A 61,924-nucleotide genomic window follows, 5' to 3' on the forward strand; every position below is an offset into this window, starting at 1 on the left:
TATGATATTAGTGAATGCACATGGGAGCCATTAAAAAATCTTCCAAATGCAATAAAGAGAGTTGAAGCCTTTTATCAACAACATCCATTAAAACCAAGTTGAAGAATAAGAAATCTTTGCTATAAAAGAAATAAGATCAAAGGAAGATAACATTCTATCTTCTATCTTTCTTTGTAGCTTATGTATATTTGTGATACTAAATAAATGGAGAATCAACAACCAATAGATTCAATTCAAGAGCTTTCATTTAGGAACTTATCAAACAAGACATTGCAATTGTCACAACCTTGAAGACAACTAAATCAAGATGAAGATCCTCAAGAATGACATATCTTTCTTCAAATAGATAACAAGATACAATGTATTTGGTATCTTGATTTTAGAAGCAACTCCCAATGTTTGGTGATTTTATTAGAAGTGGGAACAATTCTTAATGGTGTTCCAAATATTTTATTTGAAAGAAGCTAGGAAGGCCTCAATAATGACTAAATAATAGCATGGTCTTCTTAATCTCGTATGGGATACTATCAATGGTTGAGAGGGCCTATCAACCATCTTTGAAGAAAGAAAAGATTAAAGTATGTAGCAAATATAATTTGCTGCATCTTGGACTTTCTCAATAAATGAAGACCACTCTTCGTGGAAGTCGTCCTTAGAAAGAAGGATAATATCATGGACATATACATTTATTCTAATAGTTATTTATATGATTACGTAGAAGTAGGTAAATATAAATTAATTTCATAAAGTCTTCTAGACAAGCTTCTTAGAAGCTTCATAAACATGGTTTTGAATTTAAGTATGTTTGTAGATTAGAAACTTGGCCAACAAATTAACCACATATTGGTAGCTTGTAGAACAAGTTAACTCCATATAATAGCTTGTAGAATAAGCTAACTAAGTGGCGCATACATAAATAACTTACTTTGCAAGTTAAGATATATGGCTAGCAAAGTCAACACATGTTGGAAGTTATATAGAATATTGTCATATAGTTCTTAGTTAGAGAGTATATATGGAGGCAAGAGTGAAGCCTTTTTTACTCTTGTCAATGCCTTTCTAGTCCTTAGTCTTATTTCAAGACTTTCTAGTCTTCTTATTTTTGGCAATAGTCATTCTAGTTTAATATTACATTATCTTTTGAGTGACTTTCTAATTCTCTTTAGTGATACAAGAGTGTATTGAGGATTTTCTTTCTTCAAGTTTATGTCCTTGACATTAAGTCTTATTTAACTATTTGGAGATTGTAGAATTATTGGTCAAGTAAAAAATTGTTAATTGAGTGTCCTAGATTCAAATTTAGTTAGAAAAAATAAGCTATCTCAATGAATTAGTATAAATATAGGAAAGACCAATAATAAACATCTAAAGGATATATAAGTATTGTAAGACTTGGTTTTATGATCTTCTTAGATTGAAGAAGATTCTAAAGTATTTTTTTTTTAATTTTCCAATATTTTTCTATCTTTAAATTTTTAGTCAAAAGATAGATTTTAAGTTTCTTTGACTTCCTTGGATAATGCTCTAGAACAATCCAACTTAGTTGAAATATTAAAAAGCAATAGCTTACTCATTCTAGTCTTTGAAAAATTTGACAACTTCTGTAGCTATGTCACTTTTCAAGTAGTAGCTTTTAAACAATCAATTCTAGGCTCTTCTCATTTGCAAGTTGTCATAGATGGTCACCATGTGTGAGTCATACAATCGACTTACTTGTATTGTTATTAGAAAATTATACTTAAGGTGCTTAAAATTACTATTATAGTAAATTAATATAGGAATCTTGAGACAAATAGTAAAAATAAGATTTTAATATAATATTAGGTCCTTAATAGGATTTCTTTAAGAAAAAATTTTAAAATAAGTAATTGCTATTGAATTGAGCTGATATAGATTCAAAATATTTTCTATAGTAGATTTATTTCATTAAAAATTATATGGATTAGGAACAAAAGATAAATTTGAATTGATTAATTCAAAAAATTAGAAGAAAATAGAAAAAAAAATAGAGAAAGGATAAGAAAAGTAGTGAAAAGGAAGGTAGGCAACTAATAGGAGAAAATAAAAAAATAAAAAACAAAAAACAAAAATAATAAAAAATAACAAAGAAATAAAAAGAAAAAAAAAATGGATTGAAGGACAAAAAGCTATCTTTGAATTCTAGCAACTCCTTACCAATAGGAATCCAAGTTGCCTCGAATCTAAGTGTGAATCATTGAATTGACTCACTTAGGTATTTAATATAAAAAGTACATTTATTATGCTTAAAATCCCAAATTTTGGAAGTTGATAGTAGAATTTTTAAGAGATATAGAAAATAGATTGCCAATAGCATATATGTAGCTCAACATAGAATTTATTAAGACAAATAATTTATTCTATAGCTACCATGAAATGATGTCCTATTGGGAGTAGCCCTTGTTGTCAAAAGAAATTTTTTTTTTTTTTATTAGTAGTCCTTAAAATGTATATATGTTATAAAAAATTAAAAATAATAGAATAAATAAATAAAATCAAAGGCATAGAGGTAGAATAGAGAAGAAAAAAGTAAAAAAAAAAAAAAAAAAAAAAAGAAAGAGAGAGAGAGAAGAAGAAGAAAAGAAGCTGCCCTGATCTCCGGCAGTTTCTCTGCCGCTAGAGGTGCGGGCCGCCTGGGACTCTCTTCCTTGTTTTCGTTTTTTTCCTCTCTAAAAGTCTTCACGAGCTTCGAGTACTCTAGAAATTTTTTCCCATCTCCATCACGTGGTGGGGATACGGCAGCGCAGCACTTCCCTCTTCCCGTTTTGGTTTTTTTTGTGTTCGATTGGAGTGCTGCGGTGCAGCACTGCCTTATACTATTGTTCATGGTTTTATCTCCGTGCATGTCTTCATCAAGTGGCGCTCTGGAGTGGATATTTTTTTTGTGTTCGGGCTTACGGTGTGTGGCTGTGGCATATTCTTCGTCCCGTTGTGGTGCTACAGGCAGCATTCTTCTTTTCATGTGGTCAGTGTGTGATTCTTCCTGCACATTTTGTCTACAAAACTAGCTCATGGCGTATTGCGAGTGAATCTTACAACTGCAGCAATATTATTATTGACAAGGAGAGCATCGAGCCTTGTGATTTGGAACCTTGAAAGTCCTCCATTGGTTTATTGTTGATACACCCTGACTGCTCCGCCCCATAGTTCACTGCAAGCCACTTCTTTTCTTTCTTTTTTTTTTCTTTAGTTTTTTGTTCCATTCTTTTTGTGCAAGGCGCTGGTTCCGAAGGTGGCAGTTGATAACTAGTGTTGTGGTATTTTCCTCAAGCTTGACATCATTCTTTTCTTTTCTTTTCTTTTTTTGGTTTTGATCCTCTTCGCTGTAGTCTTCTAATTGCCGTCGAAGTTGGTCCCTGCGGAGTAGAGGTGCGGTGACTATGGAATCATTCTTCTTTTGTAACATTTTTGCTGCGGAAGGACTCCGTATTAGGCGGATCTGGGTTGTTCCCTTGTCGGCGGCGATTGTGGCTGGATTGAGTTGTTGTCCACGATCGATGACTCTTCTTATGTGACTGCGATGGCGATACGATTGGTCGAGGTTGTTGGTAGGAGTGAGGCTTGGATTGTCGGAGCTCTGGAAGATGTTGGGCGCTGCGGCTACAGCTGTTTCTTCCTCCATTTATGCATTTGTGTATCACAGCATCGCAGAGGGCTAAGGGAGCTTTGTTGTTCATGAAATTTGGCGCTCAGAACTCAGATGGTTTTTCCATGTAAAACTACGAGCTTGTTTGGTTCAACGACAAATACTACCACAGAGTCGTCGTCAAAATTGCATAGTTAGGCACCTCCTCACTGGAGATACGAATCAGCTCGAGAAGATAAAATTGTGATTGGACGAGCATTCAAGAAAAAAAAGATTGATTCTTTGTAGGCGGTTCATGCTTAATTCGGCAGCAATCCGCTACAGATTAGGACCTGGACTTGAAAAGCTAAACACCTGGAAGCCAAAGACATCAACAAAATTTACTTGATTGGGTCGAGAAGAGCCTCGTGGTGGAGTGAACCAAGAATTGCAGCCGAAGAGCAGGCTCGTGTGAGCTGGAAGAGGAGCGTCGGGACCGCAATTCCATTCAACACTTTGAATCCTCATCTGGAGTAAAGCAAGGAGTTTGTAATATTGTGTTGGGAGAAGGAAAGCACCTGTGGAAAACAAGCACGGACTCTCCCTCAACGTCCAGGGTGAATTAAATAATGCAAGGTGATTTAATATTCATCAAAGATTTTAGGTCAAGGAAGAATCAATTAGATTTTGATGGATTAGGATTTGGATGAATTTTATTGGATGGAATTTCAATCAAAGAAGAATTTTTAAACATAGATGAAATATTATTCAAGGATGAATTTTCACTTATGGGTGATTTTTTTGTTAATAGATGAATGTTGATTACAATTAAATAATATAATAATGATAATAATATAAAATAATAATAATAATAATAATTTAAAATTAAAATTAAAAGTTTAACTTAAAGAAAAAAAATTATGGTATTAAATTGTTGAGTAATTTATCATGGTGAATGTGAATTAGTTATAGTATTGGCCTTGTTTTTTTGGATTGTAAAGAAGAATAAAGAATGATTTGATTAGAATTTAATTAATGGCTATAAATACTTAAATTTACAAAATTCATTCCCTTATTGTGAACTAGAACAAACTTCCAATTAGTAGAGGTTTATTTTAACTTATACCAAGCTCTCTCTAATTTTGGTTTTTTTTTCTCTTTTTCATGTCTTTACAAGCTCCAAGCACTTTGGAGATGTTCTATAAGTCGGATGTTGTAGTAGGAATTGGATTCAAAGGTGAAAGAAGAATAAAAGGTCCGTTCTCTTGTAGCTTGGCATTTAGAGTAAGCTTGCAAAAGCTCTGGAAATCCATTGCAAGTTCAAGGTAATCATATTGCTGGTAGTGGGCAATTATAAAAGTGTTGGTATTACAAGGGCTCAAGCTTTGAATGAGTGTTCATTCACTTTTCTTACTATGATGTAACAAGTCATTGGTATTTTCAACGCTACAGTGCAGCAATGATACTACAATATTACTTCCCATTCTTTCAAATTCTTCCTTCTTAGTGTATTGCAAAGGTACATAAGAGTAGTTCAAGTCATGAAGGTCAACTAAGATTTGCAATAATAATCAAGTGTAGCAAAAGCATCTTCTTTTGTTTTTATTATGATGCAATTTTGGCACTTCTTATTTCTATTCAAATGGCGCATTGAATTGGAAGGTGCTATTAAAGAAGTGCTTGTGTAGTGATTCTATTTAAATTCCTTGTGTTTTCTTTTTAATTGATTATCATTGATAGTATTCTCATTCTTTTGTATTTTCTAATCTTCTGTGGTTTTTTTTCTTGTTGTTGATGTTCTCACATGTACTCTTCTTACTTATTTTATTCCATATCATTGATTATATTCTTTCTAGTTTTATTGGTAGTCGTGATCTTAGTGCAAGAAGAAATAGTATAGCCATCCACATATCATCTTTAATAGTAGTAGGTCATCAAGAACTTAGTTGAGCAATGATGCCATGTTTGGCCTACAAGCAATGTTTTTACATTCCTAGTATAAGAAGTTCACTTTGTGCACTTACGAGTTTAATGTCTTGAGAGAAAATTAACAACTTTCAACTCCAACAAGCATAGGCAATAGCAAATCCAATTGGAGAAGAAATTCTAACATACAATTGATATCAAATATAAGCTTCTATCAAACAGATGGAGAATGTGACATAGACAGAAGAACAGGTAGTTGTGAGTTTATTTGTACTATTGGTAGAATAATTTTGTTCATCAATAGAAAAGTGTTTTAAATAAGTAGACATCAGAGAGAAAAGTACTTTTGATATTTTACAATCTTTTTATTGTTTGGTGACTACTGCAATCAAACTTCCACATTAAAGTTGTGCACCTACAAATTTTGAGTTCTTTTAATGTACACAATTCTTTGGATGCTTGGAGGCTCAAAGCTATGTAGTAGAAGAAATCAAAAGCACATATTGTTTCTATAATTAGGAATTCTTATTAAAGCATATTATGCATGGTCTTAGTTCAGATTGATTTATAAGTTGTAAGATAGATATAGAACTTCTTATGTATTAGAGAAGATAGAGTGCCAAATGGTTGAATGTACAAGTAGAAGTATTCTAAGAAGATGGCATTTTTCAAGGCTAAACTATATTATTAGAAGAAAAGTGTTAGTTGGCAAATTGTATCAAAGATCCATATAGCCAAAAGTCTTAGCTGATAAACTATATCATGAATCCATATAACCTCCATAATCATCTTTTTTCCAAATGACTAACCAAGTGACAAACTTCTATTAGATGATGTTAGATTAGAATTCATGTAAATTAAGATTTGAATGAAACATATTAAATATTAGATGAAATTTAATCTAAGAATGAACTTCTATCAATTTAGGAAAAAAATTGTAGATGAATATTGTTTTAAAGTGGATGAATTTTTATTTATAGATGAGATATTATTTATAGATTAAAATTCATTCATGGATGGAAATTTTTTTGGATGAATTTTTAATTTTTAGATGATAATTAATACTAGATAAAAAATAAAAATAAATAAATAAATAAATAATATAAATATTCTATAGACTTAAAATAAATAATATAAAAAAATATATTTCAACTTTGAATTTCTTGTTGTGTTATTTAAGTAATTTTGTTGTTGATTGTTGAAGTTGAAGGTAGAATTTAATTGATAGGAAATTGAAATTTTTTTTAAAAATAAGAGACAAATTAAGCAATTAAATTATAAGCTAATTAATAGTCATAAATTAGAATAGATTATTATAAGAAGGATTTGTGTTGATCACATTTGGAATTTTTGTTGAAATTATTAGATACTTAATCAAATAAGTAATAAGAACTTGTCAGTGAATTTAGATAATTAAAATGGTTTTGAATTAGAATTGACTCTCAACTAGTAGAGATTTATTTTACTTCACAATAATCTACTCTATTTTGAGGGACAATTATATATTCTAGAAGGAAAAGTATGATTATATATTCTTGAAGATCATTATGACTTTCTAGTAGTAGGACATTTAGATACAATAAGACTTTGAACCTAATATCAAGAGATTTGTAGTAGCATCAAATGTGGAAGGCAATTAAAGACTTTATACAATGATGTAATATTTTTTCAAGATCAAAAACTCCTCGTCATTAATGTCATAGATTTTTCCAACTATTTACGATTTCAAAACAACTATGATCTTTTATTTCTATGAATTTTATTACGAATCTTCTAGTCTTAGATTTATATGATTTTATATTTATAATAATAGATTATTTTATTAAGATTGCATATTTTGTTTCATGTAAAAAATTTGTTACAAGTGAAGAAATTGCTAAGCTTTTTCTTGAAAATATATATGGCTATTGCGGATTTTTCAAAGATATTATATTTGATAATGAGACTCAATTTATATTAAGATTTTAAAAAATCTATTTCAAGACTCTAAAGGTGGTTATAATTCTCTCTTTGGATTTTTATTTATAAATTGATAGACAAACAAATTATGTGAATCAAATTTTAAAGAAGTATTTGAGAAATACCATCAATTATCATCAAGATGATTGGACAACTCTTTTGCCATTAGCAAAGTTTGCATATGATACTTTTATATATTTTTTTACTCAAAAAACATCGTTCTTTGTTAATTATGATTATCATCTATAATATGATATTTTTTACTTTTCAAAAGTTGATAATCTTATGGAAAAAGATTTAAAAAATCATTTATTAATATTACATGCAACAATGAAGGTACAATTAAAAGAAACTCAAGAACAATAAAAGATCAATATAGATGTCTATTACAAGAAATAACAACAATGCAATTTAAGTAACAAGGTATGGTTACTTTGTTGCAATATCAAGACTACTTGTCCTTGTGACAAGTTGGAATATTGTAGGCTTAGACCTTTTTTTATTTATAAATAAGCCAAACTTGTTGCTTATCAACTATACCTTCTGAAGTCTATAAAGATCTATCTTGTATTGCACGTATAAATATCTCTTCTTCAGCCATATAAGATAGTGAATATCTTGGAAAGAAGACAAATGTAACCTCTTTTTATGGAAGTGGATAATAATCAAAAGTTTGAGGTGGAAGGAGTCTTAGATTTCAGGCGATACTAAAATAGATTGAAATATCTTGTTCATTAGTGCAAATATGACATTAGTGAATGCACATGGAAGCTAGAAAAAAATCTTACAAATGTAATGATGAAGGTTGAGACTTTTCATTGACAACATCCATCAAAAAATAAAATAAAATAAAATAAGATCCATAATAGGTGATGACTACTTCTTGTTGAACTATTTTTTAGAATGGATAGTAATGTCCCAAGCATATATATTTACTCCAATAATTATCTATATGATTATGTAGAAGTATATAAAAATAAATTAATTTTATAATATCTTTTTAAAAAGTTTTTTAGAAGCTTCATAGATGCTATTTTGACTTAACACATGTTTATAGTTGATTGGTAGGCTAGAAACTTGGTCAACAAGTTAACCACGTGACACACCTATTACTAGCATGTAGAACAAGCTAATTATATGACACACATATAGAAAACTTACCTTGCAAGTTAAAACATATGTCTAGCAAAGTCAACACGTGTTGAAAGTCCTATAAAATATTGCAACCTAGTTCTTATTTAGAGAGCATATATAGAGATAAGAATGAAGTCTTCTTCACTCTTATCAATGTCTTTCTAGTCCTTAGTCTTGTTTCAAAACTTTCTAGTCTTTTTGTCTTTGGCAATAGCCATTCTAGTTCAATACATTGCCATCTTTGAGTGATTTTCTAGTATTTTTAAGTAATACAAGAGTATATTGACCTTTTAATTCTTTGAGGTTGATGTCTTTGACAGTATGTTATTAATTTTAAAAAATAAATATAAATAAATATAAATAAATATAATTTTTTTATAATAATATGTATAATAAATTTCAATTTTTTAATTCTTTAATTTATAATAATTTTAGATATTTAATCTTATATTATATTTTAAAAATAAATTAAATTTTATAATAGAATTTAAAATAAATTATAAAGCCAATGAAAGTAATTTATAATAATAAAGTATTAACTTAAATTAATTATAATGACTTTTTAGATATTAATGAAGTAATAAAAAATATATTATTGACTATATATTCTTAGTTTTATAGAAAGAAATTATTTCATTCAAACAAAAATTTATTTTCAACTAAAAAAAATAAATAACTTCAAATCAAATAGGAATCAAAATCAAAACCTTATTTTTAATCTTAAGAATAAAAAAAAATTATGGTTGATGACTTAAAACTATTTTTGGTATTGGTTTTAGTATTGAAAAATACTTTGGTCGAAAATATAATATTAATCCTTGTTTTTATCTTAATTTTGAAATAAATATTTCTTACAAACATAAAAATAATCTTGATTCTAAAATAAAATCTTGATATATATTTTAAAATAAGAAATAAATCTTATATATAAAGCTAAATTTAAAAATATATTTAAAAAACAAAAATAATAATAATTTTTTTATATTTTAGATAGTATTTTTGATCAAATATAATAATTATATATATATATATATATATATATATAAGATTCTATTTTTTTAAAAGTCTAACCTTATAAGAATATTTTATAAAATTATATATATATATATATATAGAAAATATGTGCCTTTAGGTACAAAAAAATTATAATAGCTTTTAGTAATGGTTTCTTCTAAGCTATAGATCTTAAAAAGCCCCATGTTTCTAAGCTCCACATTCTTGAATTCTCTAAATTCATGTGCTTTTGTATTCCTTGTGTTCCTCTTATTCCTTGCATTTCCTTCTTCATGGCCAATGAGAAGGCTTATTTGTTTCTTTACCTCATACTTAAGTTTTTATATATAGTAGATGTGTTAATTTATTAAGAATTATTTTACTTGATATAAAACTTCATGATAATTATATGTATATATACATATACTTTCTACGTTCAAAAGAAATTCTTATAAACAAATATTATTTTATGCTTAAGTATACTTGTGATTTTTTAGTAGAGGTATATAATTTGTTTAAAATAGCTAATTTTAGAAGTCATAACCTATTTTGTTTTGATAGTTATGATACAATAAAATAGCCTTCCAAATATTTTATATTTTGGGAGATTGTTGACTTTTCATGAGTGAAGTTAGACATAAGGTGTAGCATACTAATTTTGCAGATATTATTGTCGAAAAATAAACTATTTTTCTTATACATGTAGCATTAGAACAGTATGATTTTGTTATTTTTTAGAAATATATATATATATATATACATATAGACTCGTGGATGCACATCATTATAGATTCTTCCTATAATAATTAATACACCTTTTTCTTTTCTTTTGATTGTTTGTGGTAATGTATTGTGCAGCATTTAGAAATCACATACATCAATAGGTTAAATGGTGCTTTGTGAGATATACTTTATGCCAAATGGCAATATATTCTCTACGACATTTTAAAATTAGTTATATTTATTTTTTTCCAGCAATGATATTTAAAAAACATAAATTTAAGAAAATTAGTGTGTAATATTGTAAATTTTACGATTCATTCGTAATTATTTTATTTAATAAAATGAATTAAAAGCTTTGTTAAGCACACATGATTGAGTACACACAAAAGATAAATTTTAGATTTCTAAGGTTGTTCTTCTAAAATATGTATTAAAATCCAAGTTAACAACTTTTAGATATGGATGGATATTTATTACTGACTAAGTCAAAATGTTACAAACATTCAACATGTACATTTTATACATTAATAACTCAATCTAATTTTCACTATACTGTATTTTACAAAATTGATTCAAAAAATGTGTCAGATATCTGTAATGTAATTTTTTATATTTTCTTTTTTATAAAATCCTAAAAACGATCAGATTTATATTCATTATTTTTCTTTCTTTGCCATATTTATATCCTTCATTAATTTTACGTGAAAGAAATATTTTACTGTTTTAAAATTTTAAACCACTTAAGCATCATATGTTTTTTTAAACATTTATTTACTATGATAAGATGTCAAATTTATTGCTATAATTGATATGAATTTTTTTGAATAGGATTAGTATTCTTTTTTTACTCAATGTCCATAGTAATGTTAATATTTATAACTTGGGCTATAAAAATTAAATTTACATACACATGCTTATTATGCTTAAAACATAACTTTTTCTTAATCACAAATGTTTAAGTTTGTTGTATTAAAGAATTATTTACACAGCAAACTAATGCCCTTAATCAATCAATGTCATAACCACACATACATCACGAATTAAACATACAATTTCAATGACCAAAAATACAAATCATCAAAGTAACATGATGTGTTAGATTACATTTTTTTTCTGCAATATCTTTTTATGAAAATAATTATTTTAAAATTTGATATATTTCTTCCTTTCAATCTCTTCTTACCAACATATTACCATAACCAAAGACCACAATGCAAAACCAATCTAAATTACAAATAATGCAAAATCCACCATATAATATAATATATTTATGAGAATATTAAATAGATCCATGCTTTTACTAAATAGGTCCATCCTTGATGATGAATATCGCAATCATGATGAATGTGGCTGGTTTTTATTGGTTGTAAATCTAATAGTGAAGAAATGAATCTAAAGATATATTTTTGCATATATATATATATATATATATATTTGTTCATGATGGTTTGGATAGATGGATTGATTTAGTAAAAACTTGGGTGTATTTAACATTCAAATATATTTAACAATAATAAGAAAAAAAGATTACACTTTACCACCCATTCAATGCTTTGCTCACTTTCCTTCTCCCCTTGTATTAACATTTTAAGATAAAACAAACCACACTATTTTCAAATAGTGTAGAGAGATGAAGGGACCCGAAGCGGCACACGGCTTGGGGATCTGGATTAGAACCAGCGACGACGTTAGGACCTCGATCCGCGCGAGGAGGTCGTTGAAGAACGTCACCATTCTTTTGATACCACTATTGTATTGATAATACCCGGAGCACCTCAGGAAGGGCGGGGGGGATGGTAGCTTCCGTTTCGATCACTGCTTTGAACTGCTCGCCAGCCCCCACCCCCTCGTGGTCACCACCTTCCTGAAATCGCCATCTCGGATTTTTTGCGTGGACTGCTGGTTTGAGTTTTCAAAATTTGCGGAACGCGTTTTCAGTGGGAGAGGGTATTCTTTGATGGAGTAGTTGACAATTTGGGGATTTAGTTGAGCAGTAATGGTGGAGGTTTGAGTGTAGGGGACGGTATTTTTAGAGAGAAAAAAGGTTACTTGGTAAGGCGGAGAGAGTTTTACGTTGCCACTGTTGCCAAGGGATTTGACGCTGTTGTCGGTTGCGGAGTTTGGAGTCCGCGTGATCACGGGCTTTTGTTGTTGATGATGATGAGAATGAAGGGGAATTGTTTTATGGTGTGGATCTTCGTGTTTTTAGCGTGAAGGGACGGTTTGTGGTGTGGTGTGGTGGTTTTGGGACGGTTTGGAGTCACAGGGATTTGAATTTTGAGAGAGAGGCAGGTGGAGGACGTATTGTGATGGTGGTGTGTGATTGAATGACTGGAGTGGATTTTTCTCAAGGGATTTTGGGGGTGTTTTTGGTGAGTAAGAGTAGGAGGAGGGAGAGGTAGAGGGCGCCCGTTGGTAGAGAGAAGAATTTGGGTGCTGCTGCGTGAACCAGTGAATTCTTACTCGGCTACTCGGCGCACAATTGGTCTCTGATTGGAATCTTATTGACGTCTGATTTCTTTGGAGTAGTTCATGACCAGCAGGATCATGTGACGAGGTTTGACAATTTAGCTTTTCAGTTCAATTGGTCCCACAGTCTACCCAGTAGAGGTTTTAGGGCGAAGGAAAGAAGGATTTGTGGTTTAAGGGGCTCAGAAACACTTTGTAGTGTCTACGAGTGTTAAAGCCTTGCTTGAATTTTCTTAAAACTCCGAGGCGTGAGTTTGTTTGTGACTTCAGCTGATGTTACACATTTGAGAACAAGCGAAGAAAGGCAAGCCGTTCAAGATGATTGGATCTTTCGTTACACGGGGACTAATGTAAGTGTTCTACATTTGCCTTGGCTTTTTGTTCGTAGGAAGAAACAGCAGGATGGGTAGTTTATTCCTGGAAGTTCGTTTATGGTGTATCTAATACAATGTTCGAGGAAAGTGGGTGCTGTCTAGGCGGCAAAGGTAGATACAGAAAGTTCATGTGCATCGTATGAATGCTGTGCACGCATGTGCCTTCGTTGACATTATCCTTGACATTTGTGACATTGTCTATTTTTTGAATTTTAGCTAGTGTGGACACCGCTAAATATTCTAGGAAATTTAGTTGAAAACTTCCATAGTTTAAGAAAAATAAGAGATGGAACAGCTATTCCAGTTCCTTTCACGAACTGGGTGGTGGGTCATTTCAATTTTGGTGCACTTGTTATCAATGCAGCATGGCAGTTGGATACGTTTACCCAGCTTATGAATGTTACAAGATAGTGGAGAGACCGATGCCAGACCTAGAGCACTTGCGATTCTGGTGCCAATATTGGTAAGTGTTCCCTATTGAAGATTGTTGCCCTACTCTTGAGACCCAGTGTTTTCATTTGTTGATCTGTTTCAATGATTTTTGGAAAAAGTAGCAGTAGATGATGTGCATACGCCGGATTTGTAAATTAGGGTCGTCGAGCTGCCTGCTGCACACTAATATTCCACCACAAACTGTATTAGGCAAGATATTGATTCATTATATGATTTGACGAGGGATTCGTTGATCAGTTGTGGCAGGTTATCTAGTCGTTTGTATCACTATATTGAACTGTTGAATCGGTTCCAGTGTGACGTCACTATTTTTGGTGCTTCCCCGTTAACTGTATTACGTACTGAATTTTAGTGTAAATGATGCCTGCTTCTTTGCAATGCATTGCAGGATGATAATTGCTGTGGTGACTGTTATTGAAAGGTTGGCAGACATTGTTGTTTCATGGTACGTCTTCATTTCTGCTGCAATTTATAGATGCGTATTAATCTGTTGATGCAGTTGATGAATTGTGGGGTTATTGTAGATATTTCTATCTCGAACTTAGATGGGAATTACAGACCATTTGGGGTCGTATGTACTGCGATACAATGAATTGTTAGAGATTCATGGAAAGCAATTATTTATTTTGTTTATATGCAACTTTTTGTGAAACCAAATATTTTATCGTTGTTTTCCGGAGCTGGTGTAAGTTGGCGGAGCTTAGATGTCATTATGAGGGGCATGGTGAGTCGTAGCTCATGAAAGTAAATTTACTTTTTACTCAAGTGGATTTCTTGTTCTTTTCAGGGTGCCCATGTACAGTGAGGCAAAGCTGGCCTTTATCATTTACCTTTGGTACCCCAAGACCATGGTAGGGCCCGTTTAACTGACATATATCTTTCAGTTCACGTACTGGAGATTTGGGGGACCGAGACAAGTCGATGTGACGACTTCAGAAGCTCGGAATCATGTTTCGTTGGTAGAAATGGTCCAGCTGGATGTTGTAGATACTGATTAGATATGCTTTCATGAATGTAAGCGGTGAAGGTGGCGTTCTCATTCAGAAATGCAATGCTGATTTGCAGGGGACAACCTATGTTTACTCGACGCTTTTAAGACCGTTCGTGGTCCAATATGAATCAGAAATTGACCACAACTTGAATGAAGTAAGGACCAGAGCAGGTGATATTGCCCTTCTCTGGTGGCAGAAAGGGTCAATGTATGCACAGGCCCGATTTTATGAGCTGCTTCAATTTCTAGCATCTCAGTCGAATAAAGTCCAGCAAAACCCGTCCGGAGCTCCATCGCGAACTCCTGCCCAAGGATTATCCCGGGGGCTCCCTCAGGTGCACTTTTTACGCAGCATTTGTGTAATATCTATTTGGGTTTATTGATTTCAATTAATTGTTTTGTATTATATGAATACACACCCTTGAGTGAACATCTAAGACAGATTGCGAAGTCTTGGGTTCTTATTCTTAGTGTAAGTGAACAGAACCGTCTCTGCATCTATCTATTAAACTCATTTTTTTGTATTAGCTGCTAAGTTAGATAGTTTCGCTTAGAATAGTACCGCTATTAGAGAGCTTGTGTTCAATTCACAGCCTCTGTCGGTGTGGATAAGTAACCTGCACGTTTACGACGTTAATAGCAGGATACATGCTAGCTGTGTGTCGAGAATCCGGTGGGCGTTTCAGGCATGACATAATTTTTTTTAGTTTTCAGTGATAAGTAATTAATGTTAATCCCTTCTGTATGTTACTCTACAGTAAGAGTAATTCTAATCCACATAAATGTGCGTTCGTGTAGGGTGTTCCTCAATCGTATCCTCCACCAGGAGCTTCAGGTTCTGAGACTGCTCCCTATCCTCCTCAAGAGGCTCAAGCTGGCCAGGGTCAGTACCCGCCTCCACCGTCTAGTTCCGCTGGAGCACATATCCGACGTCAGTCAGGGTCTCGGGGTGTACCGGTAGGAGATTCAGATCATGGTGTTGTCGAAAAACATTCAGAGAAGCGCACTAGTTACCGACTTGAGGACCGATCAGGTACATCAGTCGGAGGGCAAAATCCGCCTCCACGAGTTCAAAACACAAAGACGCGCCCACAGACTGATAGTCCGTGGTGAGAGACTCTTTAACCTCAATGAATCTGATATTTTTGGTTTACGTCTCGTTTCGTTTTGTTTGAGCTTTTGTCCCCCCTTCTCTCTGCTTGGTTGTCAAACTGCTTGAAGATGATATGAAGTCTACTTGATGATATACTTGCGGTGCACAAGAACGTATCGGAGTTCTAGAGGGAATATTTTAGTGGGAAATAGCCTTATTAACTGTCGTACAGTACGTTTATCTTTGAAGGATATCGTGCTGTTCCAGAGGATATCTTTAGCAATCTCAGCAAACGATTTGTTCTCTTGATTCAACTTGTATTTGGCAGTATTTCTTCTATCTTATGATTTGTAACTACCTGTGTTGATAGGAGTATTTCGGCCTGGATACCGTCGTTGCTTGGAACTACCCCTTCGAAGAAGGTCGATTGATGTTCTTCTCGTCGCTTCTACGGGAGTGTCATCTGCTCCCTAGCCTTCACCCTTCCAATTGATGAAGCTGAGCATTGCTTATGCACAGTTTGTAGTAGAACTATCATGCCGACATTCACTTTTATATCCGTATAAGTAGTTCGATCCTGGCTGGTAGGTTTTAAATAGCCCAGCTAGAAGTTTGGGAGTCACAAAACTTGGTGGCGTTGATTGGTGGTGCAATGTGTGTATCACGATGGATTTCACCAGATGTGTCAATTTAGATCTCCCGTTAATTAGAACTTTTGAAATGAAGTAAGATTTATTTTTCTCGCCCGTTTCAATTTTTCGTGTCCACTTTTATTGATGGTGGTGACTCCAAATTTTTGGATTCAAAGCTGCGGTGTTCGGGTTGTTAAATGATTTCATTTACAATCCAGTTGATTAGTTAATAATATTATGGGAATCAAATAAAATTATTTTGGAAGATTGTTTTGTGGAAGAAGGTGCTTGGATGCAGGGATCGATTCGAAGCTGCCGCGAATCTACATGTAACATTTAGACTTAGGGAAAGTAGATGTAAACAATGTGTGATGTTTGAAGTTTGTAGATTGCATATCTGGGTTGAACGTGTTCTGGACAATTTAAGATAAGCTTTGTGACCATTTCTTAATCAAGTTGATAGCATGTGACTGTGCAGATGTTCCCATTTGTCTGGCACAATGTGGCAGCGTTCACATTATCGTCGCACAGGAAATGTATACAGATTTCTTTTACTTTTATTTTTTATTCATTGCAGTTCGTTCCACATTATTGTGAAATTCGAACATACCGTGTAGATGAGCTCATATCTATTTTACAATTACTCATTTGCACACACTTGAGGCAGGCCGGAAATTACTCTTTTATCTCTTGTGCAACGCTAAGTGCCTCACTCCTACACCATAAAGCAACTTTTCATGCTCTCAAAAGTATAATTAGGCGTCATTATGACGCTAAATGACACAATGCAAATACCAATACGCACAATATGCAACAATGACAATTATATCAGAATCAGTCCTAGAGTGGGTTCAATCGCAGTCATACTGGGCGTCGAGGAGTTCAATTGGGGAAGTGTACAGGAGCATTAGGGGGAATCAGGATGGGAACAAAGCAAGTCTACAATGTGAAGCCAATATGAAAAAGGTAGCTGGTCGAGAATTGAAGGGATACGCATTCGCGCCTTCGTCTCGCGAGATAGTAGCTGCGCCAAAACTCCAGAAGTGATCGGAAACCATGCTAGCAACCCTTAGGGCTTGAAGGTATTCCGGGAGCTCTCCGTTCCTCTCCACAAGTATGAAAATGATGAGGGCGTATTCAAAACACATATTACCCTGCATTATACGTCCCATATCATCACCATCACCATCAATTGCAATGTGCCCCAATTATGAAGCTACATAGGGAGTAGGGATAAAAACATCACACTGCAAGACTCTATTGTAGTAACTTTCAAGGTAACCGTATCCTTCAATCAGATGAAGCAGGAGGTGGCAGATGGCCGCTACTGCATTGAGTGTAGTCTTAATGCAGAGAATACCCACAAGAACAAAGCAAGTGAATAGGATGATCAAGAATCGACTCGTTCGATTTGAGAAACAAGGGATGATGGGTGTGACGAATCACCTAGTTGATATCATCGAGTCGCACAGCGAACATGAGGTCTCTCAGTAAACGAAAGGTATTGTTTGAGACGAAGGCAGCAATCTTGCAGTACTTTATCTCCTTGCTTCCATAACTGTAGCCGTCTTTATTCATGCTTGTCTCATTCAATGAGCGCGGATATGGACTTGAATTAGGGTGTGTTGTCTCTACCAGACATCTCTTAAAGTAATCCAGAGACAGCACCACAGATCTGATCAACACATTCGAGTCTACCAAGTTTACAACCACGGCCTACAGTTTTGCAACAATGGCGAAGCAGTGCTAGCCCACAAGTATGTGATGAGAAGTCATCACAAGTTCATTTGCTTATGAAATATCTACTGCCGTCAATTTCCATAAAACTGTCAATTTCTCCGGGATATTCCGTATTTGACTTAAAAAATTGCACCGACGACAAGGCCTCGATCAGAAACATTTAGAGTGACAGTCTTCCAAAAGAGTTCATATTATTTTGCTTATGAAATATCCACTCCTGTTAAATTGTTGATCATTGAATGTCAATATTTCCAAATAAATTCAGCACGTACCTCAACAAACTGGTCAAACTTGTGTCCTGCTAAAAGGCAGTCAAGACGCTGGAATAAAATTTTGTTGAACTTGATGAGCTCTCCCAAAAGATCAAAGTTGATCAAGTCACAACCATGAATGAAAAAACTTGAGTTGCAAGGATCACAGTGCCTGGGACGTTCTGCAATGGCATAATAGTATGGCCGTGTTTAAAATGCCACCAAATTACAAACGTGTAGAGAGGTAGCACATCGAAATCCTCCTTTCAGAATTTCACATAGTAGATATTCCAACAGACCAATTGATGCCACAACTTCCTGCTCACTCCAACAGTGATGTTAGACATAAATGATTGACCACTCCCCGATCATTTCTAACTACCCAACATCAATCATTTACAAGACTGTGGACGGAACCTGAACTTAATTCTAAATCTTATTTTCTTCTGATTGGTAACACCAAAATTGGCTTTTTGTGAGAGTAAGGTGACCTACTTGATCTTCATGTTCAGCACCTCGCAAAAAAGCTTCCACATGAGGAAAGCCAGAACCTCCATCAGACTTCTGCTAGTTATGCACATTGAAAATTGCTGCTATCCACATTACATTTGCATGCGCAACATCACAAACAGATTCCTACAGATCGTGGATGGGACTACCGATACATTGAGCCTCCAGGATCATTCACCAGCATCTTCAGTATCTTCACACTAAGGCCACTTGACTCCATATTCTTCGTATCCTTGCTCCAAAATGAGTTGCTCTCCTGATCTCGAGCACAAACGACTTTATTTTAAGTGTAGCAAAGCACCAATATCGAGCAAGAAAATGCAATAAAAATCAGGGTTTGATCTCAAATTTTTTGCTCATGTAGATAAAGTGCACCAAAACATGATTGCAACTGATGAATAATGATTGAGATATTTTAAGGGTACATGGAAGACACTTGGAGCTAATAATAGCTGCTTGTTCGTTCGATTGCAGCTGTCGCGATCACAAAAATTGTGAATTAACCTCAGGTATTGTATATTTAGGGCCTGCAAGTAGGGGAGTACAATCAAATTCTCACTCACAAACGTAAAAACACCATTCATTGAAACCAACTGGACAAGTGAGAGGTCTACAATGACAAAGGTGGAAAAGATAATTCAGATGAATCCAACTCTGCGAATTGATAGAGGGGCGTGTTCCGTGTTGAAGATACCACACAACTTTATTTCAGAAGAGTTTCTCATTCCAAATAAAACCAAAAATCCATCAAAGGATTTAAATGACCTCAAGTCCTTCACTCCACTTTTTCATTACACAAGTAATACCAATCTTGTTCCATCTGATCTAGGACCTAGACACGCTGAGTTTCAGAAATTTGAAACCTATTACATTGAGATATTGCACCTTGATTTCCTTACCGACTTCGTATTGCATGCACAACCAAGGCTATGGATTCCTCGAGAGTGAGCACGTGACCGTCGACACCCAGTCCAGTTTGTCGAACATGTCATTCAACACATTCACCAGGCCTAGCTCTGCCAGAGAGTTTTGCACCTGTAAAAGACCATCACATTTTAAATCTTGTGATGCAAACCAATCGACAATTCAATTACATATTAATAACAATTACCTTTTCTCTATAACGATTTCTAAGCAAAATATTCAAAGCAGCGGACTATCACTGTGGCTTGACATCGTTGTGCCATCGATGTCAAAGCGCATTTTTGTTTGGTCATGGGATATTTCGTTTTCCCTCTTTGCTTTCGTACATAACTCATTTCTTGCTCCTGAAAAGCAAAAGCGAAATAACCCATGACCAAAAAAGCTGTCATTTCAAAAACCGCTTACAGAAGCGGCCAGGTGTACCACGCCGGTAGAGAGACCAGTGAGATCCAGAAATGTTATGATGTTCCAATGTAAAATCCTCTCATCTGTTAAACTTGGACCTGCTCTCTCTTGTTGGAGATAAGAAGCAGAATCGGATTCCTGCCGACCTTCCAATTGTGGAATGACATCCCCTCTCTCATCAAAAAATTGACCTCGAGTAACATGGAAAGCATGATACATTCTTTCTACTGTGTCTCGCATGGACAAGGATAATGCCAGCTCTGAAAGTTCGGATGACATGTTATCCTGCAGCCACACACGCAGAGCTAGATTGTAGTTCTACAAAAAAAGATAGATACGTACGAGAAACTCTTACAGGCATTAGTAAAATTGTTTTTATAGCTGCAGACTTAAATTAATTCATCTAATTCAAGTACCGATACCCGAGTGCAAGAGTAGAGTGCATGAGTCCAAAATCAAGTGCTTGAGAAAACCTAACTAACTGAAACCATACTTTGTTAGGCCTTCAGCTGCTCAAGGTGCTCAGTTGTCTCACTTCTCGACTTGAGGACACTTTGTCCAATGTGAAGAGTTTCACCAGGTGTGAAAGAATGTCTGGGACGAGAAGAATAGCCTCGTGGTTTTTGTCAGTCGTCGTCCATGCTGGCTCTTCAGACCTTGACTCCTGTTGCACACAAATTTCTAAACTCCGCTCCTGGCCCAACCATATATTCCTTGCGTTGGAACCAACCATAAAAGCAACAGCTACACATCTGACCTCTCTAACCCACCATTGGGATTTTCATCGGTGAGTCCTTTTGAAAACAATTGAAGCGTTAAAGAAAGAAAGAAAGCCAATCTCTTGCATTTAGTTAGGTGAACAAACTAAACATCTAAGAACTGATAATACACTGTTATCGAACTCTCGGAGATGACATGTCCATCGTGCAGCACAGTGTCGTGTGTATGAAATCCAGTCAATTGAGGCTCAGCTATCACTCATAGCAAGTTTACAAGGAAGACGACTGGAAACTTTGAGAAACGTAACCTGGTGAATGGAGATGTACGCCTACCCACTTTTCGAATTTCATCGAAGGTAGATTATGGAACAGACATGCAAAACGAGCACTATCCATTACAAAAGTGCGTGTACCTCGGGTTCAATAATCACCATCTCAAGAACACGGCAAAATGAAGCCAGTTGTCTTAAGGAGAAATTGCAAACTAGACTTGTAAAATTCGGAACATCCTGTACTTGCCACAGGTCTTTCCGAATTGCCATAATCTCTTCTGCAAGATTAACAGCTGCACAGAAAAATGGAGGACGTCCGCTTCTAATTAAAGTTTATCAACTTGATCATCGATTATGAACGTCTGAACTATTGAATTGTGCACAAACCTGACTTCGGGGGGACGTAACTGGTACGCCTCCTAACTACTGTGATTAACTGGAAAAGTGTGTATTCATGATCGCAATAGAAGCGGAGGAGAATCAAGGGTCATATTCAACTGCTAGGTGGGTTTCATGGTAAAAGTCTTAACATCTACGTTATGGTGCGAAGATTAAAACATGACACTAAACTAAGGCCTAAATTCAGCAACGAGAAAATCTTTAGTAAAGGATCATCACCAGTAGGAAAAGGAAGCGGTGGCCCACCTCACAGCATCTTCCAGAAAACAACCTCTCAAGCTACCGTGGGCTTAGGTTCATAGATCGAGCTAGTCGTACTGGTCAAAATTATGTTTGATTAGTGAACATTGTACCAGACAAGCAAGGCCACTGCGATATAAGACGGTGAGCAGGAGGCACCACGCGATTTACGCACACCACAATATCGGGTGAAAGAGGGATTCGCTGGTGCACCACAAGCGCGAGAAGAGAAGGTGATATTTCGCGTCAATCGAATTAAACAAGAGTCGGTAGGGAGCACTCACCAGTGTTGAACGTGTTGCGGAAGCGCATCATGTCAAAAAGCTTAACCACAAACACCTCATCAGCAGCCAAATACTCGATAAAAGGATGCACCGTAAAGCACAGTTCACGCAACATGTTCAAACATTCGTTTCGGATGTACAGCACCTTCAATGTGAAACTCAGCTTATCAACGTCCCCCAGGATCGGAAAACTTAAAAGCAATGCTCTAAGGAGCACAATATCCCCCCCAAACAGCACAAAAGCCTCCCGGTTCGACTGGTGGTTGGGATTATTCCACTCAAATAGATTCTGGGCCAAATTCGCTAGCGCTTCCTGGGAGTAATTAACATCGTTAGCCACCAAGGCGCTCTCAAGCTCAATGCACAGAGAAGCAGTATCTTGCGACGTGCCCCCTCGTCTGCAATAAATCGCCGCAGGCAATTGTCGTAAAGCCCTGTACCCGTTCCCCGTAGTTTGTGCCCTAATGAGCACTTTCAGCATCGTTGAAGCACTGTCCTTTCGCGACATGGTTCCTGTGTCACCACCATTGGTTTCCAAGCAGCCATAAGCACTCTGTTTCCGAGACCTCATCAATGCTGCCTCCACTGTCCAGCCTCCAACAAGTCCGGAGTCCAAGGAACACTTGAATCAAGCTCCAATTCCCTTCTACATGATGCACTGTCATGATCAGACACAGATTCATGAATCATACACGGTGTTTACGAAATTCAACTCCCTCTATGCCCAGGTGGTCGATCCCAATGCCTTCAGAGTTCGCAAGGGCGCTCGTCGATTTCCCAAACACCTCGCACTCGAGTCCATAATCACGGATCCTTCATTCGCCACCTCCCAATTTAAGTATCGAACGAAGCTGGGACCTCCTAAACCAATACCATTCGGACCTGCACCACCCAACAATCCGTCGTCTGTATACAATCGCAAATGCTCCTAATTTGAATGCCACATTGACCCGCATAATTGTATAACCAACTGCAACTGACTTCATCTGTAGGTCTCTACAATACACCTCAATCCACCATGACCAAAAACAAATTCCAATACAATACGATTCAATACACACCACAATCGATATAACCCATCGCCATGCACACCCCCTCCCCACAATATCCAGAAATTCCCTCCTCTAACTTAAACACTAAACGATTTCAGCACTTTACGTGCTCTGCAACTGAAAACATAACTGAAAGTGTCTCCAGTAAACAAAACCCTTCTACTAACTGCGAAGTAAGAAACCATGAACTGAACTGAAAACTTCTCCGCTCCCCGAACTCCAGTTCAAATTTCCACGCAGCAAGATACACTCTCGCATTCTCCGCATTACACAAGCACTATTGTATGTGTGGGAATTTCGCCGCGCAAACGCTGGACTTCTAAGTCTGTGCTAATCACACACTATGTGGAATGTTAATCTGACCAAAGATGGCAAGAGCCGAGAAGTGTGGTCCCAATATTGTTATCTCCGTATTCTTTTCTTCTGCTTGGAATGCTTCTGTCCCTTGTCTCTGGATCATCTCCCCGTTCAGATCCCTTCGCTCATCAGCGCCGGCCTGATCGAGAGCTTCATGCTTGTCGCGGTCGCGTTGGCTCGCACCGCAACATTAGTGAGAAGACAAAATGGTGTGTAGTGCTTCCCGCTGTTGTCATGGATGTACAGACTGAGTCTCATCCATATCATCCAAACCATCTAAACCAATATGTTCGTTCATATTATGTACATGTATAGTAATTTATTATGTATGTACGGTACTGACCCAGGCGGTTTGAAACACCTTGGTACTAAAGGTACGTTGGCTATGTTTTCAATCTAATCTAAACAAACTTTCTGACATTTTTATTTAGAAGGATTATTTGTGCTCTCATTGGTTTGGTTTTCACTACTATTCACCATTTCAGCGTAAATTTTCATCTTTTATATCTCATTTAAAAGTTCCTTCTGAAGAAGAAAAAAACATCATTTGTTAACTCCTTGGATAACAACATATTTGTAAAATTTATAAAATGGTCATGTTCATAATATGAGTTCAGATGGTTTTGATTGTAGAGTTTTAAATCAATAAATTTATCTTTATTAAATGGCAGCAACATTTATTGAAACTTTGGTAAATAATATAAACATTTTATACTGTGTTGATGCTATTGAAAAACAAACCATAACATCATGTAATAGTTAACCAAAAAATACTAGTTAATCAAAAAATACATTTGTATTGTGTCTTTGTAGTTCGTATTTATTTTGATTCAAACTCACATTATCAAAAACAAGTAGAATTAGTTTAGGTGTTATATATACATACATATATGTATGTATGTATGTATGTATATATGTATGTATATGTATGTATGTATGTATGTATAATTTTATCATTTAATGAAAATTTAGGGAATACATATATTTTTATTTATTATGATTGATTCTAAAATATTAAAGATTAAATTACATATTAAAAACTGTTAAAATTAATAGCACCATCAAAATATTTTTCCAATAAATTTTATAGTAGAAAATATAAAATTGTCATTTTACACATGAAAGTAGATATCATAATGTGATAAAATGATGTTAGCACTAGATTTCACGAGTATCAAATTTCTTTATGTCTCAACTAAATACATCCACTTTAATAAAAAAATCAAAATAATATTATAAGACTTATTTCCTTCTCATTAAGAATGTTTTCTTAAAACTAAATGAACTAACACCTCCCTGGTTTAATTTTAATCTTCCAAATTTTTTTTAACTTCTTTCATTAATAATACAGTTTCATGAATGCATTGAATAAATCAGTTTGCTGAAGTTAGGTTTTATTTTTGCACAACACACTTTGAACTGCACAATCTCAATTCATGCCACAATCGACAGCACACTCACCGATTTATGCGTTGATCACTCGGAGGTAGACAAGTATCATTTCTACTGTCTTTCATTGTAAAGATAGTGAAGTTTGTTTTGAGAGGATTCAGAGAGGTATTACCAAGCTAATTGACCAAGGCAGAAGTTCTAGAAGCCCATGCAATAGCATTTTTGTGGCTCACTTCCCGAAGCCCAAGCAATGCACAGGAAAGCAATAGTACGGGACATCGCAAGATTAAAGGTGAGTCGTTGGCGTATCAAATTTCCGAAAGTATCCGCTCCGCAGAATTATGATAGAACTTCCACTCATGGAAGCATCTCAACACCAGTAGCGAGCACACGGAGCGAACACGATTCAAGCTGAGTGCGGGTTCTTCTTAACATACAAAGATCAAGGAGACAAGCTTGAACAACCAAGAGCATCTCAAACCTGCAAAACATCTTACCGAAGGATCGATATTAAAGTCGCCTGCACACAGTTGCTCATGAAATTTTTCCCCTGGAGCCGCCATATGAAATGTCGAGCATTAAGAAACCGGGAAAAAGCAGAACTGACATCTCTGAGACGGGGGCCCTTGTCAAATTGCAAACGACGGCATGTAGTCAGATCTCCCCAGTGATGTAGAGAGCTTGAAGTGGATGAGAATCAACAACAGATCGCAGCCTCGCTGGGAGCTTCATCAGGTGGCGCCGAAGCAATCGCATGAGCATCGCAGCCGCAGCCACGAGTGGAGAGATAGAGAACGAGCGGCGCATCTTCGAAGAGTGTCGAAGAGACAGTTAAGTTTCGGGAGTTGAGAAGGGAGGTGGAGGGAGACGTCTAGTGGAGGTTTGGAAGGAGGTGTGGGAACCGAGAGAGCAGCTGGCAGGTGCGGGCAAGATGCAGCGGTCCGGTTCGGTTAGTAGGTCCGGCTTGGAGCAGTTCGTGTAATGAGGCCTTTGTCTTGGAGCGCTGAATCAAGGCGTTCCCCCTCCCCCCTCTTCTGCTTTCTGTTTGACTTCGATCCTTGTCTTTACGGGGACGATCCATGCTCCTCTATTGCAAGCTTCTCTGGAGTGATTGCACGTCTCGGTGGAGGGAAAGATTTGGAGTGAAGCGAAACATCTCTAACTTGGCCGGGCTCTTTATGATTTGTTTGGGTCTTGGCTCGGCTGTGATGATGAAACTTAGTTGCTGTTCGGTCGAGGCCGAGCCTTGATTTTGTGGTGACGTTAGGAAGTAAATTACAAAATCAGACGAGCTCTCGGCTTTGCAGTTTTCTCCCTCGTACAAATCTGTTTTTAGAAGGAATGTGAAATACGAGCAGTTGTCTCGAAATTCTTTTATCTCTGTGCCTCTTTAGGATTGGTATGTTCCGTACTCCTGAAACACGAGTGGAGTGGTTCTTATTATGGCGTATTTTAAAAAATAAATAATTAGGCGCTCTATGGGAAACTTCATTGTTTCAGTTTACCCTGGCTCCCCATGCTTGCCCTGTGAAGAAGTGCCTTTATGACCGAGTTGTAACTTTCAGCGACTTAAAACAATGTCGATGGTGTAGGTGGCTATTTTTCTTTACATCAGCGTATTTTCGCTGTATGTTATTGAGGCAGCATTCGAGCACAGTTCCAGACCTTTGAATATACTGCAGAAATGTTTGAGATGGAAGCCTTCATTTCTTCTACCTGTATTTTGCCAGAATGCATTGCTGTGTGATCAACCGCTTGGAGTTCCTGCACTTGACTCTCTCCTTCCTGTTATATTCGGAATATGTGTAGGGCAGCATCGTCTTCTATCTTCAACTATTCAATGGTTTATAGTGCAGTTGCATTTGAAAATTACGAGTTCTTCGCACTATGTTCATTACATCTGCTGCACTTCTGATGTACCTAGATTTTCAGCTTTCTCGCATTGCTTTCAATTCTCGTTTTCTGGGGTTTTTTTCCTCAACTCTGGTCCATCTAAATTTTCATCGACTAAGAGTAGTTCATGTACAGTAGCTTGATTGCGTGCATATGCTTTTGCATCTGGCATCTTTGTCACATTTTCAGCAGCTGCTTGTGGAAACATCTCCGTAGTCATCAGAATTCGCATGAGAGGTCCAGCGCCTTTCGTTTTCTTAGTTGAATCACTTGTCTTAACAGTTCAATCAAAAACCAAAGCCCTGCGTATTGTGACGAGATACGAATTTGAAAAAGTTGTTATGGGTCTTTGCAGGCTTAGAAATGTCGACTAATTTACGGAGTTTTCTGCTCTTTGGCATTTTGGAGAGAGTGACTCGTGGCGAGCGCTCCGTGTTTTACTATCAGTTTAAAACAATCTCCGCCCCATACCCGTGGTATTTTTCTCTATCAGATTCTCTCTTGTTTGCAGTGTGCTGATATTGCACAATTTATGATGGTAACCAGTTTACACGTGCACACCAGTTTTTTGGAAAGATTTCAAATTTACTTGAGCTGTCTTCCACAGAAACTTCTGGTCAGAGTCCCAAGCGCAACTTGAAAACGCGCAATTATCTAGTATCGGATCCCTTTTCCTGAGATGGTTAGCAGAGCTTGAATCGTGTGAATGTTGAGAAATTTTCATACTCAATCATTCGATGCGACTTCTTAGATGCTGATATGCGAATTACCATGTCATATTTAGTTTGTCTTAAATGCAAGTTATCAGGTTATTAAATTTCTTTGTTTGCATCCGAGGATCTCGAAGGATAGGTTGACCGAGAAATAGTTGTTTCCTCACATGTTATGAGTACTTTCCGAAATGCTCTACTTATGGAGGAATGTCTGAAGTGCAAACAAGTCCTCTGTTTCTGGACGCTGGAGCCAGTTGCAACATTGATTGAATAGTTGACGTGAATAGCAAAACCAGGAAGGATCTGATTCTTTGCGAGATTGTGATCCTATTCTCAGTGGTTATTGGCTTGATAATCCTTGAACCTCAAATCAGGGGGTTGAAGCATTTGAATGTTTTTGTATTTTAATCAGTATCTATTAAACATGACATCTGCAGCTACCATAATGTCATGTCAATGGGCTTATCATCTCTCTCTCTCTCTCTCTCTCTCTCTCTATATATATATATATATATATATATATAATCCTGCACATGATTCATATCTATGGTAAGCCCATTTGCATGATATTAAGGTAGATTACATCGATGGAATGTCATGTTTGACGGATATCATTGAAAATTTGAGGACTGTTGGTTCATGGATATTCACATGATGTGGCTTGCAATGTAGGTTTAGTAGATCTGGAGAGAGTTGTACATGACTTTCTTTTATGTTTTCTCTACACGTAGCAGCTTCAATTTTCGACTACAGTTGTCTTTGTGATCTGCTTACTCTCATGCTGTCTGTGACTACTTTCAACATTGTGATAATTTACAGTAAAAAGAATACAACAATCATATGGATGAATAAGAAAAGTGAGTTGCCAACAATTTTACGGCCTTAACAGTTAATGGTCGAAATTATAGTGCATTCCAGTGTTGGACACCTACTGATTTCTTAGCTCACAGTAGTAATCCCCAACAACTTGGTGGATTTGTAGTTCTATGATCTTGACGTAGTCCTCGAGGTTTACCTTATTCGATGAAATGTAGTTCATTAAGTTCGGTCCTCAGTTACTTGTTCCTTCACCAACGTCTTTTGATTTTTTCTGAAACTGTCATAATATACACATCTTAGAATCACCTAGAACATCAGCAGGCTTTAACTCTCACTTTCTACTTTCAGAATGCATGCACCATGCTTTCAGTAAATAGTCTACTTCAGATGCATTACGAGCTGTCCTGGTGATATGGAGAAAGTAAGGGGCTCAAAGACTCTCAACGAAGACCTCAGTAGTGCTGCAACTGAAGCTGAAGGCTTTCAATCAAGCAGGTGCGTGGTAGTTGCAAGAAGTCAGTCTACTTGTATTCTGTGTGCATCTGAAGGACACCTTTTCCTTGTTGGACAGCATTGGTCTGAGCGTCATAAATTTCCGTGACCCTGAGTAGTTTCTCGTAGTAAAGGCTGCTTTGGAATCGTAGTTAATAGATAATCACCCTGCTTATGGTAATGATATGAGTTAATGGGGGGGTCTCATCCATGCTCTTGTGTACACACACACACACACACACACATATATATATATATATACATTTTTTTTTTTTTTTGTTTTTCTTCTTCTTTTGATAGGTATGGAGATAAAGCAAGTCTTATTTCATAGAAGAGACCATGGGCCTTTTCATGGAGGATATCTTACTCTCTTGACGTTGGAAGGAAAGATCAGTTGACTTTGACCTGCGACAATAAGTATATAGTTTCTTCTTTTCCCTTGCAGTTTGAGGTCAGTTGGCCGCATTGTCAGCCAAGACATTATCAGTGGATCATCTTTCATAGGCCTTGAAGCAGCACTGCCATCTGGTAGTTCACCGCATGCATTACCCGGGGTTGTGACGGAGAAAACTGCTGCACGTCAAATATCGTCTGAAGTCAAAATACATCCTGAAGATTCACCTGAAATGCTTTCAAGAGTAACAGCTCATGATCATGACAAATATCACTTGCGCGGTAACCTTGAAGCTCCTAAATCATCAAAATTTTCAGGAGATCAGATGGACAGAGAGATGCTGCTCACTGAGGACAGCAGACTTGATGGTTATAACGCAGTAACTTCATCGGGATACCCAGAAAATCAGCGGAAGGGAATTATCAGGATTGATTCCCAGAGACTGAGTGCTGAAGATGGTGAAATGAACACAATAGAAGATGGAAACTCTTCAGGACATCTGAGTTCTTCTAGTAAGGGTTCTCCCAATTCGAATTTATCAGAAATCGAGCAAAGAGATTGTGAAATAAAAAGATCCAAGCAAGCGAAAGGGAAGATTTGCAGTGAAGCTGAAAAAGAGCTCAGCTCACAGCCAAGTGCAAAAGTCGTAAACACGAAAGTTACCGATTCGCCACCCCTAGAAGGCTTGCAGGGTATGAGGTCTGACAGAAAGGTGCACGAACCTTTAAATACCTTCATCCGCCAAACAGTTGACCGGGAACCAAATTTGTCCTTATCCAGTACATCTGGTGACCAGCCTCCTCAAAGGTTAGCAGAACATCTGGCTACGAACAAGTACGTCAAAAGCTTGAAAGTCGACTTTGAAAATCTGGAAGAGAACGCGATTGTAAATTCTTACCAAGGTATGCGACCATGCCCTTCGGTGTAAGTTGAGCTATGAATTTTATATTGATAAAGGACCTTCATGATTTATTGTTCGCAAGGTTCCTGCTTTTCTGTCTTGCCTGCTTGGGCACTGCACTTTGTTCGTAAGATCAGTTTCAAATGGCAAGAAATCTTTTACGCAGTTGATATAGAAATAGACACCTCTGGAACAAACGGGGGTGGCGATCTCCCACATCGAAACTTACAAACAGTTAAAAACACTGTTCCACAAACTTTGGCTGCTTTTTCAGCTGGAGTAGCCAAAAATCCAGGTGAACTTTCTTTTACTGCAGTGTTGAAAAGTTACCTTTTGATACATAAGAGTTATTGTCACGAATTTTCTTATTCGGTGTGTATTTTAAAGATATGTCGGATTATTATATACACTAACGTGTTCTCAAGTTCATTGCCAAAATGAAGCGCTAAGTGCCTGTTATAAACACTACATAAAATTTAAGTTCAGAGTTAGAGGATCTAATAGTACACCAAACATCACAGCAGCTAACGAGCTTGTAGCATCAACCACTAGGCTTGCATCTCTGAGACTTGGATTCCTTTGTAGGTTTATTTAGCTTCGAATGTTCATTTCAGACTCTTCATTTCCTGGGTTGTTGTGAATGAACGTACTGTGCAATCAGTCTCTTAGTTGTTGATGTTTGGTGACAAATCAGACTCGAGCTGATAATCTTGATGAAGTTGTTGTTACTATGTCAATGTCCAAGTCAGTACAAGGGCTATGTGTAAGATGAAGGTGTCTTTTTGTTTTTCAGTTAGACGTAATTCCCAATAGGTGAACTGATGACTGTTCTGGACCTATATTGTTCTGGATCTCAACACAATCAGGGAAACAGAACCTGGGAACTGATTCACCAGGATGTTCTTTATTACCACCGTCAAAAGTGCAACTGCAAAAATGTGAAAAATGTTCTCGGGAGTTTTTCTCCCCCTTCAATCATCGGCGGCACACCCGCACACATCGGCGAATCTCCCAGATTGAAAAGGTTTCTCCTCTCTCTTAATTCTATCTCAGATCCTGTTCGGAGCCATGTGCTAATTCAGGAAAGTCCTGCTTTCATCGGATGCTAGCGCCTGAGCTTTAATTGTTGAAGACTTTGGTCTCGAGATTATAATTGTTTACTGTAGTACATGCCACACAGATTTCAATGAGAAAGTCTTTGAATTTGTGAAAATTCTTTCATGGTTAAGATGAAAATGTTGCACAGTAGTGCTTAATCGGGATGTATTGTACAGGAAGATCTTACTGTAAAAAGGAAAAATGTTGCTGCGTTCTGGGATAAGGTGTACTTTATTATCCTCCTTGCAAAATTTTCTCAAATTTTCCTCATAGAATGTTACCATTTCACGAATACTTTTCATGTAAGGTTCTCTAGAATGGTGATGGATAAATTAGAAAAGGGCTGCAGTTAAAATTTTTCCCTAATTACCTTCGTGACGATGTGATTTGCCTTTCAAATACGTTCAGTGTAAGTTTTGCTGAATGTATGAAACAAGGTGTCCATGTATTCACAACTCTTGTTCATGGCTGCCATTGCAGCTGAATCAAATGGAGGCGTACCAGATCTTCGCTTCCACGAGAGAATTTGTTTCGGAGGTACCAAATATCACCAATGAACTCTATTCTTGCTTAACGAATATCCGATGAATGGTCATTGTAGTTTCCTAAGAAGTAATCTACACTGAATGCTTCAATCTTAAAATTTTGTGGACACGATTCCAGAGATCACCTATGCAACAACCAATTCTTGATCCTTGCCTTATTAATATGAAACCGAAAGTCTTTGTAAAAACTAAAATGAATAGAACAATACTTGCGTTGCCATCGATGCAGGATCTGTCGGGGGAAGCAGTTATGAGCAACTTGATTGCTTTAAAGAGGCAGAATAATTTAACCACTCTTCCACCAGCATATTTGAAAGCGGGACAAGATCTTCTTGTATGTTGTCATCTCACTTTTTGCTCAGTGTTTGGAGGATAGAAATGATTATATAACAATGAGTATACTCAATTTGGTCACACCAGATTAACAATTCAATTATCACTTACTACCTTGGTTGCTTTTCCTGTCCATCAACATTTAAATCTATTCATGCTGTTCGTTGAATATCAAACCTTTTCTGTTTCAACTACTCATTGGATGTTCTAAAAATAAATAACTTTTGTGAGAAATCTGCTCAGCACCCTAGAAAAATCTCCACGAACATGAACGTAGAGAGATCTAGACAGCTCGCTGTAAGATTGTAAACAGTAGATAAGTCGAAGATTTATTTGGGGTTAGAAAAGGTGGGTTGAGGCAAATTCACCGGTTATTGATGATAGAGGACCACAATATCTGCAAGATTCTGCTTACCAGTCATTTCTACATATATATATATATATATGTGTGTGTGTGTGTGTGTGTGTGTGTGTACGTGTGCATCAAAGGGGATTGCTGGCATTAGTATGAGGGTTTATGTTGTATGTATTGAAGTGGATTCTAATATTAGTGGTTTTGAATTTAGAATTTAATTGACTTATGTCATGAAATCATAGATTTGCGGAAATTTATGTCTTAATTTCATGCGTATGTTTCTCTTATTTTTAATTACTTGTTAACTGCAATAGAGATCAAGTACTTTCTCCTGTTACTTTGCGCACAGTGCACGATTAGGGTTAGGCTTACCCAAGTTTTATTTAGGTGAATAGTTTGCAGATTTTAACCCCTAGATCTTCTTAAATCCTTTAAAATGATCAATTGAATTAATTCGCTGAAGTAAATACAAATAATACTAAGTAGTCATTGGCATACTTACTTTCAAACTCACTTGATGTTTATGTTGGACTTGATGCAGGACATGTTAAACAACGAGAAGAGCGATGAATTGCCTTTGTTTTCATCACAAGTTCTGTCCGCACTGGATGATGCCAGTGAAAAGACATTCTTATGCTCCCAACGTGATGTAAGCAAGATTGGAATAGAAGAGAAGAACCTGGTAGCTTTACTAGGTTTTATTGTTGAGCAGGCTCTGGTGAGAAAAACTTGGTTAAAGAAAAAAAATCTATATTTAGTGGTATTTTTTGTTAGCTTATGAACTGATAGGTCCGTAAGACGGTAAGACCATTCTCAGCTTCCTCTGGATTGAAAAGTGTAGTACATTTTGCTCATTTAGAGCCTACATGCAGAAATAGCTTATACGAATTCAAAGTGTGGATCTCATTCGTATATTACTGTTGTCTTGATCAAATGTAAATTGGACAACTGGTTAGGTACTTTTCCCTCTCACGTCAGTAAGGATTGCATAGCGAACGGGCAGGGAGAGGCTACCGAAGTTATCTTATGCTCAGTATTTCGCAAATTTTGTGGCCATTGAATTCCAGGTTTTTCTCTCATGCCTCCAACTAGTAGAGCTGATATCTGAAGGTCCTTACATGCTAGGTGAAGGCTTGGATGGCGGACAAAGATGCTGAAGCATTACGCATTCAACAGGAGCTGGTGAAAGAAGAGGAGGCTGCACAGAGGAAGTAATACTCCCACTTCACCTCGAATATCTGAAGTTGAATCATAGTTATCTATTTTTTCCATTTTTTATGTTTTGGAGTGAACAAATTATTTCAGAGTTTCGTGTCTCTGAAGGTAGTGGAGAATTTAAACCTGGATAGAATGGGCAATCGCATTCTCTCCCTTTTTTGGCTCTGTGGCATTGATGTCCGAAAAGCAGTGAACTTCGAGATAGAATGTGATTGCAGTTATTTTTAGTTCACATTTATTTATGTGATGTCTGAGATCTATTGCATTGAAGCGTGTCTATGTTAAACTTGAGCTCGCAGACGAGAAAGGAATGTAGCAAAGAAAAAGAAGAAGAAGGAGAAATCTCGACAGAAGGGATTGAAAGACCGTAAAGCTGGTGCTATTTATTTGGCCCTCAGTGAAGAGAATGAGTCAGGGGATGATGAGAATCCTTCTGAGATTGTTGAAGAAATCAATTCCCCTACTGCCAGTTCAGCTTCTGTGAACTCTTCGGGGCTGGAGAATATATTGGTAGAGTCTTTTGAAATGGAGGTCAATCGCCAGGTTCAAAATGTCGATAAGAGAGATCACAATGTTGGTTGCGAAGATGCAAATCTACTCAAGGAAAACGGCATGCACTTCATGCGTGTGATATGTAGAGAGGATGCGCCAGATTCTGTCGACGAAGATCAAATGCCACAGAGTGAATGCGATCTGGTTTCCAATGGCGAGGAGGGAGAGCGATGTTCCAATTTCCCAACTTCCAGCCAAGTCAAGGAGGAGGGTGAAGGAGGGGTGAGTGGTACATCAGAGCAGGTCCGAAGTGCTGTTGCGTCTCGCAAGCGCTCACAACTGAGGCCTTACAAAGACCCCCTAAGGGTGGGTTACCAGGACTCTTATCGAAGAGGTAGTTGGGTCTGCGATTCAAGGTTCCAGGAAGGAGCACAACAAAGTTCTTACAGAACATCACGAAAGTCCTTGATTGGATCACCGTTCACGTCGAATAACGAACGCGGTAGCAACCCTGTTCTTGGCTGTTACCGTGGCAAACCTGCGAGTCTCAGAGGAATTGCACCCTTTCCAGCGACCCAGCAGTGGGCTAAGAAGGCACAAACACATCCGGTAGTGGATCACGTAAAAGTTGCAAATCCTCCGGATCAAGATATTTTTGCAAGCAAAATTACGAAGGAATTAGTCCGAGAACACACAACACTAGCACGCGAAATAGATGCTGATACCACTGGCAGCAGTAGCAGAGTCGAAAATGAGGAATTCAGAAGTTTTGGAACGAAAGAAGCTTTGTCTGGTTCAGTTCCATCGGTTGCAGAGGTGGTAGCTGGCACTGGAGGCCAGCGCAGCATTCCAACATCATTTAGCCTTGACGCAAATTCTGAAGATTGGCCACCCCTTACCGATTCGCATTCTGCTTATTACTCAAAGAGTGGCGTAATGTACACTTTGGCTTCCTATCCGTGTGAATTGAACTCAAGTTCCGTGAAACATTCAAACAGTGACAGAGGGGGATGCTACCAGATTGGGTTCGAACCCAGGGCCGAAGGCTTGATTGTGACGGATACACCTCCTGTAAGAGGTCCAGTCAACAATAATGCGACTGAATCAGCAAATGCAGGCCTTCAGAAAGGTATTATGATTGGTTCGGTTTCTGTACCTCTTGGTGATTACATGCATGCTTCCTGGGGAAGCGCTAGCTCCAAGATTGGTACTTCACCGACGCATCAGTCATATACTGCTGTACTTGCAGCTCCTCCGGTCCAATACATTCGGGACCCAATAGCTGGACAACAGATGGCGCATGAAGGGATAAGCCGATTTGAATATGAGAAATCCTCGAACTTGCAAGTAGTGGATCCTTACCGAAGTTCAGCAAATTACAGCGCTTTGTCTCTAAGATCGACACCTTCTATGAATCATAATATAAAGCATGTGAGAGGACCCATTTATTCTCTTGGGGATCGAGGAGAGCGTGGGGTTCTCAATAAGCAGACTTCATGGTCAGGTGGACCAGTGCGTCACCTGCCTCAAAAAGTTTGGAGACCTATCCGATCGACAATTGAAAATTCTGATCGAGGCGGTGGAAGTGGAAATGGAAGCTGCTCAGTTAGTACAGATGGGAAAGTAATTGCGGAGCATTTTGGCGCTGCACATAGCGCAGTTGTGGTGATAGATCGGGCTGAAGGTATGCACGATAAAGGCATGAATTTAAGCGGTGATGAGAAAGAATCAGCTTCAGCCACTGACATTGAAGAGACAGTTAAAGAGGACACAAATGTCTTGGATGCTTCGCAGAATGTCTCGAATTGTGAATATGTGCCTTCTAACAATGAGCATGTTCAATATCAGCAAAAAACAAGTCAAAATTCTTCTCTGATAATAGTTGCCAGTGAAAACGTCTATCGGCCTTCAACGGAGCAAGACACCAAGTGTCTCCAAGCTAAGAATGCTATTGCTTTGATGATGGATGATAACGTTCATGTGGACACCACCCTCGATCATCCTACTTGGATCGCTGAAGCCGAAGAATTCCATATGAGCAGTGAGTTCCTTTCTCTAATTTCTTAGGCTGTTTATTTCGCCTGATTGAAGTTATGCATTACAATATCAGCACTTTCTTGGGCTGTCCTTGAGTGTTAGGGTGTATTATGTACACAAGTTTATCAAGATTTTCGTAGGATTCTTCAGTTTCTGATCGGATGTGGGTACATTGTTGTGGTACAAGGAATTTTATCTAGGCTAAACCTCTTCTAGACCTGCTGTCTTGATTGATAGTGTTTCGAGTTAATCGCGGATCTCCTTCCAATGTACGCAGGATGGAATTCATCATTTACAGATCCAGAGACAGTTGTGCACACATGTGAGGACGAACACCCTGAGCTACAAACAACCACATGGATTGAGTTCATCGACAGCCTACCGTCCATGGCTACAAGATCAAATCCCTGGGAAGAGGATTTTCATGACCCAAATGACTTTTCTACTAGCAAAGAACTTCAAGACTCTTGCTTTGAGAATGAATCACCATGCGGTGTTGATTCCACAGCGGTAGGTTCTGTATTAGGGTCTGTGAACAAACAAGAAACAGCCGTCAGTGAAGTGCGAAGTGGGTCAAGGTATGGGAGTAGTTATAGCGATAGTAGTATTAGTAGTAATAGTCGGCGCGAGATACGACATCCGGCAGGTACAGGGATTTCTATACCTGAGATGCCGACTGAGCAGAGGTACATGCCCAAGCAAGGTCATCAAGAAGAAAAGATCAGGTGCTGATAGTCTCTAATTCTGTGAGGAGAGCTAGTTTTGATCGACGAGTCTATGTTATTTTGGGCTTCAGAAAGTTCTACTGTCGATCTACAGCTTGACTGGCAGTGGGCTAGAGTCCCAATTTTTCGCGTGGGTCTTCACGGTTGCAATAGCCTATTGTGCAATTGACCTTAAATCTTCACAACACTACATGATCCCGGCCTGAAGTTATGGGCTGTATCATCAGTAACATTGCCCGAGCCTGTTACTTGTCTGTGACTTTCCGTTTGTCGACAGGGATCTCAGGCATCATTCGTCCGCCACCAATTGACAGCATCCACTACCAACACAAACCGTCCCCAAGTATGATCCTCGTACTCTTGGACGACATCGCCCGTTAATGAATCAGCATCTGGCTTGAATTCCGTCACGCAGGCGTCTCAGACATATAGATGACTTATCTATGAGTGATGATTGTCCACACATAGCAATTTTGCATGTTCACCAGCTTCCGCTTATAGATTGACCTGTACAACTGTGGAATTTGTACACAAGAAGGGAAACAAGATAGAACCAGAGAAAAGCTATGAGGAAATATTAGATTTACTGTAACTAAACCAAGACACTATGGTGTACAGCACATGTACAGATCTGTGTAAACAACTACTTGCAAAGTCTTCCTGAATGCATATTTCTTAGAATTATTATTTCAAGTTTGTTATTTAATTTCTTGTGATGTACACCTATGACTCTAATTCGAACAAAGTAAATAATCTTGTTGGTCATTGTGTAGCCATTGGTATGACCTCTTTTCATGTTTAGAGTTGTATTGTAATTGCATTCATTTCTTCACTGAGGTGCCACTTCATACAATAGCAGTCTAAGAAAAATCACATGAAAGTCTGGTTGTAAGAGCCAAGTAATTGTAGCATTGTATTCAAAACCTTGGACATCAGAAAGTGCCACTCATCAGTTGGCACCAATAGCCACAGAGTAGTGCTATGGCCCAGACCAAACTTTTTGTTGGATCATTTTAAGCAGCATTCCAATAGTACCTGAATTTTAAATCGCTTCGTCAAAACTTTAGACCCGAGATGGACAAGGGCATTGCTGGTTTTATAAATGGATCAAGTTTACTGTGAAAGCAGTAACAAATCATGCTGAAGAAAGAGTACCTACACAACTGGAAGGAGATCTATATTCCACCACAGATCATAAATTCAGAATAAGAGAGAGGAGAGAGATGGATGGGTAACATTGAGCGACAGTTCAATGGCCGGCCGAGGCCGGAGAGACCAACAGTTGCGCTAACAACGCTTAAGAAATTAGTCGGAGATACGCAAACACTACACAGCCTCAATGGAAAATTTACGACTTCCCTGTTTCCCTGGCTTGAAGAAATTCACATCAAAGCAATGGAATTGGCTATGAAGAAAAGGAGCGGACCGTGGATGCAAGATTCCTCAGAATACATGCCGATGCGTGTGCTATACATAGCCGTCGCCCGCGAACATTCAGCTCATGGCTTCGGTGCCTGCAATGTAAAGGGCAGCAGCGGCACATCAGGTAAATTGTGCTACAAGTTCTATGCCTCATCGAATCTAGAGCTAAAGATAGGTGACTATGTCATGGCCCGCCGCGATCAAACTAAGTGAATCGTTGGGCAGTTATGATCAAGCTACTGGTGTCTCCTTCAGGTAGAGATCCTGTTCCCCCATATGCAGGGTTGAGGTTGACGCGATTAGATGAGGAATGTCAGTCCTCGAATGGTGGCTTGTGTTGAAGGATTGTCACATTTCAGGAAATGAAATCATTTATTTGTGCGTTTGTCAGATGAGGCGCACATCAAGGTCCACCATCAAAGTGTGGATTGAAATAGCGAAGACACTGTTCCGATAGGATTTAATGCGACCCACTTGGCGTGCATGAACTGTTCAACTCCGTTCCCAACACCAAACTTAACGCCGAGGGATTTTGCTTACAGAGCACGCCCAATTCAGAAGGTTGGAACTGACAACAACTTTCGAGTGCACAGCGTGAAGCCTGCGCATTTGTCCCACCAGCGCCTTTTTCAGCACATCTCGCCGGTTCATTCACTAACACTCCGCAGGTGAAAATCACTTCCCAAAATTGTTAGTCAACTTTTATACTCTGTAATGAACATCTGAATGTGATAAGATCTGATAATCTGTTACATAAAGCTATAAGCCGTAGACCCAATAATGGGTTTTGGTCTGAGATCATAAACAGCTTATTGACAATCACTAATTACTGGCGAGAGGTACTAATCTACTCTCGTCAGCGATTGTTACACCACTTCCGGAAAGGAAATGAACGAAGACTTACTGCAAAGTCCAGGTATAGTTGCATGAGAAGCACGAAGGAAATTAGACTGATCTGCAGGCTGAGTACAATTGGAGGCAACATATAACAAGCAACAGTCAATAAGATGAGACCCTTGTTCATATAAAAGGCATCTGCTTAATTAGTTTATTACCCAGTGGGGCATGACATGTGCAGAATGAGAGAATGAGCGCTGCAAATATACCACCAGAGACGCTGGTAAATGCAGCTGCAGCGTACATCTAATTGAGTCGAATGAATGGGGACATATGTACCATCTTTGCCCCACTAAGCATGTGCTAGGAGTTGTTTTACCGTTTTACCATATTTCTCTTTCCTATTTATGCATCCAAGGATCCACCTGACCAGTTGTACAAGGCGAGGATGGGCTACTGTCTATTACAGTTTACATTCCTGCCACAGAATATCAATTAAGCTGCCTATAAGACACCTGCGGACAACTTCCATACGAATTTCCAAAACTATAGTCGTGGCACGAACCCCTTAGAAGCAGACTACATGAATGTCACCTTGAGCAACTATTGAACAATGCTCAGCAATTCAATAGCGAAGTACCTTGCTGTGGCTTAGGAAGCAATTCAAGTCTCACCAGGTTTACTCAGCCCACTTTTTCGTGAGAGGAGCTACTGTGGCCAGAGGAGGCACCCATAGGTAAAGGTGTTGATGATGCTGGTTGAGATGCAGTGTTCCCAATTAGCCAATAAAGCGCCCACTTCAAATTACAAAGAGTGTACTTTAGAGCTTTTGTCCACTTCTCTTGCCTATTAAAGCTTTGAGTAATAGTAAACCCCTCAACTTTGTCATTCTCGATCCTGATGAATGATCACAATTATAATCAGTCACTTTTAGTCAATAATTGGCAAGTGGAAAATTAATTAATTAAATTTAAAATTAAATGGAGAAATGGGAGGGGCTCTCAGTTTACGAACTTGTATGGAAGCTTGAAACATTTTTCAGGGGGGATATTGGCTGCCCGGTCCCTGGCGTTTGCAAATTCAGCAAACTCCTGCAGGCACACAAGGAAGAAGATCATAGCCTTATCGTACCTTGAGCTCCAGAAAAGGTTCACTGGTCCAAACCTGTATGCAGAAATACACACCATCAAGCGACATTTGTTGCGAGCTAAACTTGGTACCTCACGCGATTATAACACCACAAAAAACTATTGCAAACCCATGTCTACAGAGGACTTCGCATCACTATGCCCTTGATTGCTTCATGCAAAATTAAACCACATACAATCTTTTACTGCATACAGGAGAAAGTTCATCCAAACTTACAGCTCGTAAGTGTTTTTGTTGTCGGCAACCCTAGGATAGCTGCCCATTGGTATTATCCGGTGCCTGCTAAAGCATGACGAACAGAATCTTACAAACACGAATGCTCAATGCGATGAAGACATTGACACTGCAAAAATCAGTTGGTTATGCTTAAAAACTTAGCTAAAATTTAAGAAATCTTACAAAGATACTGTCCTTTGTGGGCCAACCGGCAGGTCTATTCAAGTATATATGCATTCAAACTCCGGTCAAGTCGAGAAAACATACGTGAAAATTAGACGACAGTATTGTGCCATCGTATGCAAAAGCAAGCAAGCCTGACCCCAGGCTGCATTAATTTCATCCCATTCCACCTGCGGAGATTGTACAACTTTATAGATGTAGATAAGCGTCAAAATGAACGGGATTTCTACATCATGAAATGAACTTACAATCAACATTTAATTGTACACATTCAGTTTTTAGAGCAATCTAATACATGTGATCCAGCTATATCAGGAAGCAGAGAACTTACAGGAATATTAGGTAAGCGACCTAACCGGAAGTTGTTGATAGTGCCAAATTCTCCATCATGCCAAATGTGAAAAGCATCATTGAGTACATTTGTTCGCTTCAACAGCTCTAGCTGCGATTGAACAACATCAATCTTTGCGAGAATGCCATCTCTATCTTCCTGTATGAAGCCGTAAAAATGTGCAATCAGGATTTCAAACCACACAGCAATAGTCAGAAAACTAAAGTCTGTACTCCTGTACCTGATCTTCATAAGGAGACCTCTACATAGGAACAACCATTCGCAAGTGCATTAAAGGCAAATGAAGAGATGTGATGAGGATTGTCTAGTTCACCTGATGAATTGTCAGGTTCAGCATGAAGTCATTGCATTCATGCCAGAACCTGGAGCCAAATTAAATCAAGTTTAACATCAGTAAAGCGGAAGTACTACAAGGAGAGAACGATACTGCTTGAAGGATGACAGCTGTGTAACCAATGCCCAAAAAGACAAAGCCATTACGAAGGAGCGACTTTGGTTCACCATACTTCTCCTCAACTTCTTGAAAATTCTTAGTCTTGAGGTCGACATCTTGAAGTTGAATCATCATCTCTTCCTTCTGCTGCTCAGCCTCCCTGATGGCTTCTTCCAATTTCCTCTCCTCTTCCTCAGCCTGCAGAGGCCACAAAGGAATAAGATTGAGCGAAAAAATGTGAGAAGTTGAGATAGATACGTCTTGCAACTAAAGGCATATCTAATGTAATAACTTCACCGTCTAAAAAGAACTGACGATGGAAATTAAAGAAGCTTGAATAGTTGAGAGGAGAATATTCATTCAAATTACACAAAGTTTGTAAACATGAGACAGAATGGAAGGAAAAGTGAAAAGAAAAGTGGGAAAAAAAGAAAGAAAAAAAACAGTGAAAACATACGCAAGGAAACACATGAAGAAACTACAGTAATTTCTTTACTAAGGTACAACTTCTGGATGTCATGTATCCCAATAAAGAGCCAAGCTTTTAACAAACATATTATAGACTAACATAGGTTCGTATTCATGAGAAATAATTGTTTTGTGCCCATTCAAATTGACATTGTATGAGAGAGACAGTTGCACCTTCCGAATCTCTCGCAAGAAATTCTCTTCACTGAGAACTTCCAAGGATTCCTTATCAAGACGATCAAGACAAGATTGGTAGGCCTTGATATCATTATTTACATCTTCCATCTGCTTATCCAATTCTTCAGATAATGCACGCATACACTCCAAACACAAAGGCTGCTCTACCTGTTAAACAAGTCCTCCAAGTTAGCTCGTTAAAAACGTGTACTCAATGCATAGGTCAATACCATATCCTCAAGCTGATTTCAAAGATAGAGGATATAGAGCGCACACAGTATCATGTACTGCAAGATGGACTCAACACAAGATCTCGGCACATCTGCCTAAGAACTAAATTTGAGTAAGCACGAGAAAGCTAATGAATATCTGAAAAATTAGTTCTCCAATCTACAAGTTTGCTGGCATGAGGTGACCATAAGTTCTATGCAAGAGTGTTAAACTGTATTAAATGTTTGTATGATATGCGTTGAACGAAAAACCATCAAAATAACATGATGGGGGGGGGGGGGTACTTAACCTGTGTTTGAGTAGATGCAATTTCAAACGCACGAGAAAGAACATTGACCGACGCATTGAAGCTTGCATTGCTGGTGTGCTGGCCAGCAGAATTGCCACCACTAGTTCCTCCCATATGAACCATGGATGTGTCTCCAGGAGCCTCAAATATAGATTCAGCAGAAGGTAACACTACAAAGGACTCGTCCATAGCTCGTCCACCATGAGTATCGTTAATGTTTGCCGATGTATGAGAAGAGTAGGCACTTACACCTGTATTGACCCCTGAGAAATCATATACTCCTCTGAGAATTGCAAGCCTTAACAATGAATTATAAAATGCACGACCATGCAGTCGATCCTGACGGCAGTGTACAACCTAGAATATTCTTGTCATTGCAACAGAAATTCTAAAGCGTAAAATAATCTGCGTTGCTCGTTGGATACATCGCAAAGTCAGTGTACACTACGAAGAAGATACATTGATCAGCTATTCCTCACAACTCCATAAAGTGCAGAAACGTTTCGTACTTTCGACCGCAATGGCCTATTCAAAAGACTAATAAAGACACTACGTAGTAAGATCCTCTAACGAATGATAAAATTGAAGATTACGAACCTGGAGTCGGGTAGTGTATTCCCCCAGTTCTAGGGCGAGGGGGTGGAAACGCTGGTTTTGGTCCACCCTGCTTCGGGAGGACCACAAAAGAGTGATCCATCCGGCTCCCTGAGAATACGCTCCCACTTCCATGTACTGATGCTTGCGCTCCTGATATCAATGCCAACATATCAACGATCATATGGAACAAAATTATCTCCTGCGCTTACAGGAGCACAATTTACAGAATCATGCCAACTACAACCGACGAATTCTTTCAAATTTGACGAAAAACCTTTGAATAAATATCAGTAATTGCACTAAACTAACCAGGACGAGAAACGCACCTGAGCGCGCAGCAGATTCTGTTGCGAATCGCTCTCCATAAATGTCCGCACCAGTGACGAAAAACGGGTGCCGACACATTTGGCACAGCCATCTCGGCAAAGAGGGGTCACTCCCAGTCCTTCCACCTCTGCCACCTACTTCTTCCTTCATCTCGGCTACCTGAGATTTACTACAAAGGATAGACTGCCTCCCCGCTGCAATCTTCAAACAACATCCAACACAACACAGAGGGCCATGTGAACGTGGATGGCTTTCCGAATCGACACTCCAAAATGCAACAAAGATTCAAAGATCGTCGTTCTCATCTCCCAGAGCTTCAGTCCGACATCCGCCCTTCCGGTCTCAAATTGGATACTCAGACATTGGAAATTCGAACTTCCGAACCATTCCTAATTCCTCCAGCGTAGAGGGAATTGACAGAAATCAATTTGCGTGAAGGAAAAGTGGAGTCGTATTGACGATTTCTCTTCCTTACAACCCATTCTTCTAGTACCTCGGAGCCCTCAAACCCCATTAATGAAGAATTCTTGGTCGATGCAACGGGTCGGGTGTCGCTAGTGACCAGTTGCAAGTTCCCCCCTGCTTTCCTCACAATTCGTAGATTTTGCTTTTCAAGCCAATGTTAAAGTATATTTGGAAACCATACTTATGTCAATTTCTCTTGACATTACGCTTGGTGTTGCCTTAAAGTTCTCTTGGTAAGCTTTCTTGTAATATGACTTTGCAAGTAAGGCTACAAAAATTATAGAAGAAGTATCGATACATATATATAAAGAGGGAGAAAGATGCATCATGTATTTTAATAGAAATGTTTTTAGTAGGAGCATAATGGTTTGAAGTTTTTTTGTTGATTATTTATTTTTAGACATTAAAAGACTGTCTGCAAATCCGTTTTGATGATGGAATTAAAAAACTAATATTATACCTGGCAATTAAATGTATGCTGAATTCTATATAAACTTCAATATTGAAATAAATTGTAAAAACCAAATAATGGTAAAGAAGCATCTTGATACATGATTTAGTTTTTCTTGAAAAAAATAAAAAATAAAAAACAAATAAAGCTTATTATAACATCTTGTAATTTTTTATTGATTTATTCTAAAAATTAAAAAACATAATAATTTGTTAAAAGATTTTTTATATTATATGTATTTAATAAATAAATAAATATTGATATTAGAAATTATATTTTATATTTATATTTATATTTAGTAAAAGGTGTAATAAAATAAAATAATTATGAAATGATAAATTGATTATTAAATCATTGGAAAAAATGATATTTAAAATTGTACATCAAATAGAATAATATCTTTAATTCACAACATCCTTCACAAATTTTTTTAAGATTTTTCCATTCTTTAAAACTCATTTTCTTAATATTCAAACCTTCCAATCTCCAAATTGCTTGTGGTTGCCACCTTTTCCTATCAAATCGTAATTTTTTGCAATTCAAATTCATGGCTAGCCACTTGATCTGTCAACTTTTTATCTTAGACTTCAAAACATGACTTATTTATCATTGTTCTAATGAATGAATTACAAAGTGAGCACAAGAATTTGATATTAGTATTCTTAGGATTGATTTGCTACATATTTAAAGTACTTATTCTTTATTACTAGAAGTAAAAAAGTGAAGTAAAAAAGTGATTGATATATTGTATCTATTGAAAATCTAAAATTAATGGATATAGTTTATAAATAAAATTTGGAAGAAAATAGGATGAAGTTAAATTTTATGTAATATTTGATAAGTAGCTCAAAAGTAAAAATTTAATACATTCTCATGAAATGTTTTATTTAGAAATTTATAAAAATATTTCATAAATTTATAAATCATATTTAAATATTTTTTATAATCCATTTAATAAAAATTTAAATTATATATATTAACAAACTATTAAGTAAAAATAATAAATCATATTAATTTTAAAATTTAATTATATAATTTGAATATTTTTCAAGAATATATCTTAACAAAGATTGTAGAATTACTTGTAAGTTATATATTAATGGCTTTTGAAGTTTTGAAAGTTTGGAGGTAATATTTTTGTTTAAAAAAATATTTTTTTAGAAATGAAATGATGTATTTTTACATAATAGTTGTAATATGTGGAAAAACTAACAAAGATATAAATATAAAAATAAATGATGTAGAGATTGATATTTTTATAATATTTGTTTTTTATTTTTTTATTTTTCTAATTTTAAGATAAGCTAGAAATTATAAAATTATAGTGATAAGTTAGTATTATAAATACTACTAGGTCTAGCAATTGTGAACATTGCTGTTTTAATTTGTAAGTATAATATATATAATTTATAAGTTTAAGTTTGAAATGATAGAAGTTTATAAGAGTATAGATAAAATTGAATTAAATGAACAAATAAGTATCATAGATACTAATATTTATATTAATAATTAGAATAATAAGATGAATTAGATAGAAATAAAAGTAAGAAAACTTAATAATATCTTGTGGAATTGCTTTTTAGAAGCTTCATAAACATAGATTTGATCTTATAAGCATTTGTAGGTAATTGATAGGTTGAAAACTTAGCCAAGAAGTTGATTACATGTTACACATATTAATCACTTGTTGTACAAATTGACCATATAGCATACATGTTAGAAACTTACTTTGAAAGTTAATTATATATCTTGCTAGTTGGATACACTTTAGATGATCTATAAAATATTGCTACAAAATCTTTTAATTAGATAGTATATAAAGAGACATGAATGAGGGCTTCTTCACTCTTTTCAATGCCTTTGTTTTATTCTTGCCTTTCTTCAAGAATATCTAATTCCTTTGTATTTGGCAATAGCCATTTTAGTTTCTATGTAGTATCTATCTTTAAATTGTTTAGTTTTTTTTATTCAAATATCTTAAGAATATACTGTTTACAGAATAAGTAATTATTTTCAGAATGTAGATATCTAGTGTATAGTGTAAACAGGGATAGATAATTGTGTTAGGGACATAATCTTTAGAACCTTATAGAGACAAGTTTCTAAAACCTTCTAGAGATAAGTTTCTGAAACCTTCTAGAAGCAAGTCTTTGGAACCTTCTAGAAGCTTCTTAGTTGGTAGAAGTTGCTTGAGAAGCTTCTTAAATAGGAGTATATATTGGAATCGAGGCTGAAGAGTTCTTCAGTCTCAACAACACATCTCTTGGAGCTCTAGTTCACCTCTTTGGTGTTGTTCTTGTATTCATCTGATTAATCTAGTTCTTGCCAGTTCTTCTTAAACTTCTTGTTAGATCTCGAGTGTGTATTTCTGTGTCCGTGACAGTTTGTCGAGACTTCACTCACCTCAGATATCAGAGTTAGTTTCTTCCTCGTTAGAGTGCAGATTACCCCTTTGCTTGGAAGTGTACTAGCATTTTAGAGGTTGCGGATTACCCTCCTCTAAACTGATACTTCTTTTGTTATAATATTGGAGTCTTATTCTTCTTGGAGAGAGTGGATTACCCCTTTTCTTGAAGCTCTTAAGGCATTTTAGAGGTTGCGGAGTACCCTCCTCTAAATCAATATTGTCTTCTTGTAGAGTCATTTCTGTCCTTCTCTTAGAATGGTTGGAGGCCAAGACATAAGTATGACGAAAAGTTCGAAGTCCAAGTTGGATGCTATCACAAATGCCCTCGCTACGTTATCGCAAAGAACTGCAGAGATTGAAGGAGTCGTGGCAAGGCTTCATAATGACGGAGCATCTAGGATGGCACAATCTAGGTTGCACCAGCCTCAAACTTCTACAGTTGGAGAAGCAACTTTACCTCAAGTTCAACAAGCACCACTGGTTCTACAACATAAGAAGCCCCGAGTTAGCCTTCCGAACAAGTTCGATGGTACGCATTCCAAGTTTCGAGGATTTGTCAATCAAATCAGGTTGATAACAGTTTTATAGCCCGAACGCTATTCAACGGAGGAGTCACGTGTTGGACTTGTTGGAACCTTACTTACAAGGCAAGCTCTATCATGATTTGCTCCTTTGTTTGAGAAACAATCGTCCATATTAAACAACTTTGAAACCTTTTTGGAGGCGTTTGTAGAAGCATTTGGTGAAGATGACAAGGTTTGATGGACTACAACGAAGATCCGGTCACTACGACAAGGGATGCGCTCTACATCAGTCTATGCATCGGACTTCAGGCAATTAGCATGCGACATCAATTGGAACGAAGAAGCGTTGATGAGTCAATTCTATTGGGATTTAAAGGATGATGTGAAGGATTTGCTGTTAACTCTTCCTCATCCACAAACACTCAACGAAGCTATTAGCCAAGCTGTGAAGTGCGATAATCGCCTATTCCAACACTGCCAAGACCAACGTTCAAGACAACATACGGTTCGCCATGCCTCAATTATGTCAGCAAGCAGCGTGAATACACATTCAGAGGTAGAAGACATGCAGATTAATGTAGTACCTGTCAAATCCCTTACCCTAGAAGAAAAAAAGCGACGTATGGAGGAAGGTCTATGCTTGTATTGCGGTGAAGAAGGCCACAAAGTTGAAAATTGCCCCAAGAAGCAAAATCGACATATTATCAAGTCTAGGGGCACGTTTGTTCAGGAAAACGAGGATGCCCAACCACAATAGGAACCGTGCGGCTGGACAGTGAAATATCACAACAACAACCAAGTTCCTTTCTTTCCGCTCAACCTGCCCTTTGTTTTACAATCTTTTTGCTTATTGGCCCTCAGAAACTGAGAACCTTAGCATTATTAGATTCAAGAGCATCTACTTGTTTCTTAGACGAAGAATTTGCGAAGTATCATAAGATCCCTTTAATACAAAAATCCAAACCTGTTCACGTTGAGGTCATAGATGGGCGACATTTATTGTCTGGTAGTGTCACCCATGAATCAAAACCTATAGAAGTGACATTTAAGGGCCATAGTAGTCATATTATTTTCAATATTATTAAAACCCCATCAAATCTTGTTATTCTTGGTCTTTCTTGGTTGGAAAAGCATAACCCATCCATAGATTGGAGGTTGCGAAAGATGACCTTTCCCACAAAACCACCCAAGAGCAAGCCTAGTAGAAAATCCCGAATAGAGAAATCCTTGTTCATTGGAGCAAGAACGTTTATAAGATCGTCGAAGGAAGGCACACCGTTTGTCATTTATACAATTCCAACTACCGGGGAGAAGATCTCGACAACAAGTATACTTGAACAATATAAGGATTTTAAAGACATGTTTCAAAAGAAGAATGCCAACATGTTACCGAAACACCGACCATATGATTGCGCCATAGACTTGCAGAAAGGAGCACAACCGCCTTTTGGTCCAATTGTTAGGGACATAGTCCTTAGACCTTTCTAGAGACAAGTTTCTAGAACCTTCTAGAAAGAAGTCTCTAGAAACTTCCAGAAGATTCCTTGAATATTTTCTTAGAATATTCTTTAAAGATTCCCTAAAGATTCTTTGAAGATTCTCTAAAGATTCTCTTAGAAGGCTCTAGAAGATTCTTAAAATATTCTAGTAGATTCTAGGAAGTTACTTGAGAAGCTTCCTAGCTCTTAGGTAGTTGCTCGAGAAGCTTCATAGTTCTTGGGAAGCTTCTTGATGCGCTTCCTTAGAACCATAGGCCAGTAGTATATATAGGAGTCGTAGCTGAAGAGTTCTTCAGTCTCGACAACACATCTCTTGAAGCTCTAGCTCAATTCTCTTGGCGTTGCTCTTGTACTCATCTGATAATCTAGTTCTTATCATTTCTTCTTGAACTTCTTGTTTAGATTTCTTGTTTATATTTTTGGTCCGTGACAGTTTGTCGAGACTACCTTTATCTTAATATCAGAGCTGAATCCTTCTTGTTTGAGAGCGGATTACCCCTCTTCTTGAAGGTATTCTAGCGCTTTAGGGGTTGTGGATTACCTTCCTCTAAACTGATATTTTCTCAATCACAATATCAGAGCTTAGTTCTTTGAGGCAGAGAGTGGACTACCCCTTTCCTTGGAGATACTTGAGCGTTCTAAGGGTTGCGGATTACCCTCTCTTGGACTGATATTAATTCCTTCTTTTTGTTTAGCATAGCTAGTAAAAAAGACTGTTAACATCGATTTCAGAGCTTTGCCTTCTTGATAGAGTGCGGATTACCCCTCTTCTCGAAAGCATTGAGGCATTTTTAGAGGTTGCAGATTACCCTCCTCTAAAACTGAAATCGTTTAGTGTTTTTTTTCTTTTCTCCGAGTAGGTTTTAGTGACAGGTAGTGCTACAATTTTCTCCAAGAGACTTAGCAATTTCTTCTTCTCTCAAAATTTTAATCCATCTATTCTCTAAATATGGAAGTAGACCATGTCATAGACAGTGCATCTCCACAAGTAGACAATAGAGTGGCAACTCTTGCAGATTTTCAAGCTCTTATGAATAGTGTACGAAAGGAGATTGCATTTCTTCGCAATTCAAGTAAAGAACCTCAAATTGATCTAGTGACCGAAGAAGCTAGACGCGAAATTCATAGCCTACAACAAGAGATTATTCGATTGAGAGAAGCAAGACATGTGTCACAAACAACCCCTATGGATACTTCAAGGATTAGTACGAAAGAACCAAAAGCGAGTATGCCAGACAAGTTTGACAGAACAAGAGCCAACTTTCGAGGTTTTGTGCAACAAGTACGGCTTTACCTACGCCTATACCCTTCTCGTTATCCGAATGGATTTACCCAGGTTGCTTTCATAGGTACTCTTCTATCAGGAAATGCTCGCTCTTGGTTTGCTCCACTATTGGAGAAGGATTCTCCAATATTGTACGACCTAGAGGCTTTCATAGAGAGACTTACTGCTGCGTTTGGAGATAGCGATCGAGAAAGAGTGGCTGAAAGAAAGATACAAAATCTGCGACAAGGATCACGTTCTGCTGCAATCTATGCTGCAGAATTTCAACAGCTTACATGTGATCTTGATTGGAATGATAAGGCGTTCATGACACGATTTCGATATGGACTGAGAGATGATGTCAAGAACTTATTGATCACCATGCCTAAGGCGGATACTTTAGAAGAACTTATATCTCAGGCAATTATTTGTGACAACTGCCTCTTTGAATTACGACAAGAAAGACGATCAGGCTGGAGAAATGATGGAGCATTTGCTACATTTTCAAAAGGTCTAGAGAATCACTCCACAGATCCTGAACCCATGCAAATTGATGCGATACGTTTCAAACCCCTCACAGCTGAGGAAAGGAAGTGACGGTTTGAACAAAACTTGTGTTTATATTGCGAAGAAGCGGGCCATAAAGCTGTAGATTGTCGGAAGAAACAGAAGCCTCAAACGACAAGACTCAGGAGTACAAGCATGCAGGAAAACAAGGACGCCCAGCCACAATAGGGACCGTGCGGCTGGACATCTCAACATCCAAAATTAATCAAGGTCCCTTTCTCTCAGCTCAACCTTCAGATTGTTTTATGGTACCTTTACATCTGGGTATTCAAGAACTACAAGTCGATGCTTTATTAGACTCGGGTGCATCCGCTTGCTTTATAGATGAAGAGTTTGCCAAGCTTCACAATATTTTTCTTGTAAAGAAACTTAAGCCTGTCCATGTAGAAGTCATAGGCGGACGACCATTGTCTTCGGGCAATATTATCCATGAAACTAAACCATTGAAGGTACGTCTTGAAAACCATGAGAGCAATATTGTGTTTAATGTTATCAAGACCCCTTCATGTCCTATCATTTTGGGACTATCTTGGCTTGATAGATATAATCCATTGATAGATTGGAAGTTGCAGAAAGTGACATTTCCAACAAACTCCTTGAAGGTGGAATCTGCCAAGACAATGTCTAGAAACAAATCCTTGTTTATAGGTGCAAGGGCTTTCATGAAGGAAGCCAAGCTAAATACACCTCTTGTCATCTTCGCAACTCCGACTCGAGAAGATGCAACTCCGACTTTGGTTATTCCAAAGCAGTATGAAGAATTCAAAGATGTCTTTGAAAAGAAGAATGCTGATATGCTGCCAGAGCATCGACCCTATGACTGTGCCATTGAATTGCAAGAAGGAGCACAACCACCTTTTGGACCAATCTACAATTTGTCGCAGACGGAGTTGACTGAGTTACGAAAGTACATTGATGAGAATCTAGCCAAGAACTTCATCCGTCATTCGAAGTCGCCAGTTGGGGCACCAATCTTATTTGTGAAGAAGAAGGATGGCTCACTACGGATGTGCGTGGACTATCGAGGTCTCAACAAGGTGACAAAAATGAATCGCTACCCACTGCCTTTGATCTCTGGTCTTCTAGAACAACTTCGGCATGCAAGGATCTTTATAAAGATTGACCTAAGGGGAGCTTACAACCTTGTGCGAATTAAGGAAGGAGATGAATGGAAGACAGCGTTTCGAACAAGGTATGGCCATTTTGAATACAATGTCATGCCATTTGGTCTTACTAATGCTCCAGCGGTCTTTCAGCACATGATGAATGACATCTTTCGAGAGCATCTAGACGATTTTGTTGTCATCTATCTAGATGATATTTTGATATTTTCTAAGAACGAGGAAGAACATGAGAAGCACATTCGTCTGGTACTCAAAAAACTACGGGAGCGAGGACTCTATGCCAAATTGGAGAAGTGCTTATTTCACTAAACTGAGATGGAGTTTTTGGAATTCATCGCGACTACGGAAGGCTTGAAGATGGATCCAAAGAAGGTGGAAGCAATCATGTCTTGGGAAGTTCTGAAGACGGTTAGGGACGTACAATATTTTCTTGGATTTGCTAACTACTATCAGATCTTCATCAAGAATTATTCTCAAGTTGCTGCCCCCCTCACTCGGTTAACGTGTAAGGACAAGCTCGAATGGGGACCTATCGCAGAAAAAGCATTTCAAGATTTGAAGATGGTATTTACTACAGCTCCAATCTTGGTACATCCGGACTTTACAAAGGCCTTTTATTTGGAGACAGATGCTTCGGATTTTGCTTTGGGAGCTGTACTTTCACAGATGGGCGTAGATGAGAAGCTCCATCCAGTTGCGTTCTATTCTCGAAAATTCTCTGCTGCTGAGATCAACTATGAGATCCACGATAAGGAACTCTTTGCTATAGTAGATTCTTTCCAAAGGTGGTGCCACTTTCTCAAAGGAACTGCACATCCAGTGACCGTATATACGGATCACAAGAATTTGGAGTATTTTATGTCGGCTCAGGTTTTGAATCGGCGTCAAGCTCGGTGGAGTATGTCGCTATCCAGGTTCGACTTTGTTATTACTTATCGGCCTGGGAAGCAACAAGGGTTGTCCGATACATTATCAAGGAGATCATATCTCGCGCCAAAGGCTGGAGATGCAGCATTTGATCAACAGTGCACGACATTGTTGAAGCCAGAGAAATTTCGGCTCAACGCAGCTATTGTACCAATTGATGCTGACTTCCTCGACCAGATACGGGCCGCAACTATTGAAGATTCTCTAGCCCTTGATATCAAACAACATGTTAGTGATGATAAATTCAAGATGAAAGGAGATCTAGTATATTTCGAAGAGCGATTGTATATCCCAAAAGGGCCAACACGACTCCGAGTTCTTCAATCTCGTCATGACTTTCCAACTGCGGGACATTTTGGATTCAATAAGACCTTGGAACTTATTTCCCGCGATTTTTGGTGGCCTCAAATGTGGAAGGATGTGAAAGATTTTGTTGTATCTTGTGAAATTTGTTCAAGATTCAAAAACCCTTGACATCGGCCTTATGGACTTCTACAGCCATTGCCTATTCCGCGACGACCATGGTCTTCGGTTTCCATGGACTTTATTACGGATCTACCACCATCGAATTCATTTGACAACATTTTTGTTGTCGTAGACCGGCTTACAAAGATGGCGCATTTTGTCCCTTGCAAGAAGACATCGTCAAGCGAAGACACAGCAAGACTCTTTCCTGATAATGTGTATCGATATCATGGTCTACCAGATGATATCGTATCGGATCGAGGAACCCAGTTTGTCTCAAAGTTTTGGAAATCTCTTTTTGAAATATTGAAGGTGGATATCAAGCTTTCTTCGGCATTTCATCCTCAAACGGACGGCCAAACATAACGGGTGAATCAAGTTTTAGAGCAATATTTACGTTGCACCATCAACTATCAACAAGATGATTGGGTCGCATATCTACCGCTAGCTGAGTTCGCATATAACAACACCCATCATGCGTCAACTCAACAAACGCCATTCTTTTCCAATTATGGATACCATCCGAAGCTTGACTTATGGAGTTCGTCAACGATTAACAATCCGGTAGATGAAGGATTGGTGAAGGAGCTTTCGCAGCTTCAAACTACATTGAAGCTTCAATTGCAAACTGCCCAAGAATCTTACAAGGGGTCCGCGGACAAATTTCAGAATCAGGCACCTAAATTCACGATTGGAGACAAAGTTTGGCTGCTTCGACGAAATATTAAGACCAAGCGGCCATGTGACAAATTGGACTATCGGAGATTGGGACCATTTGTTATCCAGAAGCAGATTAATCCTGTAGCGTATCGTCTGGAGTTACCAGCTACTATGAAGGTACATCCTGTCTTTCATGTTTCTTTGTTGGAGCCTTATTGAGAATCGTCTTTTCTTGGAAGAGTACAATGTCCACCACCTAGCATAGAAATAGAGAACCACGAAGAATACGAGGTGGAAAAGGTCCTGGATTCACGGCAAAGACGGGGTAAATTAGAATACTTTGTGCATTCGAGCGGTTACGATATTAATGAACGAACATGGGAGCCGGCCGAAAATCTCGCGAATGCGCCGCAAAAGGTACAGGAGTTTCATCGACAATATCCTGAGAAACCCAAGCCGGTTCGACGATAGCTTCTTACTGAAGCTTGCTCATCCAGAAAACAGAAAAGAAGAGAGAGCACCACCAAAATCCATAGTTGATGTAGTCATTCTCTCCAAGATAGCATAGAACTTTGTTAGTAGCCCAAGTTTGTTCTTATTGTTTTAGCCTTTGAATATGGATAGCCAAGATACTACACTTGTCATGTCATCTCAAGCAACTAGCTCACGAAGACGACCGCGAGATGAAGAACCGCTTGCACCACGACGACGTCGAAGGATTCCAAGCAACAGATCGCTGGTGATTGTATTTGAGGTCGAGCCTGCCTACAATGGTCAGCCGGAAGGAGTGTTTGCAGGATAATTTCACAATGAAGACACGAGGGTTCATGCTTGGTCAGAAGTTGAAGGCGTGGGCCACTATCGTTGGCTTCAAGGACCATTGAATCACTTGCCTCGTGAACAACAATTGGAGTTTATAGCAGAGGTTATGCGACAGATCTTCATTTTCTTGCGTTGGTATTGACTGACGATAACATTGCTTCTCGGAGACCTCGAAGCTAAAAGAGGAGGTGATGTTAGGGACATAGTCCTTAGACCTTTCTAGAGACAAGTTTCTAGAACCTTCTAGAAAGAAGTCTCTAGAAACTTCCAGAAGATTCCTTGAATATTTTCTTAGAATATTCTTCAAAGATTCTCTAAAGATTCTTTTAAGATTCCCTAAAGATTCCTTTAGAAGGCTCTAGAAGATTCTTAAAATATTCTAGTAGATTCTAGGAAGTTACTTGAGAAGCTTCCTAGCTCTTTGGTAGTTGCTCGAGAAGCTTCATAGTTCTTGGGAAGCTTCTTGATGCGCTTCCTTAGAACCATAGGCCAGTAGTATATATAGGAGTGGAGGCTGAAGAGTTCTTCAGTCTTGACAATACATCTCTTGAAGCTCTAGCTCAATTCTCTTGGCGTTGCTCTTGTACTCATCTAATAATCTAGTTCTTGTCATTTCTTCTTGAACTTCTTGTTTAGATTTCTTGTTTGTATTTTTGGTCCGTGACACCAATCTACAATCTATCGCAGATGGAGTTGGCAAAGTTGCGGAAGTACATCGACGAGAATCTAGCCAAGAACTTCATCTGTCATTCAAAATCGTCAGTTGGAGCATCCATCTTATTTGTGAAGAAGAAAGATGGCTCGTTGTGGATGTGCGTGGACTATCGAGGCCTCAACAAGATAACAAAGAAGAATCGTTATCCATTACTTTTGATTTCTGGTCTCTTAGAACAACTTGGACATGCAAGGATCTTTACAAAAATTGATCTAAGGAGAGCTTACAACCTCGTACAAATCAAGGAAGGAGATGAGTGGAAGACAACGTTCCGTACAAGGTATGGCCATTTTGAGTATAATGTCATGTCTTTTGGTCTTACCAATGCTCCAGCGGTCTTTCAACATATGATGAATGACATTTTCCGAAAGCACCTTGACGATTTTGTTGTCATCTATTTGAATGATATTTTGATATTCTCCAAAAACGAGGAAGAGCATGAAAAGCAAGTTCGTTTGGTCTTGGAGAAACTACGCGAGTGAGGACTATATGCCAAGTTGGAGAAGTGTTTATTTCACCAAATAGAGATGGAGTTTCTAAGGTTCATTTCGACTACGGAAGGCTTGAAGATGGACCCCAAGAAGGTGGAAGCAATCGTGTCCTCGGAGGTTCCGAAGACGGTTAGAGACGTATAATGCTTTCTTGGTTTTGCCAACTTCTATCGGATCTTCATTAAGAATTACTCTCAAGTTGCTGCTCTTCTCACTCGGTTGACATGCAAGGATAAGCTGGAATGTGGACCTCTAGCGGAGAAGGCATTTCAAGACCTGAAGACCGCATTTACTACGGCTCCAATCTTAGTACATCCAGACTTTACAAAGGCCTTTTATTTAGAAACTGATGCTTTGGATTTTACTTTGGGAGCTGTACTTTCACAAATGGGAGAAGACAAGAAGCTCCATCTAGTTGCATTCTTTTCTCGAAAGTTCTCTGCTGCTGAAATCAATTATGAGATCCACGATAAGGAACTTCTTGCTATAGTGGATTCTTTCCAAGAATGGCGTCACTTTCTTGAAAGAGCTGCACACCCAGTGACCGTATACACAGATCACAAGAATTTGGAATATTTCATGTCAGCTCAAGTTCTAAATCGACGTCAAGCTCGGTGGAGTATGTTGCTATCTAGGTTCAATTTTGTTATCACTTATCGACCTGGAATGCAGCAAGGACTATCTGATGCCTTATTGAGGAGATCGTATCTTGTACCAAAGGCTGGAGAAGCAGCATTTGATCAACAATGTACGACATTGTTGAAGCTAGAGCAATTTCAGCTTTATGCTACTATTGTGCCAATTGATGTTGACTTCCTGAATCAGGTACGTGTCGTGACCATTGAAGATTCAGTAGCCATTGATATTAAGCAGCGTGCCAATGACGACAAGTTTAAGGTGGAGGGAGATCTTTTATACTTTGAGGAGCGATTATATATCCCAAAAGGACCAGCACGACTTCGAGTTCTTCAATCTCGCCACGATTTTCCAACTGCGAGACATTTTGGATTCAACAAGACCTTGGAGCTTATTTCTCGAGATTTTTGGTGGCTCCAAATGTAGAAGGATGTGAAAGATTTTATCCTCTCTTGCGACATCTGTTCAAGATCCAAGAATCCTCGGCATCGCCCTTATGGATTCTTACAACCATTGCCAATTCCACGTCGACCATGGTCTTCAATTTCCATAGACTTCATCATGGACCTGCCATCATCGAACTCATTTGACAGCATCTTTGTCATGGTAGATTGGCTTACAAAGATGGCGCACTTTGTCCCTTGCAAGAAGACATCGTTTAGTGAAGTCACAGCAAGGCTCTTTCTCGATAATGTGTATCGATATCATGGACTACCAGATGATATCGTATCAGATCGAGGAACCCAATTTGTATCAAAGTTTTGGAGATCTCTCTTTGAGATACTGAAGGTGGATATCAAGCTTTCTTCAGCTTTTCATCCTGAAACTGACAGCCAAACGGAACGGGTGAACCAAGTCTTAGAACAATACTTACGATGCAGCATCAATTATTAGTAAGACGATTGGACCACATATCTGTCGCTAGCCGAGTTTGCATATAACAACACCTTCTATGCGTCGACTCAATACCCAAAATTTTTTTCCAACTATGGGTATCATCCGAAGCTTGATTTATTAAGTCCGTCAACAAATATCAATCCAACAGCTGAAGGATTTACGAAACAATTATTAGAGCTTCAAAATATGTTGAAGCTTAAATTACAATCCACTCAAGAATCCTACAAGGCGTCTACAGATAGATTTTGGAATCAAGCACCTACTTTCAAAATTGGAGATAAAGCATGGCTTCTTCGACGGAATATCAAGACCAAGCGACCATGTGATAAGTTGGACTATCAAAGATTGGGACCATTTATCATCCAGAAGCAAATCAATCCACTGGCATACCGTCTGGAATTACCGGCTTCTATGAAGGTACATCCAGTCTTTCATGTTTCTCTATTGGAGCCTTATCAAGAGTCGTCTTTTCCTGGAAGAGTGCAATGTCCGCCACCTAGTATTGAGATCGAGAACCACGAGGAATACGAGGTTGAAAAGGTGTTGGATTCACGACGAAGGTGGAGCTAGTTGAAGTATCTTGTTCATTGGTGCAGCTACGACATTAATGAGCCAGCTGAAAATCTTGCCAATGCGCCGCAAAAGGTACAGGAGTTTCATCAACAACATCCTCATAAACCTAAGTCAGTTCGACGATAGCTTCCTTGTAAAGCTTGCTCACCTAAGAATATAAGAAAGGAGGAGAGCACCACCAAAATTCGTAGTTGATGTAGTTATTTTCTCCAAGATAAAATAGAATTTTTTCAGTAGCCATAGTTTGGTTTTCTGATATGGATAGCCAAGAGATAGATACTATGCCAGTCACATTATCTCAACCGACTAGCTCACGAAGGCGACCCCGAGATGAAGAACCACCTACACCACGACGACGACTGAGGATACCAAGTAATCGATCACTAGTGATTGTATTTGAGTTTGAGCCTGCTTACGATGGTCAGACAGAAGGCGTGTTTGCAGGACAATTTCACAATGAGGACACGGAAGTTCATGCTTGGTCAGAAGTTGAAGGAGTGGGCCACTACCGTTGGCTTCAAGGGCCGATGAACCACTTGCCTCGTGAACAACAGTTGGAGTTCATAGCAGACATTATGTGACAGATCTTCATTTTCTTACATTGGTACTGATTAACAACAACATTGCTTCTCAAAGACCTTGAACCTAAAAGAGGAGGTGATGTTAGGGACATAATCCTTAGAACCTTCTAGAGACAAGTTTCTAGAACCTTCTAGAGATAAGTTTCTAGAACCTTCTAGAAGCAAGTCTCTAGAACCTTCTAGAAACTTCTTAGTTGATAGAAGATGTTAGGGACATAGTCCTTAGAACCTTCTAAAGATAAGTTTCTAGAACCTTCTAGAAGCAAGTCTCTGGAACCTTCTAGAAGTTTCTTAGTTGGTAGAAGTTGCTTGAGAAGCTTCTTAAATAGGAGTATATATTGGAATCGAGGCTGAAGAGTTTTTCAGTCTCGACAACACATTTCTTGGAGTTCTAGCTCACCTCTCTGGTGTTGTTCTTGTATTCATCTGATTAATCTAGTTCTTGCCAGTTCTTCTTGAATTTCTTGTTAGATCTCGAGTTTGTATTTCTGTGTCCGTGACAAATTGTTGAAAAGGTGGTTCAGTAGGTAGAATAGATGAATAGTCAGGAAAAATAGTTATCATCCATAGTATAGGAGTTGGTATCTCGGGATAGTATAAGGAGGATGGGAGAAAGGAAGAAAATGCCAGACTGTGATAGTCATGAGCTGGGGTAAGCTTGGTACTATCTCTTCTTCTTATTTTTCTTATTTTTTTTGTATTAGTATTGATTTTAGTGAAGAGAATCGATTTAATGAATCAATGTTTGATTTACGAAGTTATTTATGGATCACTGTTTATCAATTGTTGTGAAAGATTAATGATGTATGGAAGTTTCCAGTCATTGTTTATCGCAAGTTTGTGAGTTCAGTGGAGAGGAATTGTAATCGAAGGAATTGTCTCGATTAGATTCTGTGGATTGGAAGTTGTTCGTTCTAGGATTTGGATCATGCTTGTGTGTTCGTGAATTACACAGGGTACTAAAATTGATGTCGTGGTTATTATCATATTGATATGAGAGAATGGACAGTAGAAAAAAAAATTAAGTATTCTTCGGTATTGTAAGCATTCAGCAGTAGCAGTTAATTGTGTGATCCTAACAATTGGAGCTCATATACATGGTCTTTCCCTGTGTTCGAATTCCCCTATATGGATTTATTTTGGGAGGTTTCTTCCGGAATAAGTAAAATGATAATCACACTATTTCTTAATTTTTTTTGTTATAATTCATGTTCTTGATAATTTAACAAAAGTACTAATTTATTATACTTATTTTTTTTTTATAAATGAATTGATTATTCTATTTTTTTTATTATATTTTAAAGGTTGAAGGCCATTTTATTTTTTTATATATATATATATATATATATATATATAATTGATTATTTTCTTGAAGAATATATTTTTTTTATATAAATATTTATTTAATATTAGAAGTTATAGATTATCTTTTTCTAATTTGACTTTTGGATTTTTAAAGTTTTTTCTATCTTAGAGATAGAAGAAAAACTTATGGATGCTACATATGATAGAAGTGAAAATAGATTTGGAACTATTATAAATCTTTATAAGCTAGTCAATATTCTTAGAATAAATATTTTAAGTATTATTGATATCAATCATGGAAGTATTATTTTTATTTCTATGAAATTAATAATGAAGTCTAGTGTTTGAACCAAAAAATTAATATTTAAAAAAATCAAGTAGATTAATCTTAGAAGTACATCCAAAATATCTTACTACTATAAATATAAAGAAACAAATATTAGTATGCCAAAAAATTTTGATGGAACAAGAGATTTTTTTTTAAAATTTCTATAATAAGTTAATATCTATTTAAAGTTATATATTTTTTTAAATCCTAATAGAATTGCTTAATTTGGATTTATAAAAGTACTTTTATATAGGAGTATTTTTTATTTTTTTATTTTTTTTATTATTAATGCCAAAAAAATAAAAAAATCTCCTATAATAGAAAAAGATTCACTAATATTATATAATTTAAATTCATTCTTGGAAGTATTTACGGCAACATTCAGAAAAAATAATTTTAAAAGAGTAATAAAAAAATTCCATCTTTATAAGAAATGATCATAATTAGATATCATTTATGTTGTTGAATTCCAAAACCTTGCTTGTAATATGGATGAGAACAATAAAGCTCTTATCAATCAATTTGAATCTACATTAAAAGATAATTTTTAAGATTTATTATTATTAATGCCAAAAAAAATTCATTATAATAATTTATTTTTTAAAAGGCGTCAAATAAAAAGATTTTTTTGGAGAGAAAAAAATCAATTTAAAATAATAATTTTTAATTTTTAAATTTAATTTATGAAGGCCAAAACTTATACAAAGTGATAGGATATGTTTTACATCTCTTATTGAGCAAAATAATATTGTAGAGAATCTGAGTACAATGCTCAATATTATCTAAAAAAGTAATGCAATTACGAAATAAAGAGCATGGATGTGAAAAAAGACAATGTATTAGAAAATAAGTTTGTTCAATTACAATAGAGGTAATGAATTGGAATATTGTGTAATATTCACTAAAGGTCCTATTTACTTCTCAAAATCTTTACTTTGTTTTGCAATAGATATTAATTTATAACCTAAAAATTACAAAGTCTCTATCATGTTAGATTAAGATTTTTTTTTTTTTAATTTTTTTTTTAAAAGAAAATCTTATTGAAAGACATAATATATATTTAATAAAATGTTAATTGAGCCCATATATATAGAAGTCATAGATAGTTGTACTTTATCTTTTGAAGATGTTATCTATAAACCTATCTTTGCAAATGTAGAAATAAATGGTCATAATATCTTAGTGATATTTAATATTATTAAAAAATTTTAATCTAATCATTTCAAGTTTATTGTGACTAAATGTAATATAATTCTTAAGAATTATAACCACAATTTTTTCTATAGGATAACTAAGACTTTTACTAATCAAGTTAAAACTTACAAGCCTAATATAATTAATTTCTTCTTTGTAGATGCAAGATCTTTTATACATGTTTCAAAAGAAGGATCATCTTTTATTATTTATGCAATACTCATTTTTAATATTAAAAAGTCTCTAAGTGGTATTTTAATTTAGTATAAAAATTATTAAGATGGTTTTTAGAAAAATAAAAATACATATATTTCTTTAGAGTATTGTCCTTGTGATTGTTTAATTAAACTTCAAGAAGAACCTCCAATTTATAGCTTCTTACAAAATGAGTTGATTGCACTTAAGAAGTACATTGATGAAAATTTAGACAAAAACTTTACATGCCATTCAAAATCTCT

At 37.3% G+C, this 61,924-nt stretch overlaps 5 protein-coding genes across 23 annotated transcripts; 2 read left to right on the top strand and 3 right to left on the bottom strand.

The window, feature by feature from the left end:
• Positions 1–12,070: 12,070 nt before the first annotated feature.
• Positions 12,071–16,452, top strand: LOC112287576 (HVA22-like protein i). Its single transcript, XM_024530685.3, has 7 exons — positions 12,071–13,137; positions 13,526–13,624; positions 14,003–14,059; positions 14,402–14,465; positions 14,680–14,940; positions 15,404–15,714; positions 16,069–16,452. The coding sequence occupies exons 1-7, from the start codon at positions 13,106–13,108 to the stop codon at positions 16,127–16,129; spliced, it is 885 nt and encodes a 294-aa protein (XP_024386453.1). The 5' UTR covers positions 12,071–13,105; the 3' UTR covers positions 16,130–16,452.
• A 423-nt stretch (positions 16,453–16,875) lies between these two features.
• LOC112287575 (uncharacterized) lies at positions 16,876–19,866 on the bottom strand. Of its 6 annotated transcripts, none has more exons than XM_073536915.2 (7): positions 19,731–19,866; positions 19,257–19,358; positions 18,981–19,087; positions 18,817–18,848; positions 18,343–18,503; positions 17,777–18,005; positions 16,876–17,484 (listed from the first exon to the last, which is right to left on the bottom strand). In XM_073536915.2, exons 1-4 carry the CDS (start codon positions 19,821–19,823, stop codon positions 18,830–18,832), a joined length of 321 nt encoding a protein of 106 aa, XP_073393016.1. In that variant the 5' UTR covers positions 19,824–19,866; the 3' UTR covers positions 16,876–17,484; positions 17,777–18,005; positions 18,343–18,503; positions 18,817–18,829. The 6 variants fall into 6 exon arrangements, with proteins under 6 accessions (XP_073393016.1, XP_073393014.1, XP_073393015.1 ...); XM_073536913.2 differs by having other exon boundaries at positions 18,343–18,639; XM_073536914.2 differs by lacking the exon at positions 18,817–18,848.
• On the bottom strand, positions 19,509–25,515 carry LOC141044395 (uncharacterized). Its single transcript, XM_024530684.3, has 6 exons — positions 25,373–25,515; positions 23,490–23,709; positions 22,075–22,956; positions 21,293–21,444; positions 20,654–20,854; positions 19,509–20,445 (listed from the first exon to the last, which is right to left on the bottom strand). The coding sequence occupies exons 3-5, from the start codon at positions 22,643–22,645 to the stop codon at positions 20,666–20,668; spliced, it is 912 nt and encodes a 303-aa protein (XP_024386452.1). The 5' UTR covers positions 22,646–22,956; positions 23,490–23,709; positions 25,373–25,515; the 3' UTR covers positions 19,509–20,445; positions 20,654–20,665.
• Positions 25,516–25,751: 236 nt separating this feature from the next.
• Positions 25,752–37,583, top strand: LOC112287747 (uncharacterized). 6 transcript variants are annotated; one of them, XM_090253449.1, is made up of 14 exons: positions 26,136–26,274; positions 26,468–26,680; positions 27,124–27,244; positions 28,649–28,795; positions 29,238–30,088; positions 30,254–30,382; positions 30,954–31,111; positions 31,362–31,409; positions 31,666–31,722; positions 31,960–32,064; positions 32,960–33,136; positions 33,544–33,629; positions 33,936–36,169; positions 36,443–37,583. In XM_090253449.1, exons 4-14 carry the CDS (start codon positions 28,713–28,715, stop codon positions 36,895–36,897), a joined length of 4,383 nt encoding a protein of 1,460 aa, XP_090109575.1. In that variant the 5' UTR covers positions 26,136–26,274; positions 26,468–26,680; positions 27,124–27,244; positions 28,649–28,712; the 3' UTR covers positions 36,898–37,583. The 6 variants fall into 6 exon arrangements, with proteins under 6 accessions (XP_073393003.1, XP_090109575.1, XP_024386864.1 ...); XM_073536902.2 differs by lacking the exons at positions 26,136–26,274; positions 26,468–26,680 and adding an exon at positions 25,752–25,890; XM_024531096.3 differs by lacking the exon at positions 26,468–26,680 and having other exon boundaries at positions 26,137–26,274.
• Positions 37,584–37,965: 382 nt separating this feature from the next.
• Positions 37,966–44,106, bottom strand: LOC112287748 (beclin-1-like protein). 9 transcript variants are annotated; one of them, XR_002971400.3, is made up of 13 exons: positions 43,571–44,104; positions 43,245–43,394; positions 42,648–42,910; positions 42,125–42,295; positions 41,556–41,680; positions 41,363–41,411; positions 41,029–41,187; positions 40,782–40,867; positions 40,515–40,580; positions 40,164–40,313; positions 39,824–40,046; positions 39,217–39,274; positions 37,966–38,913 (listed from the first exon to the last, which is right to left on the bottom strand). XR_002971400.3 is itself a non-coding variant. In XM_024531098.3 (12 exons), exons 1-11 carry the CDS (start codon positions 43,719–43,721, stop codon positions 39,833–39,835), a joined length of 1,584 nt encoding a protein of 527 aa, XP_024386866.1. In that variant the 5' UTR covers positions 43,722–44,104; the 3' UTR covers positions 39,329–39,627; positions 39,824–39,832. The 9 variants fall into 9 exon arrangements, 6 of the variants coding, with proteins under 6 accessions (XP_024386866.1, XP_090109576.1, XP_024386868.1 ...); XR_016504962.1 differs by having other exon boundaries at positions 40,515–40,577; positions 43,571–44,103; XM_024531098.3 differs by lacking the exons at positions 37,966–38,913; positions 39,217–39,274 and adding an exon at positions 39,329–39,627.
• Between the last annotated feature and the right edge of the window lie 17,818 nt (positions 44,107–61,924).

This window comes from Physcomitrium patens, chromosome 10 (assembly GCF_059467195.1).
Source record: "Physcomitrium patens ecotype Gransden chromosome 10, ASM5946719v1, whole genome shotgun sequence".
Classification (NCBI taxonomy): Eukaryota; Viridiplantae; Streptophyta; class Bryopsida; order Funariales; family Funariaceae; genus Physcomitrium; species Physcomitrium patens.

Coding starts and splice junctions, on each gene's coding strand:
- LOC112287576 (XM_024530685.3), top strand. CDS start 13,106: ATGATTGGATCTTTCGTTACACGGGGACTAAT. Junction 14,060..14,401: donor GCAGACATTGTTGTTTCATG/GTACGTCTTCAT, acceptor TGTTCTTTTCAG/GGTGCCCATGTACAGTGAGG. Junction 14,941..15,403: donor TATCCCGGGGGCTCCCTCAG/GTGCACTTTTTA, acceptor GCGTTCGTGTAG/GGTGTTCCTCAATCGTATCC.
- LOC112287575 (XM_073536912.2), bottom strand. CDS start 19,823: ATGACATGTTCGACAAACTGGACTGGGTGTCGACGGTCACGTGCTCAC. Junction 19,359..19,730: donor GTGCATGCAATACGAAGTCG/GTAAGGAAATCA, acceptor CCCTACTTGCAG/GCCCTAAATATACAATACCT. Junction 18,640..18,980: donor CCTGGAGGCTCAATGTATCG/GTAGTCCCATCC, acceptor TGGAGTGAGCAG/GAAGTTGTGGCATCAATTGG.
- LOC141044395 (XM_024530684.3), bottom strand. CDS start 22,645: ATGAGGTCTCGGAAACAGAGTGCTTATGGCTGCTTGGAAACCAATGGT. Junction 21,445..22,074: donor CCGCAACACGTTCAACACTG/GTGAGTGCTCCC, acceptor TTTTCTGTGCAG/CTGTTAATCTTGCAGAAGAG. Junction 20,855..21,292: donor TGGTGATTATTGAACCCGAG/GTACACGCACTT, acceptor TGGTTGGGCCAG/GAGCGGAGTTTAGAAATTTG.
- LOC112287747 (XM_073536902.2), top strand. CDS start 28,713: ATGGAGAAAGTAAGGGGCTCAAAGACTCTCAACGAAGACCTCAGTAGT. Junction 28,796..29,237: donor GAAGGCTTTCAATCAAGCAG/GTGCGTGGTAGT, acceptor TTTCCCTTGCAG/TTTGAGGTCAGTTGGCCGCA. Junction 32,065..32,959: donor AAGCGGGACAAGATCTTCTT/GTATGTTGTCAT, acceptor GACTTGATGCAG/GACATGTTAAACAACGAGAA.
- LOC112287748 (XM_024531098.3), bottom strand. CDS start 43,721: ATGAAGGAAGAAGTAGGTGGCAGAGGTGGAAGGACTGGGAGTGACCCC. Junction 40,314..40,514: donor AACAAAAACACTTACGAGCT/GTAAGTTTGGAT, acceptor TTCTGCATACAG/GTTTGGACCAGTGAACCTTT. Junction 40,047..40,163: donor TGTTTCAAGCTTCCATACAA/GTTCGTAAACTG, acceptor ATCATTCATCAG/GATCGAGAATGACAAAGTTG.